Genomic DNA, 68,037 nt, shown 5'->3' with positions numbered 1-68,037 from the left:
GTGTGAATCAACTTTTCATCGATTCTGTCAAAGTTGGGATCTGAGCTTGTGCCGCAATTATATCGGTAAGGTGAGTAGGGACTGCTGCGGGAACCGACGGTACCACTGGAGTTGGTACTATAGGTGGTATCGCTGGATAGGCCGGGGTAGGTACCCCTGGTGCTGCTGCATCAGCCGAGGACGGTACCGCTGGTGGCCATGCAGGATCAATATAGGTAGTAGGGGCTGGAGGTACGGTAGATGGTGGTACTGGAGGAGTGACTGGTACCGCTAATATGGGGGTCGAGTATGCAGTAGCAGGCACAGGTGGCTGTGGTGCCGGGTACGTAGTAAGCACAGCTGGAGGAGGTGTCGGGTATGTCGCAGGTGGTACCGCTGGTGGAACAGCGAACGCTGCAAGGGTGGGTCTGACTGGTACGGCCGGGGTAGGTACCTCTGAAGAAGGAACCGTCGACATCTGTGAGCCCGACGCGCCCATGGTACTATGTGGAGTCTGTCTATGACCGACAGGCTCGACCTAAGCAGACATCTCTGGCGACTCCGTCGCCAGGGATTCCAGCGTCCTCTTCCGTGGTCGTCCTGCACCACGTCTCGGGGCAAGAACACGTGTATATCGCTTCATATCTGTTAAATTATAAAATTAATCATTGCACCTATTTGTCATCTGGAGATGTTCCGTCACTGCCAAGTCCCCAAATATGACCTCATCTAAAAATACTTCAAAATTCTGAAACATAAAAATTGACGGAAATCCATATAAATCTTAAAAATACCTAGATTGACTCGTAAAATTGGGGCTCTGATACCAAATAACTTGTCACGCCTCGGGAGAGTCTCTACCGACGAAATTTTAGCAGCATCTCCCTTGTACGGGTGACAATCTGATACTTGACTACATAGCCCTCAAGGTCTCACAATCCTCGGCCAACACGACCAGAACATATACAACAATATAAACAAACAATTCATGTAGTTTATAATCATACAGCCTCAGGCTAACAATATATCAACTCACAACCATGCAATTTAATTTAACCTACTCCACTACTCGAGGAAAACACAACCCATAACAGAAAACTATCGCAGCAGAAAACAAGGGTAGTAAACCAAAACTCGATGTAAAATCCATGAGTACAAGATCTACACATCACATGTATGAAGATCACAAAACAAGGAAACCAAGTCTGAAAGTAGAAAACCATATCTACACGAGGTGGGGGACTAGCGACTGGAACCTCTTGACACCCTTAACCTGAAATAGAAATAAAGCAATGGGGTGAGTTCAACAACTCAACGGGTATTAAGCTGACATGTATAACAAGATATATCTAACAGTAATAATTATGGAGTACAGTCTCCTGATCAAAAATAGGAAATGCAAAAACTGAACAAGTAAAGAAGTTGTACTCACTAGGACCTCCTATCCTGACATAATGGTCGTCAAACCAAATACCTCATGTGATAGATCGGATGAGTACGATAGAGGGGGGGGGTAGAATATCGTACTCTTTTAAAACTTTTCTTTTACTTTTAAATTAGAATCGTGTAGCGGAAATAATAAACGAGACAAGGTTATTTACTTCGTGTAGCGGAAGATGCAGCTGGCGAAAAGGACGTCACGGGAAGGGAGCCGACGGGCTCGGTGCGTCCGAAGGACGAGAGAGCTGCGGAAGAGTACATCGGTGGGCGAGAAGAATGTGTGCGGCGTTCGAGGGACGTTAAGCCAGGGAGGAAGACTACTCGAGGAGAAGGTCAAAAATCAAATTTGGGTGAACCCTATTTCGGTTGGCCGAATCACCCAAGCTATCGGAGCATCGAAAGCCAAAGCAAAGGAACTGGAAAAGAAGCAAAAGCTGGAAAACCAGCTTGAAGGCACCTTCATGAAGCTTGAAGGCACCTTCATGAAGCATAAAGGCGCCCTCAACATGAAGGCGCCTTCATAACTTGATGAATGCGCCTTCAACAGGTCAAATGTGACCGTTTGCATTTCGGATAAAGTTTTATCCGCCTACTCGATGGAGGCGCCTTGGACCTCTGTTGGAGGCACCTTGGGCATCCGAGATAGAATTTCCAGGGGCTATAAAAGGACCCCTGGACCTTGGAATTATTCATCAATTGTTCAATCAACTCTGTATTCATTCCTAGCAATAATTCTGAGCTGTTAGAGTGTAAAAGACTCCTCTGCCTTCAGTAAAGGAGACTTCTTCTAGTGCGTTTTTCATCGCCCTGGATTAACAATCCTCTTAGTTGTAACCAGGTTAACTACTGAGTTTCTGTTTCATTTCTGTTCCTTTAACGACCCGCCTTCTACTGACTAGGCTGTGAGGCCGATCGCTACATTATGCTGTGCTAAATTACTATTGCGGAAATCTGGATTGATTAAAATTTTACTAAACTGATTACTGTAAAATCTGAACTTAACATTCTAGGTGTACCTAGGAGTTGTACACATGCTAGGGAAGACAATCTATGCCTCTCAAATATCCTGCTAGCTGTAATCAGGCATTTCAATCGATCCATGAATCGATTGGGCTGTCGGATCGATCCAGTGATCGATCCAGCTTGATACCGGCACGGAGAAAACTCTGGATCGGTCGGCTGACCGATCCACAAGCTATCTTGCTTCTGTATGCGGCTGGATCGGTCTACTCAGAGAGGGCTTGGTAGATCGATCTCTAGACCGAAGGCTTAGGGTTTAGGGCTGGGAAGCTCTAAGGCATTGGATCGGTCGGTGACCAATCCAGTGATACTCTGATTGTCGGGATTGGTCTGGTGATCCAGTGGCACAACCCAATTCTGATCGATCTGTAGATCGATCTGGGTTCCTGATTTCGAATCAGAACCCCTGATTTCAGTACTATTTCGTGCCCAATCCTATTACAAGTTCTAAAATGACTAGAAATCACTCTACCACTAACAAATAACATTCTAACATCATAAGAGAAGTGTTCTAAGCATGATCAGGTGCATGGTTAACTAATTCATGGTAATTAACATACTGAAGTGCAAAATACTAAAACACTGAAAAGTTCTAATGTTTAAATAACTTGCTAGAGCTTCCTAAGATCTTCTTCCCAAGTTCCTGCCCACACACATCTTCATTGCATTGTCCTCCAGCCTCCGCTAGTCCATCTTTCCTTTACCTTTATCTGCAGTATAAGGAAAAGAAAGTATCTATATGCTTTCGCTTAGTAAGAAACCATCTACCTCACTAAAACATGCATTCGATGTAATATGCTTTTAAAACATGTTGTTTGAAAGTGCACTGATTAGACTGAAACATGACATGTTATCATACATAGAAATCAAAGCTAGTCATGGCATACTATCATCTAAACATGTGTAATAAAAGCTGAACATGAACACCAAAGCATGGCATACAAAGCTAACCATAACTATCATGTGTAACAACAAGGAAAACTGAGCTGAACATGAATTAAACTAGTCTGGAACTGAATTCAAACTCAACTAACATAACTGATCTTTGTGAGTTTTGAAAAACTATAATATAATAGATTAAAATACATAATCATACTGCTAATGGGCCCGGCAACTGTACATGCTATGCGCGCATCCTCAACTAAACCCGGGGTTGCAAATCCCGAATTTAGTAAGGTTTACTAGGTTATCTAAATCTAGGGACCGACTATGGGAGTCCAGCCCAAGGGATATCTAATCCTGTACAGTGCCACTACTGAAAATAAAATACTGAATCATAGCTAATTAATTTACCTTGCTTCTACTAGGTTATTTGAACCTAGAGGCGACTGTGGGTGCCCACCCATTGGACCGTAGTCTCATATGTTAGGATCGATGGTCACGGCTAGAGAGGGGGGGTGTGAATAGCCGACCCCAAATCATTCGTTTCTTTCTACAAGTCGAGTTAGTGCAGCGGAAATAAAACTAATAGAAACGAAAGCGGAGAATAGAAAACCTCAAACTCGTCGATGTAACGAGGTTCGGAGATGAAACTCCTACTCCTCGGCGTGTCCGTAAGGTGGACGAATCCGATCAATCCGTCGGTGGATGAGACCCCGAAGAGCCGGCTAATGTAACACTCCTTCTGGGTGGAGAAACCTCACCACAATGTTTTGCAAAAGCAATACAGGAGTAGAAAGCAGCAAGAAGAAAAATACAATACAAATGTATAAAACACCTTCGCTTACTTGCCTTCTCTTCGACTGGATGAAGCAGCAGCTTCACAAGACGCCTACAAACCAGCCGATGAAGCTCACACGAAGCTTCAAGCAGAAGCGAGCTCAGCAAAGCTCAAATCACAGCAGTGAAGAAGAAGAAGCAGAAGCTTCGGACCAGAAGAAGGATCAGCGAGAGAGACCACTGTAGAAGCCCTCAGCCCTTTTATACCTGCATCCACCTGCGAAGAAGAAGCCAGAAGACAGCAGAAGACAGAAGACCGTTGTGAGCCAACGGATAGTTCTGGACCGATCAGGCTGAAGCCTGGCACCTCTGATCGGTCCTGGGGACCGATCAGAGATTCCTCTGATCGGTCCAGGGACCGATCAGCATGCATGTCCCTTCCTTTTCTCCCGAACTTCTTGCCTTCTGATCGTTGTTTCCTGATCGGTCTGCAGACCAATCAGATAACACTCAGTAGGCTACTGTTTGGTTACTGATCGGTCACCAGACCGATCCAGATACCCAGTGTATCACTGGATCGATCCACTGATCGATCCAGAGCTTGGTTTTTGCCCAAACCAAGTCCCAAACCTTCCAAACCAACATCCGGTCAACCTTGACCTGTTGGTACATCATGTTTAGCATCCGGTCACTCCCTTGACCTGCTAAGACTCCCCACCAAGTGTCCGGTCAATCCCTTTGACCCACTTGGACTTTTCTCTTCGTGTCAAGTATCCGGTCACTCCCTTGACCTACTTGACATTCTCAACACCAGATGTCCGATCACCCTTGATCCATCTGGATTTTCCCTTGCCCGGCTTCACTCACCAAGACTTTCACCTAGCTTCACTCACTAGGGTTTTCACCTGGCTTCACTCACCATCTGGCTTCACTCACGGGACTTTCACCGCCTGGCTTCACTCACCGGGACTTTCCCATTCTCGCTTCACTCACTAGCGTTTTCACCCTGGCTTCACTCACGGGACTTTCCCTACCTCCTCACTAGGACTTTCCCCCTGGCTTCACTCACCGGACTTATCCATCTGCCTGGCTTCACTCACCGGGACTTTCCACATCCGGTCCGAGCGAGCTCGAGCCCTCTCGACCACAGTTCGGAGAGAGCCACGAGCCCTCTCCGACTTTCATCCGGTCCAGAGAACGAGCTCCCGAGCCCTCTCTGACCACAGTCCGAAGAACGAGCTACCGAGCCCTCTCCGACTTCCCATGTGCCAAGCTTCCATACTTGGACTTCTCCGTGCCAAGTCTCCATACTTGGACTTTTCCCATGCCAAGCTCCCTGCTTGGACTTTTCACCATGCCAAACTCCCTGCTTGGACTTTTCCCATGCCAAGCTCCCTGCTTGGACTTTTCCCGTGCCAAGCTCCTTGCTTGGACTTTTCCGAGTCAGGTCAACTCACCTCGGGTCAACCAGGTCAACCTTGACCACGGGTTGCACCCTCAATCTCCCAAGCTTGTATCCTTGTAAAACATCAAGATACAACTTTTCTGTTCACGTCAAACATTGTCAAACATAACTCGTCAAACATCAAAACACAACTCGAGTCAAGTCAACTCGAGTCTGGTCAACCTTGACCTAAGGTTACACCAACAATCTCCCCCTTTTTGATGTTTGACAAAACCCATAATCAAACCCATAATCAAGTTAGGTTAACCCGATAACCTAACTTAGGTTTTCCAATGTTCTTTCCTGAACATTCTCTATTCTCCTCAAACCTACACTCTCCCCTTTTTTGACACACATCAAAAAGAGTGAATCAAGGTCAAGAGTTCCTTTCTAATGAAAGTCTCATACCTTTCATTGAAACTCTTAATTTCCCCCTTGATACTAAGGTCAACAATTAACTTAGTGATAATCCCATATCACTCAAGTCTTTAGGAGTAAAAACTCCCCCTAAAAGTCAACTCCCCCTTGACTAATAGGTAAAACTCCCCCTAAAGGTCAACTCCCCCTTGACCATTGCACCAACAATGTCTTGGAGAGTTTCAAGCCTTTAGAAATCCAAAACACCAACTCCCAGCTGAAATTTCAGACAAAACAGTCGAAAATCAGCAAGTTGGCACGCGCTGATCAGTCACCTGATCACAATGACCGATCCAGGCTCCCCTGGACCGATCAGAAACCCTTCTGATCGGTCCACAAACCTGATAAAGGTCTGATAAGTTCTGATTTCTCTCCACGAAATTCAGAAACCTCTAGAAAATTACAGAAAATTCCAAAAATTGTGAAATTTTGAGGATACATTCCTCATAACATATACTATCATGGAAAAATAGTTTTCTATGAAAATAACTTCCATTTTTCAATCTTGATACAAAGTTCAAAAGTCTTTGAAATAGCTCAAAGTTAACTTATCTTTGTATCAACTTGTTCAATGATGAATGCTATCACTAGAAAAGCTTCATCAAGGTTTTTCAAATTAATTTTGAAATGATTTTAAACCAATTCAATTTAGGACCACAATCTTTGGGCTAATTGTATATGACTTATACATAAGCTTTCCCTATGATCCCCAATTTCGAATTAGGCTCATCTAGGTACAAGAACTATGCACCTTGATCCTAACTCATGATCCTAATATCTCACACACATCTAAGGTGTATCAAACACATCCAAGTCAATTTTGATGTGAGATATGGGTTTAGGTTATCTTAGGCTAAGGTTTCATGCATTTTCTAAACATCAATTTGATCTCCATATCAAATTGTGTTTTTGTCCTTAAATCAATTTCATTGATCATTAATGCACAAGATGATGACATGGCATATAATGATATCATACATAATAACATGTGCCAATGTTATGATGTCATGGCATAAAGTATGAAACTTAAATAAAGCATGACATATAAATAACCTAAGCATTATCATGACATTTCAAATGATCATAAAATAAATATGATGTCATGACATGGCATATGGCAAACAATATATGGCAAATAGCACATAAAGGTATAGAAAATACCTAATTCTAGCCTTAGTTGCCATTTTTGATAATTTTGATCATTTTGCCATAAATTCTATATTCCTAAGTGTAATAGACCTAAAATCATATCCTCAAGACTTTTAGATCACTATGTGCCAACTAGATTAACTCTAGAAAATTCCTCAAATGTGGTTGGCACATTCTAATCACCTTAGGAATAATTCTTAATTTCATTTTCAAGGCTTGATTATACCTTGAAAAATCCTAAAGTGCCACCTTTTGCCATGATTAGGTTAACTACCTATTCAAGTAAGGTTGGCACACCCTAACTAATCTAGCGTGATGAAATCACGCTCCTAGGAACCCAATACCTATTTGAGCTCATTGGGTTCACTAAATATTTACTAGGGATGACTTCCCTAGCAACCCTCCTAATGACCCTCCTAGGCTTTGAAGCCTTGGTCATTTGGGACTCATCAAGATCAACTCTAGGGGTGACTCCCCTTGTGACCTTGGTGATGATCTTCCTTACCCTAGATTTTGTTCCATAATCTAATGGAACATTGTGATAAGTGGGCTTGACCACTTGGGACTTAGGTTTGTGACCCAAACCTTTCATGTCCTTGGGCTTTGGTTTTTGCCCCTTAGACCCTATATTTGACTTTTCCAAATTTTTAAGGGTCTTTTCTAAAGAGTCAAGTCTTGACCTCAAGACTTGATTTTCCTTTTCTAAGGCCTCAAGTTTTAACTTGTCATTTGTCTTTGAGGCATTCCTAGGCATATGTCTAGTTGTTTTGGGATTTCTACCTAGGTTATCCTTAACCTTAGATGAGTTGATCCTAGGGTTGGCTTTCCTAGTGTTATCCTTATCTAGGCTCACATGTTTGGCACCTAAGCATGTGTATCGATTTCTATAATTATCATGCTTATCATTATTGTCAATTGCAATCAAACTACTAGCATACATCTTACTAGTATTGTAATAATGTGTCTTAGAGATTACCTTAGGGTTTGCCTTAGCTCCCCCTATCGATGTGCTCGGTCTCTTGTCCTTGTGAGATTGCCTCCCCCTCGGACATTGGCTCCGATAATGTCCCCTTCGCTTGCATTGGAAGCACACCACGTGCTCCTTGCCCTTGCGTGTTGGGACTCCGGCTTCCTTGACCTTTGGCGCCGGTGGAGTCTTTCTAACCCTCTTTGGATACTTACTCTTGTAATGTCCATACTCCCTACACTCAAAGCACATTATGTGTAATTTATTTGAAATTGAAATGCTTGAGTTACCTAGGGTTGAGGATGGATGAAGACTTTCTTCTTCATCCCTTCCGGAGGTAGAAGCTTCTTCCTCTTGCTCCATTCTTGAAAAAGAACTCTCCTCCTCTTCTTCCTTAGATGTTGAGTAGCCCTCAACTTCTAATTCCTCTCCTCCATGATGTGAGCTACTTGGCTCACTTGACTCCTCTTCATGGCTTGAAGTGGAGTTCTCCTCATGGAACTTAGCCAAGTTGTTCCACAACTCCTTGGCATTGTTGTATCCACCTATCTTACATAGAATGTCATTAGGTAATGAGAATTCAAATACTTTCATTACCTCATCGTTGATTGTGGAATGGTGGATTTGTTCCCTTGTCCACTTCTTCTTCTCGAGTGGTTTTCCTTCCTTATCCATTGGAGGCTTGAAACCTAATTGAACACAATTCCAATTTTCAAGGTTAGTCATAAGAAAATACCTCATCCTTACCTTCCAATACGCGAAGTCGTCGCGGTCATAGAAAGGTGGAATGGTGATGTCTTCTCCGAGTTGATCCATCTCTAGCTTGTGCTCCCTCGGGTGTTAATCCAGCGAAGAGCGACCTCGCTCTGATACCACTTGTTAGGATCGATGGTCGCGGCTAGAGAAGGGGGTGTGAATAGCCGACCCCAAATCGTTCGTTTCTTTCTACAAGTCGAGTTAGCGCAACGGAAATAAAACGAATAGAAACGAAAGCGGAGAATAGCAAACCTCAAACTCGTCGATGTAACGAGGTTCGGAGATGAAACTCCTACTCCTCGGCGTGTCCGTAAGGTGGACGAATCCGATCAATCCGTCGGTGGATGAGACCCCGGAGAACTCGCTAATGTAACACTCCTTCTGGGTGGAGAAACCTCGCCACAATGTTTTGCAAAAGCAATACAGGAGTATAAAGCAGCAAGAAGCAAAATACAATACAAATGTATAAAACACCTTCGCTTACTTGCCTTCTCTTCGACTGGATGAAGCAGCAGCTTCACAAGACGCCTACAAACCAGCCGATGAAGCTCACACGAAGCTTCAAGCAGAAGTGAGCTCAGCAAAGCTCAAATCACAGCAGTGAAGAAGAAGAAGCAGAAGCTTCGGACCAGAAGAAGGATCAGCGAGAGAGACCACTGTAGAAGCCCTCAGCCCTTTTATACATGCATCTGTTAGAGTATATACTAAAAGCCTAGCTTTTGGTATAAATATTTATAAGAATCACATTGGTCAAATGTCTACATTTATGATAAATGTAGTTGCTCAATTAATTTATATTGTAGATAACATGGTGTGTGGTGTCACATACAGAAGATCATGTTATCGGTTCCTTATAAATTATAAACAGTAGCTCACGACCAAGATGGAAAGGAACAAACCATTGGAAGGTCGTAGTGTAATTAGGTATTAGTTTATCTTAATTATATAATTACACTAGTACACTTAGAGTGTATTGAGTAGGACCATTTGAGGTCGTTCCTTTTATACTGACTTTATAAAGGAACAAAGACCTCAGTTATTATGGAAGTGTGTGCTCTTAATCCTAATATAATAACAAGCACATATATTTGATATTTATTTCTTTAATTTATCAATGGGTGAGATTTAGTTCGATAAATCAATAAGCCCGATAAGTTGGGAAATGATATCACTTATAGTGTGTGTTGTTGATTATAGAAGGAAAATGTGTCCTAGTGATCTAGGTTGAGAATGTCCCCAAGAGGAGCTCATAAGGATTGTCATGTTAAACCCTGCTGGTGGACTTAGTCCGACATGACGATGAAGTTGAGTGGTACTACTCTTGGAGCTAGATATTAATTAAGCGAGTTGTTAGTAACTTACTTAATTAGTGGACATTTGTTATCTTAAACACAGGGAGACTAACACACTCATAATAAGAAGGAGCCCAAAATGTAATTTGGGATTGGTGCGGTAGTTCAATAATAGTTCTTTAGTGGAATGAATTATTATTGATGAAATTAAGTTGTGTGTTCGGGGCGAACACGGGATGCTTAATTTCATCGGGAGACCAAAACCAATTCCTCCTCTCGGTCCCTATCGTAGCCTCTAGTATATAGAGATTTATACCCACCGCATACCCACCTTCTTACCCATCCAATGGGGCCGGCCAAGCTAGCTTGGAACCCAAGCTAGGGCCGGCCAAGACCAAGTGGATGAGCCATGTAGGTCGCCGGCCAAAGCTTGGGTCCCAAGCTTAGGTGGCCGACCACTAGAATATTAAAAAGGATTTTTAATAAAATTATTTCTTATGTGGATATCATGATTTTAAAAGAGAGTTTAAAAATTAAAAATTTCCTTTTATAGTTTTCAACAAAAGATTAAGAGAAGAGATTAATCTCTTTCCTTATTTGTAGTTTAAAAGGATGGTTTTAATTTTTGGTAAAAACTTTCCTTATTTGTAAATCATCTACATGTTTAAAAGAGAGTTTAAAATTTGAAATCTTTCCTTATTTGTTGATTAAAGGAGGATTTTAAATTTTAAGAAAACTTTCCTTTTAACCATGTTCATGATTTAAAAGAAAGTTTAAAAATTAATAATTCTCTTTTATTAGTTTCTACAAAAGATTGAGAAAATATTTGATATCTTTCCTTATTTGTAGATTAAAAGAGATTTTAATTTTAGAGATAACTTTCTTTTTATCCACATGTTTAAAAGAAAGATTTTAATTTATTAAATTTTCTTTTTATAAACCAATCATGAAGGGATTAAATTATTGGAGAAATTTTTATAAATTTCCGGAAGCAAATAAGGAAGTTTTAATTGGTATTTAAAATTTTATTTGCTTGGAGATTTCTTGGTGTGGCCGGCCATTGCAAAATTGAAAAGAAAAATTATTTTTAATTAAATAAATTTTCCTTTTCAATGGCAAAAGAATTAAGGAAGGTTTTATTAAATTTTCCTTATTTGCCAAGACCAAGGATTATAAAAGAGGGGGTAGAGGAGGCTTCAAGGCTAAGAACTCTATTCTATTTTTCTTCTCTTTTCTCCTTGGGTGTGGCCGGCCCTTTCTTTCCTCTCCTCTCCTTTGTGTGGCCGAAACCTTCTCATGGTGGAGATAGCTTTGGTGGCCGGATCTAAGAAGGAGAAGAAGAGAAAAGAAGCCTCTTTTCTAGCATCCCTTGGAGCATGGTGGTGGTGGCCGAACCTCTTCATCCTAGGAGAAGTTTTGATGGCCGAAACTTGCAAGGAAGAAGAAGGGGATTGGTGGTTTCTCATCTCAAAAGAACGTTGCCCACACAACGTCCGAGGTTAGAAGAGGAATACGGTAGAAGATCAAGAGATCTTTCTAGAAGGTATAACTAGTAATTTTTCCTTTCCGCATCATGCTAGTTATTTTTGGAAATAATACTAAATACAAGAGGCATACGATTCTAGAGTTTCGAATTTGTTTTCGATATAGTGTTCTTTTGTTTTTCTTTTCCTTGTGATTTGATTGTTCTTTTCGGTTAACCTAAAGTTATTTTAGGAAATTAAATATTAGCTTTCCATAAAAGGTTTTGTCTAGTCGGTGGTGGTTGCTCCCATATCCAAGAAGGCCATATGCCTCGCCACGTCAGTACTGGGAACCAATTATGAAAATTAATATTTAATGGAATTAATAACTTAAGGTGACTTGGGTCAAACGTGTTAAGTTCCGCAGGAGATCCAAGTCAAAACCTAAAAGAACAAATAGATTAAGTTTTGGATCAAACGTGTTAAGTTCCGCAGGCGATCCAAAATTTAATTTAAAAGAACACATGGTAGCTAGGAAAAGGTTCAGACCTTTGTACAAAATTTTTGTACAGTGGAACCTCTAGGTTTTCCGAGTAGCAACCAACAACATCCACCTGCGAAGAAGAAGCCAGAAGACAGCAGAAGACAGAAGACCGTTGTGAGCCAACGGATAGTTCTGGACCGATCAGGCTGAAGCCTGATCGGTCCAGGGCACCTCTGATCGGTCCAGGGACCGATCAGCATGCATGTCCCTTCCTTTTCTCCCGAACTTCTTGCCTTCTGATCGTTGTTTCCTGATCGGTCTGCAGACCGATCAGATAACACTCAGTAGGCTACTATTTGGTTACTGATCGGTCACCAGACCGATCCAGATACCCAGTGTATCACTGGATCGATCCACTGATCGATCCAGAGCTTGGTTTTTGCCCAAACCAAGTCCCAAACCTTTCAAACCAACATCCGGTCAACCTTGACCTGTTGGTACATCATGCTTAGCATCCGGTCACTCCCTTGACCTGCTAAGACTCCCCACCAAGTGTCCGGTCAATCCCTTTGACCCACTTGGACTTTTCTCTTCGTGTCAAGTATCCGGTCACTCCCTTGACCTACTTGACCTTCTCAACACCAGATGGCCGATCACCCTTGATCCATCTGGATTTTCCCTTGCCCGGCTTCACTCACTAGGACTTTCACCTAGCTTCACTCACTAGGGTTTTCACCTGGCTTCACTCACCAGGATTTCCAACTCCCGACTAGGGTTTTCACAACTGCCTGGCTTCACTCACCAGGACTTTCCCACTGCCTGGCTTCACTCACCAGGACTTTCACCTAGCTTCACTCACTAGGGTTTTCACAACTGCATGGCTTCACTCACCAGGACTTTCCCACTGCCTGGCTTCACTCACCAGGACTTTCCACATCCGGTCCATAGAACGAGCTACCGAGCCCTCTCTGACCACAGTTCAGAGAACGAGCTACCGAGCCCTCTCCGACTTCCATCCGGTCCAAAGAACGAGCTCCCGAGCCCTCTCTGACCACAGTCCAGAGAACGAGCTACCGAGCCCTCTCCGACTTCCCATGTGCCAAGCTTCCATACTTGGACTTCTCCGTGCCAAGTCTCCATACTTGGACTTTTCCCGTGTCAAGCTCCCTGCTTGGACTTTTCACCATGCCAAACTCCCTGCTTGGACTTTTCCCATGCCAAGCTCCCTGCTTGGACTTTTCCCATGCCAAGCTCCTTGCTTGGACTTTTCCGAGTCTGGTCAACTCACCTCGGGTCAACCAGGTCAACCTTGACCACGGGTTGCACCCTCAATCTCCCAAGCTTGTATCCTTGTAAAACATCAAGATACAACTTTTCTATTCATGTCAAACATTGTCAAACATAACTCGTCAAACATCAAAACATAACTCGAGTCAAGTCAACTCGAGTCTGGTCAACCAGGTCAACCTTGACCTAAGGTTGCACCAACACCATATATGCTGTGGCAAGGCTAACTAAACTATTTAAATGCTTCTATTGCATTTACTGAGCTATTAAAATGCCTGTTACATTTTTCTGTGCTAAATAATTTAATCGAACACTTAGTATGCACTAATTCGCATCCTTGTGCCAAAAGTCTACATATTACTAAACTAAAACATGGAATTCACACGGAAGCTACTTATACTGCAGGTGAGAGGTTTCTTACCTCGTATGCTAATTTCCTTACAATTCTATTCGCTAGAATTCCGGTGGAGACGACCCCTTCAACAATCTTCTCACGTCTATGCGTTCCTCTCGCGAAGAAGAGCGTCCTCGTGCCGGAGTTGTCACCGGAAGATGACCTTGGGGCCCTAGGGAGGGAACCCTAGGATTGGCGCCGAGAGGAAGAAGAAGAGGGAGAGGTGCGGCGTGAGGTTAGGGTGAGGAGGAGAAATTGCCGAACCAATTAAAAATAAACCAAACCCCACTTAAATTTTCTATTTATATTAAGTGGGTAACTCGGCCCAACTTAAATATAAATATAACTGACTCCCCTTTCTTTCAGCACGGCCCTGCTGGGTTCAACTGGTTACTTAAGCGGTCTAAAGGTTTAGTGGACCCGAGAGGTCCCGGGTTCGATCCCCGCTTAAGCTATTTTGCTTTTCTAATTATTTTTGCTACTTCCGCTACTCTAAAAATGTCATAAAAATATTCTAAAATTTCAGAAAATTCATAGAATATTTCTAAAATAGTTTTGAGAATTTTCGGGCGTTACAATTTTCAGTTATTTTATTATTGTTATTGCATTTTTGAGTTGAAAGCATGAGGAGGGTATAGTTTTTATTTTTCAGGCAATTCACCCTCCTCTTGCCGGCCTCCGCTGCACCTACAATTGGTATCAGAGCCCAACAACCTCAGAAGGACTAACTGCCGACTGAAGTACAACGATCAAGACGATAGCCAGAGCGAATATTCATCCCCCGAAGTTCGACGGAGACTTCACGACATGGAAACGTCGGATGGAGATATTTTTTAAAACCGACTTTGATATTTTACTAACTATGAAATATGATTTTGAAGTTCCGAAAGATAAAGAAGAGTATCAGTGGAGCAAGAAGGAGCAAGCTGATTTTGTCGCCAACGGAAAGGCAGAGTTCCACCTACTCAGCGTTTTGCCGCCCCAGGAGATAAGTCGGATCGGAAGCTATGACTCCGCTAAAAACCTCTAGAAAAAATTCCTGGAGCTTCACGAAGGTACCTCAAAAGCAAAGCTAGTGAGGCGCAACATCCTCCGGACTCAGTTAACGAACCTTTGGATGAACAATGGCGAGAAGGTAGCGCAACTCCAAGCAATGATTAAGGAACTAATAACTCAACTAAACAACCTTGGAGAAGAATTAACGAACCGGGACTCGATTCGGTACGCGCTCAACGTCTTCCCCAGAACTCCAGAATGGGTGTCCTTAGTAGATGCATACTACATCTCTAAGGACTTCGAGGTAAGTACTTTAGAAAATCTATTTTCAACTTTTGAACTTCACGAATCTCGGATTGCAGAGCCCAATGAAGTGGAGAAAATAAGTCATAACATTGTCTTAAAGGCAAAAACAAACAATTCTGACTCCAAAGCCTCGATCGACCAATCGGAAGCGACACTACTGGTAAAGTGTTTCAATAAGTTCTTTAATTCTAATAAATTTAGATCGTAGACAAAGAGGCATGAGCGAAAGAGAAGAACGGTTCGTTGCTTCAACTGCAACGAAGAAGGGCACATCAAGGATGACTGCTCGAAATTGAAGAGTAAGAAGAAAGAGAAGGAAAAGGTAAAGTACAAAAAGCCAGAATCCTCCAGATACAAGACCCTGAAGGCCACGTTCTCAAACTCATCCTCCGAGTCAGACATCGAAGAATTCTCGGAGTTAGCGCTAATGGCTAACCATCAGCTGGAAGAAGAGTCAAGCTCAGAAATGAGCATAGATGAAGGGGAAGGAACATCAGAAGAAGAAAGCTACAGTGAAGGGGGAGCATCACCAAGTTAGGTAAGTCAGGTGCGTAATCTTACCCCTACTCAGTCCTTTTGCTTTATTAAAGCCCTTTCTAAAGAGTTAGATAAATTAGAAAAGGAAAATGAACATTTGAAATTAGAGAATGCAAAATTGAAAGATTAAATTGAAAAATCGAAGACTGATGCATGTTTTAAAACAAATGTTTTTCAAAAGTCAAAACTTAAGATTTATGGAAAATTAAACTGGTATGTTAGACATCATCAAGGTCAACTTAGGAAAATTCTCAAGAATTATATACCTCCTAAGTTTCTAATTAATCCAATAGGAAAGAACCTCTATTGGGTTCCAAAAGACTTATTAGAATAAATTTCTTTTATTATTAAAGCTTCCAGCAAGAGAATTAAACGTTAAAATTTCTTTATGAGGTTTTGTCTAAGGAAGTGGTTGTTGCTCCAACAACCAAGAAGGCCTAGTGTCTCGCCACGACCTGGAAGCTAAAATATTGAAATAAAATGTTTAATTAACTTTCTAAAAAAGCATTAAAACTAGAATTAAATAATGCTTTGAAAGTTTTTCAAACATTTTCTGGAAAATTCAAAAAATTTAGTTTACTTAGAAATTTTTTTCTGGGAAATTCTAAAAATTCATTTTACTTAGATTTTTTTTAATTCTAAAAATTCGGTTTACTTAGAAATTTTTTTCTAGAAAATTCTAAAAACTCATTTTACTTGGAATTTTTTTAAAAAAAAATTCATATTCTCTTATTATTACCTCATTTTTACTGTGATCAAAAGGGGAGAGATAGGTACAAGTGTAGGGGGAGAGAGTTTTTTTTTAACTCTGAGTTTTAAAAATATTTTTGAAAAATTCTATTTAACTCTTAATTAAATAGTTGCAATTTTATTTATTGCAAATTTATGCTTAACATGTTAGTTTAGTAATTTTCTTTAAAATTACTGTTTGTCTATGTTTATCTTAACTTGAACTTGGGTTGATGCACATCAAAAAGGGGGAGATTGTTAGACCCTGTGGTTGTTTTGATGTGATCAACCAAGTTGGTTAGGTCCTGCTTTGTGTTTGATCCCTGTGTCTAAGTGTGCAGGAGCTTAAGAGCACAAGAAGTCGAGCGGAAGACGCAGCTGGGGAGAAGAACGGCACGGGAAGGGAGCCAACGGGCTCGGTGCGTCCGAAGGACGAGAGAGCTGCGAAAGAGTACACCGGTGGGCGAGAAGAATGTGCACGACGTTCAAGGGATGTTAAGCCGGGGAGGAAGGCTGCTCGAGGAGAAGATCAAAAATCGGGTTCGGGTAAGCCTTATTTTGGTTGGCTGAATCACTCAAGCTATCGGAGCATCGGAAGCCAAAGCAAAGGAACTGGAAAAGAAGCAAAAGCTGGAAAACCAGCTTGAAGGCGCCTTCATGAAGCATGAAGACACCCTCAACATGAAGGCGCCTTCATGACTTGATGAAGGCGCCTGCAACAGGCCAAATGTGACCGTTTGTGTTTCGGATAAAGTTTTATCCGCTTGCTCGATGGAGGCGCCTTGGACCTCTGTTGGAGGCGCCTTGGACATCCGAGATAGAATTTCCAAGGGCTATAAAAGGACCCCTGGACCTTGGAATTATTCATCAATTGTTCAATCAACTCTGTATTCATTCCTAGCAATAATTCTGAGATGTTAGAGTGTAAAAGGCTTCTCCGCCTTCAGTAAAGGAGACTTCTTCTAGTGCGTTTTTCATCGCCCTGGATTAACAACCCTCTTGGTTGTAACCAGGTTAACTGATGAGTCTCTGTTTCATTTCTGTTCCTTTATTTTCAGTTATTTTATTATTACTATTGCATTTTTGAGTTGAAAGCACAAGGAGGGTATAGTTTTTATTTTTCAGGCAATTCACCCTCCTCTTGCCGGCCTTCGCTGCATTTACATTCCTTAAAAATACTGGATGGGCATCATTAGTAGATGTTTATTATATATCTAAGAATCTAGATTCAACTACTTTAGAAGAATTATTTTCAACTTTTGAAGTCCATAAAACGAGATGTGCAGGTCCAAAGAAGGAGCATAACATTACCTTAAAGGGAAAGGCGGACGAACAAGATTCAGAATCTTCTCTCAATGATAATGAAATAACACTGATGGTATGTAAATTTAAAAAGTTGTTTAAAACTAAAATATTTAATCAAGTGTAGGGTAGAAAAAGAATGATAAGATACTACCACTGCAATGAAGAAGGGCATGTGAAAGATAACTTCCCTAAATTGAAAGACAAGGATAAGAGCAAGAACAAGAAGCCGACCCAAGCGAACAAGTACAAGAATAAGAAGGCGACGTGTGATGAAACGTAGTTCGAATCAGAAATTGATGTCATCGCCGGACTTGCGCTAGTGGCAAGTCACCAAGAAGAAGGAGATGAAGCAAGATCATCCGAAATGAGCATCGAAAGCATCAATAAAAGGGGAGCGACATCGGAAGAAAGCAGTACATCGAGCTTCGAATCATGGGATCAATAAGGTAAGTCAAGTACGGTCTCTTCCTTCTGACAAATTATTTTAATTTATTAAATTATTAACAAAAAATTACTATAAATTAGAAAAATAAGTTAAGGAATTAAAATCAATACTAGCTAAATCTTGTCGATTAGAAGACTTTGATAAAATTAAAATTGACAATGAAAAATTAAAAAAAGAGATAGAAACTTTGAAAAATCAAACATGCTCAAATATTCAACATATTAGAAAATATAGTGGATTGAATTGGTACCTTAAATACCATAAGGGTCAAATTAGAAAATTTTCAAAGAAATATATACCTAAGAGATTCCTAGTTAACCCGGTTGGAAGGAATCTATTTTAGATTCCAAAATCATATTTAGATCAATTGCTTTTTTAAATTATGGCTTTTAGAGTAAATTAAATATTAAATTTCTTTAAGAGACTTTGTCTAGAAAGTGGTTGTTGTTCCAATATCCAAGAAGGCCTAGTGCCTCACCACAGCCTGAAAGTCAATTATTGAAATAAGTATTTAATTAACTAACTGTTAAGCATTTAGAAGTTATAAAAATATCTTAATTTTTTGTTAAAAATTAATTAAATATTTTCTTTAACTCTTATCTTTTTAAAATAGTTAGAAATTTTTTCACTGGTTTTATTATTTTTTAGACTTTTAAATGAATCTCATATTTAATGTGATCAAAAGGGGAGCAGGGAAGAACAAGTCTAAAGGTTAAAAAAAAATTACTTGAAAAATTTTCTGGTACTTACAAATTATTTTTTGCAAAAAGGTTAAAATTTTTACTTAAAAATTTTTTTTTGTAAAATTTTTCTATCAAATTGTACTTAGAAAATTTTTTTCTTAGAGAATTTTTTATCCTAACTTAACTTGGGTTTGATCACATCAAAAAGGGGGAGATTATTGGTACCTCGTGGTAGTTTTGATGTGATCAACCAAGTCAGGTTAGGTCTTATTGGTGTTTAACCCTGTGTCTAAATGTGAAGGAGCTTAGGAGCACAAGAAGTCAAGCGGAAGATGCGGCTAGTGAGAATGACGGCATAGGAGAGAGCCGACAGGCTCAGTGCGTCTGAAAGACAAGGTGCTGCCGAAGAGTACACCGGCAGATGAGAAGGGCGTGTGTGGCAATCCGAGGGACGAGAAGCCAGAGTGGAAGCCTACTCGAGGAGAAGGCCGAAAAAGGATTTGGTTGAGCCCTATTCCGATTGGCCGAAATCACCCAGGCGATCGGAGTGGCAAAAGAGCATAACGTGACTGTAGGCGCTGCTGGAGGTGCCTTCAAAGGAAGTTGAAGACGCCTCCACGCCTTCCCTGGCTAGAAGACGCCTTCTATGAACAGTACGAAGGCGCCTTCCAGCCCTATGGAAGGTGCCTTCAACCAGGCAGATTTTGCCGTTGGCAGTGGATAAACTTTTATCCACTGGCGCCTTACCAGAGGCGCCTTCCAACCCTATGGAAAGCTCCTTCTAGCCCGGGATAAGATTTTCCAAGGACTATAAAATGACCTCTTGACATAGGAAATAGAACACAACACTTGTAATTGAATCTTCTTGAGTTCTATTCTATAATTGAGTGTGGTTCATTTTTGAACCTTCTCCGTCTGAAGGAGAGTTTTAGTACGCTTTTAACTTCCTTAGATTAACAACCTCCCCGGTTGTAACCAAGTAAATTGATTGTGCCTCTTTTTCTTTATTTGATTTCTTAATTCTATTTATGCAAGTGTTTGATTTAATTATGCTATAAAAGTTCAAGGAAGGTTCATTTTTTATTGCAGGGCTATTCTCCCCCCCTCTAGTCGAATGTTACTGGGACCAACAATTTCTCCCAGAGCTCTTTTGCAGACTCATAGGCTCCGATCTGGTTGACTTCTTGTGAGAGTAAGACGCTTAGTGGATGGAACTCTACTTTGCCGTTTGCCACGAAATCGACCTACACCTTTTTGGTCTGGTGGTATTTTTCTTTGCCTTCAGGTGCTACAAAACCAAATTTCATTATTAAAAGTAAATCGAAATCAGTTTTAAAAAATATCTCCATCTTCTTCTTCTAGTTAGCAAAATCCCCCTCAAATTTTGGTGGGTAGATGCTTGATCCGGCCATCTCGTATGCTTCATTCGGCGGTTAGTGTAAAATACCGAAAAATGGCGAATAATAATAAGGGAATTTTTCATAATTTTTGGAAATTTTTCGGGAATTTTTCGGAGCTCGTATGGACGAGTTTACGGGGATAAATATGGGTCCCGGAAAAACCTGTTTAGGCTACCTATTTAAGTGAGGAAATATTATTTTCTTAATTCCTTTTCTATTTTCTTTTCTTTATTTTCTTTCTTTCTCTTCCTCACCGAAACCGTGCGCACCGAGTTCTTCCTCGTGCCGAGTCGCCATCTCCTCCCGTGCCCTAACTGCCACTCGGCAGTTCCCTTCTTCTTCCCCAGCCGATTCCCTCTTCCTCTTCGGATCTGTGCATCTCCTTCCTCCCCAAGCCGCACACCCAACGCCACGCCCCCCAATCCCTTCTCCTCCTGTGTCGCTGACGTTTTCTCCTCGCCGGCACTTGAGCGCCGCCCTTCCCCTCTTCGGATCTGCGTGCCGACGCCAATCCACCTCCGCCAGCCACAGGTCCGACCTAGCGCCGGCCAAACTCCTCTGCCCTAGTTTGTATTCGGCGCCGCTGCCGTCTCTCGACCCGAACCAGCGCCGCTGTCGCCTGTGCCCTAGCGCCAACGGCCGAGTTTCATCTGTGCCCTAGACCGCCGACTCTTGGTGTCTCCTCATCGCGGCACCAGCGGGTCTTTTTCTTGCCGCTGCTCTCTACTGGTTCGTCACCGCAGTGGCTTTGGGTAGGAGGTTATCAATCTGGTTTGGTAAGATTGGATTGGTATTATGTTAATTTCATGTTCAGTATAGAAGTTGAGATTGTTAAGTGACTGAGCAGTCTTGTCTCTTGCTCACCAGGGGTATCCGGTGCGGAAATCGCAATCTGGTAGTAGTGCATTGTTTTGGGTATTTTCTTGATTCGAGCAGCGAGGTGAATTTCCAGCAGGTGAGGTATTAATTTAGGGAATTAGGAATTTGATCTTGTTGTAGCATACATAGATTTGAAGCTAGAAATGAATAGTACAGAAATTTATTTAAGTTTAAGTTGTTTATGTGTAAATGGATTAGGTTGGGAATTTATCTAGTGGTATGTTTAGGGTTTTACCCTAATTTAGTGTTAGAGATTTTTATTTAGCTATTTTATTGGATATTAGCTAAATAAAAATGTATATATTGGTGATACAGAACTTGGACACGAGACGAGTCTCTCGACGTTGAATTTGGATCGATTTGGACTTTTCTTATTGGAGGCGGGTACTTTGACTTTATGTCATTTGATATGCATAATAATGTCTTTAACAAATAACAACGATTGTGTTTTCTTATTTGCTTTGGTTGATCACTACCTGATTTGTTACATGCTTGTTTGTTTATTTGCTATGCACCTCATGTTAGTATTTACCTGATTATGCATATTTATAGAGGTAGTGACACAACCATGTTATTTATCATCTTCAGGACCTAGGGTTTTTGATACCTTATCTGGTCGGTGTACCTTGATTTGATTCATTGTCCTATGGTACACCTTTTATATTTATGTATGCATATTACTATGTTGTTCAGGATATTGTCATGTTTAGTGTCAAGCATCATTTTGCATGATTGCATGTTGTGCGATAGTTTGCTCCATTATTGTCGAGAACATCGCCAGTTACATGTATCTGTACACACCACCACTCATGGGTTAGTGGTATATCAGACATGTGTGTGACAGTTCTGCTGTTTGGCTCCGTTGGTCTAGTGACTCAGCGTGGTAGCCGGCAGACAGTTCTGCTCTGTTTGACTCCGTTGGTTTAGTGTAGCAGCGTGGTAGCCGGCATGCAGTTGGACTCTGTTTGGCTCCGTTGGTTCGCTCATGGGTAGTGTGACGCAGCGTGGTAGCCGGCAGAGATTCCTCCCCGTCATCGTGTACCGGGAGATGAGAGCATTGAGCTCCCCCATTTATGATTTGGAGTAGGAGAATAGGTGTGCTCCGACAGCATCCCGTCCACTCGGTCACTCATAAGGAGCAGTGACGTCAGAGTGCACGGTTGTCACAGCCCTACCCACTCGGTCTCACTATTGTGTGTGAGATGGCTGACTGGCGTCAGGGGTGACCATGACATTTGCATCATATGCATGATGCATTTATTGCTTGTGTTTGCTGCATTTATATGGATGCATATGATTGACAGGCATATAGGATTTATGACACTCTCAGTCTGACGATCCTGTTGTACTTATACCTTGGTTCTGGTTAGTACAGTTTTCTCCTGCTTGTTTCAGTTGCATTTATCCTTCTTGTATCAGGAGACTGTACGCATGATTAGTGCTACATGTTATTTTCTTTATTATGCATATCAGTTGATACCCGCTGAGTGTTGGACTCACACCCTTCTCCGTTGTTATTTTCAGGTTGATGCTGTCCGGAGAGAGTTCCAGTCGCTAGTCCCTTACAGTCTACGAGGACGTCGTGTTGATCTTTTAGTTTTTCTTGTTTAGACTGTGTTTAGACTTATCATGCTTTTGATATCTGGACTTGTATTAGTTTACTTTTGGATATTGCCTATGAGTTTTATTGGATTTGTTTTACTACATGCCTGCTTAGACGGCAGAAGAGGTGAGTTGATTTTATCGTCGGATTTGAGCTTTATGGGTGTAGTGGAGTAGGACATCGGTTTTGAGCTTTGTGGGTGTAGTTGAGTAGTGTTGTTTTTTAGTTTTATTATTACTGTGCTAGTTTGTTAACTATTAAACTGCGTGGATGTCTGTGTGTTGTGCTTATATTATTGTTATTGTTCCGGCCGTGTTGGCCGATGTATGTGTGGCCCTGGGGGCGATGTAGAAAGTTTCAGATTGTCCGTCGTACAGGGGAGATGCTGTCGAAATTTCTTCGGACAGGGGCTCCTCCGGGGCGTGACAGTTAGTCCTCCTGAAGCGAACCTCACTCTGATACCACTTGTTGGCCTAGTTAGGCCGGAGGGAGGGGAGGTGAACTGTCTGTTAAGAAAAACCTTCCTCGAACTTTTAACTCAGATTAGTAGTGCAAAAAAATAGAATAAATGAACGACAACAAAAAACTAGGCAAAAGAGTTATTTGGTTACAATCGGGGAGATTGTTAATCCAAGACAAATAAACGCACTAAAGATCTCCTTCTTTAAAGGCGAAGAAGCCTCTTACACTCGTTGGAAACTCAAAAAGTAACTAAAAAAATGAATACAGAAATTGTTACCCTATTCCTAGGTCCAGGGGTCCTTTTATAGCCCCTGGGAAAAGTTATCCGTGGCTGGAAGGCGCCTCCAGCGAGGCGCCAAAGGATAAAGCTTTATCCTTTGACAACGGCTAAACTCAGCCTGGTCGAAAGCGCTTTTCATTGGGCTGGAAGGCGCCTTCGTACTGTTCATTAAAGGCGCCTTCCATACATGGAAGGCACCTTCCCAAGTGAACGTGTGGAGGCGCGCGGAGGCGCCTTCAACTCTCTTTGAAGGCGCCTCCAACAATGTTTCTAGCCTGTTTTTTGCTCTTCTGCTGCTCCGATCGCCTGGGTGATTGCGGTCATCAGGGATAGGGTTCACCCAAATCCATTTCCCAGTGTTCTCCTCGAGCAGGCTTCCGCTCTGGCTTCTCATCCCTCAGAATGTCGCGCACATCCTTTTCGTCCACCAGTGTACTTTTCCGTAGCACCTCGTCCCTCAGATGCACAGAATCTATCGGCTCCCTTCTCGTGTCATCCTTCTCGCTAGCTGCATCTTTAGCTCGACTTCTTGTATTCCTAAGCTCCTGTACACTTAGACACAAGGGTTAGATACTAACAGAATCTAACTTGACTTGGATGATCATATCAAAACTACCACGAGGTTCCAACAATTTACCGATGGAATAACATATTCTGTCAGGAATTACCAACGAAATAGATGATTCCGTTGGTATTTTTTTACTACGGAAATTCTTGCTCTGCCGTAAAATAATAATTAAAGAAATTAATTCTATTAGAAATCACCGGATGAAAATAAAATTTTGTCGGTAAACTATTTTCTTATGAATTATCTCCTGGCAAATTAATTTTTGTCGTAATTCCGTCAATAAACACCTACACCGACGAAATTACGACGAAATTTTCCCGGACGAAATTTTCCATCGGTAAAGCTACTTATTTTTGTAGTGCAAGGTGTTGTGCTCTAGTCCTGATGGAGATCCCTCGGTACTTTGATCTGGAAACCCGTAGCATGCCCCGGTAGGTGGGCATCTCTAGCCACATCTATAACCATGACTCTTCCCCACAGCTAGCTAATTGGCTGATATACGAAGGAGACATGCTTCAAAGTTTCATCTTCCTATTGACATCGTGTTATTATTAATATTATAGTAAAAAAGGATTACATTCACTCTAAACGTCCTTATGGAGTGGTTATTCTTGGTATTGATCTCTAGACGCCCTTAGGGAGTGGTTGTTCTTGATATTGATCGCATGGGAGAGTAATTTTAATATATTTTTATTTGTTAATTTCATAAAAAAAAAAAATCAATTTTTCCGTTAAAATCTACATTTCAAGTAGACAATGCACTGAACGAAGATACGAATTTTTAAGACTATCAATCTGACTAAACGAAAAACTAAATCATTTGTCAAAGATAATGCGAGTAATTAATTCTCAAAATAGAATCCACATCCTAATCACTTGATTGGAAATGGAAGAAAAATCAATCCAGAGCTGAATCGATATCCAGTTCGTCACATTCTCACGAAGAAGATGGTCAAATCGGGACCGGGGCCATCGTCGGGGCTCGTCATGTACAGAGTCTCTGCGTCACGAGACGCAATGATGTGATCGAAGCCGGCCCTGAGGTAAGCCACCTCTTCCTCCCCCTCCGCCCTCGCCGGCAGCACTCCGGCGCCCATCGACACCACCCGCAGCGTCTCCATCACCCCAAGATCGTCCTCCGTTGGCTCCCTCCGCACCCCGTATCCGTTCCTCTTCCCGTTGCAAAACAGAGTCCACAGCGGCTCCTCCAGCAGGGCCCTCGACGACAAAGACGCCGCCTTTCCGTCGTTAGCGGCGTTGCCGCTGTTCTTCTCGCACTCCAGCGCGATGCGGACCATGCCGGTGCTCATCTCCCGGAGCAGAACGTGCGTCAGCAGGGAGAGCTCGACGACGAGGGAGGGCAGGCACCGCGGGTTCTCCTGGATCGAGAAGGAGACGCGTCCCTTGCGGCAGCCGAAGAGGGTGCCGGTGACGAGACTGTTCCTCCGCGAATCGGTGCCCGAGAGGGGGGAGGCGACGGCGGAGCAGGCAACGGTGGTGGCGGCGCCGACGGGGATCTTGCACTTGGGGGTGAAGATGGGGAGGGTGCGGCAGATGGAGCGGAAGACGCGGACGACGCGGGCGGGTCGCCGGCGGCGGTAATGTGAGGAGGGGGCGACGAGGGAAAGTTGGGGCGACGGGCTGAGGTGGTGGAGCATCGGCTGCTTTGGGTGCTCGTCCTGATCAGCAACGCTGCTAGGACCGGGATGCGATGGCACTGCGGTGGCGAAGGCGGCGGCCATGGAGGAGGGGGCGGCGAGGCCGAGAAGGTGGGGCCGCGCCACCGACCGGCTAGGGAAGGCGGAAAGAGAGGAGACGAGGTGGTGAATTGATTGGCTAAGGAGGAGCGGTGTTTATCACGGCCACTGCCGTCTATGTCTTGCTATTTTTACCCTGTTTATTTTTTATGGTTCGGTTGGTGGTTCCGTCTAACGGACCAACGGCCAATTACTTGGATAGACCGTAGACATGTTCGAGTTAGGCCCAAAATAGTTTTTCTTTTTTTTTTTACGCCAACTTGTTCTTTTATTAAAAAAAATTGACATAATTTAATAGACAGCGGTCACGAAATCGCACACGCTTTGCTTCTCCTCCAAGTTATTATTTATAAAACGCTCTTTTTTGTTATTTAAATTATTTGCTACTCTCACTCCCTGCTTCGCACGCGGTGTCACATGCCCGAACCACGTAACCCGATCTGATTCGGTCGGGTTACGTTCCGCCATGGACGCGGCGAGCCGCGGCGCCATTGACCGGCGCCGGCCGCTCCTCGTCCATCAGATCTCCGTCCTCCTCCTCACCTTCTCCGCCTACGCCGCCTTCCACGCCTCCCGCAAGCCGCCCAGCATCGTCAAGAGCGTCCTCGGCTCCGAGACGCCCTCCGCCGGCGCTGGTGGCGGAGGATGGCCGCCCTTCGACGGCCCCAGCGGCACCCGCCGCCTCGGCGAGCTCGATCTCGCCTTCCTTTCCTCCTACTCCGCCGGAATGTACCTCGCGGGCCACGTCGCCGATCGCGTCGACCTCCGCCGCTTCCTCGCCTTCGGGATGCTCGCCAGCGGCGTTTCCACGGTTGCGTTCGGCGCCGCCTACTGGTGGGGCGTCCACAGCCTGGGGTTCTTCCTCGCTGTCCAAGTCTCCAGCGGGATCGTCCAGTCCATCGGCTGGCCCTGCGTCATCGCCGTCGTCGGCAACTGGTTTGGGAACTCGCCTCGGCGTGGGCTCATCATGGGTGTCTGGAACTCCAACACTTCCGTTGGAAACATCTTGGGATCGATCATCGCCTCCTCGGTGGTCGAATTCGGGTGGGGTTGGTCCTTCCTTTTGCCGGGGCTCCTCGTCGCCGCCGTGGGTGTCTTAGTTTGGGTGTTCTTGGTCTCCGATCCAAGAGATTTAGGGTTCGAAACCGCCTCCAAGGAGGTCGAGATGAACGAACCCGGCGTTGAAACGACGGAAAGCTCGGACCTTGGAAACGGGGAGGAGAGCGGTCTTCTTGGTTCTGAGCAAACAGACGAAGTGGATTCGACGACGACGGCAATTGGATTCTTAGAGGCGTGGAGATTGCCTGGCGTGGCGCCGTTTGCATTCTGCCTCTTCTTCTCCAAGCTTGTAGCATACACCTTCCTCTATTGGTTGCCATTCTACATCCGCAATACTGGTATGTCATTCATGCATTTCCCTTTTCAAATTTGGGGATAAATGACTTTAAATTTCTACAAAAAAAAAAAGAGGCAATTTTCGATGAACAATTCAGTGGCACTTTACAACTGTAGATTTTGGTGCAAACGAGCTTGGATTTCAAGATGTTAATAGATTTCAATGCACCAGCCAATCAACTCTTCTTAATAACATACAAATGCTTGATTGGTAGAATTATGTTTATGTATCAGGGATGTTTCTATGCACCTGCAAATCAACATTTCTTAAGAACATACAAATACTTGATTGGTATTTGTATGTTCGTGTACCAGAGATGTTTCCTAGACAATTACTTGATCTCTAATTAAGAAAAATAGACTTGGCAGAGTTTGGTTGTGATTTGGTTGGAATCTAGTATGCTTGTTCTTAAGGATATACTGCTCGATGTTAAATTCTCATGATCAAACTAGTTAGTTACTACAAGGGACATTGATATTGCTGTTTGTCATTGTAGATGTTGCCGGCAAGCATGTATCACATATGATATTCGGTTGGAATATACTATGCTTGTTCTTAAGGATATACTGCTTGATGTTAAATTCTCATGATCAAAGTAGTTAGTTACTACAAGGGACATTGATGTTGCTGTTTGTCATTGTAGATGTTGCTGGGAAGCATGTATCACATAAAACTGCAGGAATCCTTTCAACAATATTCGATGTTGGAGGTGTACTCGGCGGAGTATCAGCCGGATTTATGTCGGATCGGTTGAATGCTCGTGCCAGCACTTGTATCTTTTTCCTTTTTTTCTCCATCCCGACACTGATCGCATACAGATCATACGGGAGCATGTCAATGCAACTCAACATCAGCTTAATGTTTCTGTCTGGATACTTTGTTAATGGCCCCTACTCACTGATAACAACTGCAGTATCAGCCGAGTTGGGTACGCAGGAAATGATCCAAGGTAACTCGAGAGCATTGGCTACTGTCACGGCGATTATCGATGCTACCGGCTCCGTCGGGGCAGCTTTGGGGCCTTTGCTTACAGGGTATATTTCAACAAGAGGCTGGAACAATGTCTTCCTGATGCTGATCTGCTCAACTTCTTTTGCCATCACCTTTTTGATACACCTTGCAAAAGCTGAAGTTAGCAGCAAGATGAGCTAGAGAACGTCGAGTGGGACTTCGATAGGTCAATTATAGTGAAGTAGGCTAAAGAAATACAGAGTTCTCCAATTCTTTGGGCTGAAGAACAATATCAAATTACAATAAGAAAGAAAAGTACGACTGAATCAACGGCGCCGTCCATGTGGTACTCGTGCGTGTTGTCTAAATAGATCAATTCACTCTCTCACTATGAACCCACGTAACAATTTCCAAAAATATTTTCTTTTATGATCTCTTTTTATTCTTGTTTTAGTTTAGATTGTTCTACAGTGCGGAATACAAATACAATGAATCATAGCTTCTGTCCTTTTCATGCTACAAGTAGCCTTCACGTTTCTGCAGATTGTATGTAATTCACCAATGGCTGGCGCCTGACAGAGTTCAATGAATTATGAAGCCTTCTTTATCCTCTTTCATCTTTTATTTTATATTCTGATTGATAAAGACATTCCTGTTGATGATTATGTTTAATTAAAATTAAAATACAGCTAGCTATGACACACTAAACCCAGTCAAACTAAGAAGTCATTAATTTCTCCTCCAGTGTTCATCTGCCAACAAAGAAACCTCCCCGGCTGACTCATATCTCATCACTACTGACTCATCCTTGGCGGCTATAATTGTTTATTCTTTAAAATTTATGAGTAATCATTGTCTCTCTATATATACTTGAACAATATATTTGTTCTATAGTTTTCAGTTTTCAGTTTTCAAACAAGAAGTACAATGGATTCAAGGAGCCCATCCTCCTCTTTCTACTCTTCCAATTCCGGGCGGCGGAGCAGCTGCCTTTGTGCTCCGACGACGCATCCCGGCTCATTCCGGTGCAGTTTCCACAGAAATACTGCTGCTGCTACTCGCAAGCAATTAAACCGGTCGGTGAATTATAGTTGTAATCCTCCGAGTCATGGAGGAGCGCCGCCGAAGGCAAGGACTACGGCGAGGGCAGTTCTGTTGAAGAAGATCATCGCTCCTAATTCCGGCAGCGCTCGTGATCATCTCCGGCGGCGGCGGAGGGATTTCCAGCCCAAACCATCAAGGTTTCAGTCGATGTCCGTCGTCTGATGATGATGCTTGAGAAAAGGGGGCAAATTTGTTAAACAAGAAGATTAATGGTTGTAAGAATATTGTAGATATAGATAATTTTGGTGATATGGAGATGAAAATTCCGCCAAGAGATTTTGTGCTGATAATTATTTATACGAGTGCATGATTTAAATATATAAATGTACAATTAATTTTTTTTACTTCTAAATGAGCTCAGACAATGAAGAAAATGGACAAAAGAAAATTAATGACAATATATATTTTTTGGGTATAATGCAAGAAAATAAGAACTTCGAAACAAACTTCCAAGAATCTTCTTGAGAAAATGATATTCTTTCGATCGATTTCAAGCTGATGGCAGCATTCAATTGATAGAAAAAAACAAGTGGTGAACCTGACAAATACAAAACAATCATCGTCATTGAAAAACGAACGAGGACAAAACGATACTTTGCTCTCCATTCTGCAGGCAAAAGGAGCAACCGCATCGCACAGAAACGCCATGAACGATAAAAAAACAACGACAACAAACATTTAATCGATCCGTTTGGGGCTTTCGTTGATTCTGAGATCGATGGGTTTCAAGATCCATTTGCTTCGTTTCCATTTAATTTTATGATCACGAAAGCAAGAATTGATACAAATCAGAAGGACACGAACTCGTATCTCCTCCAATTCCGCCGATATCCAATCTATTATATTTTTTTAAAAAAAAAAGGAAAAGAAAACAGAAGAAACAGATTGGATTTTAGCAAAAACCTGATTCCAGATCGTGGGGACCTAGCTCTCATCGGCTGCGGACATCACGGAGAGGCGGGTGGAGCGCGGTCGGAAGTCCTCCCTCCGCCGCTGCTGGTGCGAGGACGGCCGGATGAGGGAGGACTCGCCGTCCACGGCACCGATCCGGACCAGCGGGTTCGTCATCGCGGATCGGCCAGCATTCAGGCGAATCGAAGCGGCCGAGGAAGCAACAGGGCGGAGGTGAGAGAAGCGGAGGCCCTTGTGGTGGGCGGTGGGGGAGCGCATGAATTAGGTCAGGCGGTGGGAGAGTGAGGTGGTGCCGATTAAAACGATGGGAATTTAAAGTTTTCAAGAAATATTTTAATAATTTAAAATTCTAAATAATATTTTTTTAAAAAAGAAAATAATTCGGAGGGAAAATAAAAAAAATTGCTCTCGCGTCGCCCCTTCGCTCGCTTCCTTATAAAAGGCAGCACAAGAGGGCACCGCTGCCACTCACCACTGCGTCTGCCGCCGTTCTCGAAGCTGCAGCATCCCTCCACCACCGATCAGAGAGAGAGAGAGAGAGAGTAAAGCGAGGCGCTTCGTGGCATCAGCGAGATGGCTCGAGCGGTGACTCCCGGCAGCCGGCAGCCGTGGTTGGGATTTGCAGCATCGGTGCTGGTGCAGGTGGCTGGAGGGACGGGTTACACCTTCCCCCTCTACTCCCACTCCCTCAAGAAGGCAATGGGATACAAGCAGCGTCAGATCACCCTCCTCGGCGTCGCCAACGACTTCGGCGAGAACTTCGGCATCATCGCCGGCCTCCTATGCAATCGCTTTCCTCCCTGGTCCATTCTCCTCGTCGGCGCCACTTGCTGCTTTCTTGGCTTCGGCGCCCTCTGGTCCGCTGTCAGCCTCACATTTCCCAATCTCCATTACTGTCTGGTGCGCCGACGCCTCCCTTTTCGCATCTTTCTTTTTTCTTGCTTGATCAATCTGTTAAAGATTCAAGATTTCGAATCGAAGTTCATAATCAATCCTTCTCAAACTGAAATAATTAGAAATTCAGTATTATGCAGATTTGCTTACAGAAATTTTGATGAATCTTTATTCAATCTTTGTTCAGTTATGGCTAGCACTATGCATAGCTACCAATAGCAGCGCCTGGTTTGGCACAGGGGTGATCGTCACCAACCTACGAAATTTCCCACATAGAAGAGGTACTGTCGCCGGCATTCTCAAGGGTTATGCTGGTCTTGGTGGTGCAGTATACACTATATTGTACACCGGTGTACTCCATGGTTCGTCGACAAAATTGTTGTGGTTCATGGCTGTTGGGGTGCCTATCGTAAGCCTCGCGACGATGTTTTTTGTTAGGCCTTTCGTTCCACCTTTGGAAACTAACCACCCATCGGAACAACGCCATTTTATGTTTATCCAAATAGCGAGCGTCATTCTTGGCATCTATATCCTTTTCTACACGATCGTGGATTATCTTCTCCCATTGTCTGACGCCGTCATCTCTGTTTTGGTTGGAGTGATGATCCTTCTTCTCTTTGCCCCGCTTGCCATCCCGATAAAGATGACACTCTTTCCGAGCAGAACAGAGGACAACAACACAGAGGAAAACGAACCCTTGCTGGCTGCATCATCATCATCCAACGATCCAGGCGACGCCCAGGAGAACGAACAGTCCCAGGCTGCATCATCATCCAACGATCCAGGCCGCACACAGGAAATCGAGCAGTTGGTGGCTGCATCACAGGAAATTGTACCGTTGCTGGCTGCATCAACAACCAACGATCCGGAGAACGCGCCGGAAATTTCTGAAGGTTTTGATCTGAACGCACTTCTAGCCGAGGAGGAAAGTGGTACCAGGAGGAGAAGACCCAGGAGGGGAGAGAATTTTGAATTTCACCAAGCCTTGATCAAAGCCGACTTTTGGCTTCTCTTTATGGCATATTTTCTTGGGGTTGGATCAGGTGTCACCGTGCTTAATAATCTGGCTCAAATTGGAGTCGCAGCTGGTCTTGAAGATACGACTCTATTGCTATGTATCTTCAGTTTTTGCAACTTTGTTGGTCGTATCGGTGGTGGTTCAGCCTCAGAGTATCTTGCTAGGTGATGCAGATTCTCCTCCTTTTTTTTCTTAACAATATTTCTGGATTGTTTAACGGACTGCATTTTTTGCAGATCAAGATTGGTTTCTAGGACGATTTGGATGACTGCTACCCAAGCAATCATGGTTATAGCATTCCTTCTCTATGCTTCAGATATCAATGGTACGCTTTATGTTTCCACTGGCATGCTCGGTGTCGGCTACGGGGTGCAGTTCTCCGTCATGCTTCCGACTGTTTCCGAGATCTTCGGCCTGAAGCATTTTGGACTTCTCTACAACTTTATGTTGTTAGGAAATCCACTCGGAGCGTTCTTGTTCTCAGGTCTTCTTGCTGGGTACCTTTATGACAAGGAAGCTGCAAAGCAACTTCCAGATTCGAGCACTTGTTTGGGGCCCAACTGCTTCCGGTCGACATTCTTATTTCTCGCTGGGATGTGCACTTTGGGAAGTTTGCTGAGCTCAATTCTATCGACGAGATTAACATCAGTATACCAGAATCTGTATGCTGCTGGATCCCCTAGGACGCCTCGAGCTCCACTTCGCTGAGAAATTGTTTTGTTTTCTATTTGATTCATTCATGCATTGAACAAAGAAATTTCTTAACCAGACTAGATTCACTTTCATATATCCAGGTTTTTTTTTCTGTAGCATTGAATCCAACTCCAGAATTGATCATTTTGTGTTGTGCTAGCTCACTATTTTTTTTGTAAGAATCTATATTAGACTCCTGTTTTGGAGATTAAACTACTAAGCATTACATTGATGCATGCATAAGATCTCCATAGCTTCTCTCTGCAACATACTGCAATATACCTGTAACAGCGAACTACTCAGTTGGGTTTCAGGTCCTGAGGCATGAAACCCCATCTGATATCCTCGTCACACTTTTCACTCTTCTTATGCCTGCAGACCATGGGGCTCGGGCTGCGGGGTACCCGGATCGGAGTGGGAGATAGTGATACCACCGGAGCACTGCCCTGAACCTTCTTGTTCCTCTTCAACATGGAGGGGTTCCTCGGGACGACGGGGATCCTCGAGTCATCTCTTTTGAGAAGACTCTGAACGTGCTCTGTTATATAAATCTTGGTCCTGGTGATGGCGGCGAAGAGGCTATATTTAGTTTTGGAATCCGACTTGTTAGCCACCTTAAGTATCTCGAGCCTGTGCTTAGCTATGGAGACGCCCATGCTTTGCAGGAACTCATGGTTGAAGTGTTTGATATCGTCTTCCTCGAGCTCGTTGGCGGTGAAGAGAAGAGAGTAGTCATAGACGAGGAGTGGGTCGAGGGTGGATTTGGATAACCACCAGTACCAATCCATGGCTCGAGATGTGTTGAGTTATTGAAGTTAATGGATTCAATGGGTTTAAATGCTCCCTTCGTATTCTTTTTTGGGGAAGAGTTGAGAAGGAAGACAAAGTTCAGGTGGGTGGTGATTCGAACTGAGGGGAGGAAAAGCTCAGGTGGGTTTAAATGCTTCTTTAATTTGGATTTTGTTTCGATCTTTTGATGGAATACCGTGTTATTAAAGCATGTTCAAATGGAGATGGAGAATGATCCAACTAGTGAAGTGGCATTGGCACCAAAGAGATTGAAGCTGGGGAAAGTTCTAAATGGCATTGATGTTAGTGCTTTGGTTTTAGTTTCCAATTATTTTCCTTGTTAACTTCAACAACCTTATTGATTGCTCCAGTAATTGCTGTGGTGCTAGTTATGTCAGAAAATTGATCACCAAAGAAACAAGGAGATTAACATGATTCACAAAAATGGATTTGCAAATCAGCAAACGAGCAAAATGACACTAGTAAATGCAATAGGATTTCTCATACCTCCACAAGCGCATACTTCAGTTTCATCATCATCTCAATTTTTTACCTTTTCTGCTCCAAAGAGAAACAGATGAACGGAAAAGACCAACAAGAAAGCGTAGCCTTCAATTCAGGTAAATAAACTAAAAAAATGAATGAGATTATCAATACTAGCAACAGAGTAGCCTTCACTCAACGAAAATAAACTAAAACATGAATGTGATTAGGAACAGGACGTCTGACATTCTCCTCGATCTATTTCTTTTGCTTGAAATAAACCACAGAAGGTGGGCTACGAAATCCTAAACAACAAAGTTTATTCTACAAACTAAAGTTTGTATGGTGTATCATGACCCAAAATTCTCATCTAACAAAAGTTCCATTAGGATTAGGGTAATGTAAATCAAACTAAGGATTGGTACAATCACGAGCTGCTCGTTAGATGAGCAGGAAAGAATCTGACATGTCTACACTGTCTCAACTTAACTACAGCATTTTGTGTTCTCCTCAGTAGGAGGTCGACATAGATGCCACCAAGCACAGCTCTAGGATTGTCAGGTAGCACACTCAGGGCTTTGTTCACAAACATATCAGCTTGTTCTGCATTTCCCTGTATCGCAGACAATGCTGCAAGATTTACATACAGTGCTCCGCGAGCCACTTCAGGCTTCTGAAAGATTATGCCTTGGACTTCACTACTTTTCGCATTTTGTGTACCAGCAAACTCATATGCATCCCCACTCTTATCTATTCGCCACTTCTCCATGTCTTCATCACTGTAAGGTAATTGGACATCGTTCGTCTCTGAAACATAAATGGACAAATGCTCAAGTGCTTCTCCAACTCGGTCCAGATAACAAAGTGCTTCTGCAGCATATACATGACCCAGAAATGTGTACATTTTGGAACAGTCTGGCAATTGCAGAATTTCTTTTGCTGCAGATAGTGCTCTCACTGGATTTCCTAAACTCAACTCTAGATATGCTAGATTGGCCAGGACAGCCTGTCTTATCATGTTGTTTTCCTTTCTACGCATTTCCTCATGCAAAGAAATAGAACTTTGTAATGTCATACTTGAGAGCGTACCTCCCTTGGTTTCTTTAAGTTCACCATTAGTAGAAGGCATGGAAGCAGATGTTGCATTAAAAGCCTTAGAATCACTTGTCACTGTGTTCTTCTGGCTCAAGCTCTTGGCACTTGCAGAGGCTGATTGGTTGGTCTCTTCTTTACTCGATAGAGATGCACTTGACTGTAAATTTTCAGCATAATCCAACAAATACAGAGCATTGAGTAAACATCGGCGAGCAAAAGGGACTGAAAGTCTAAGTTTTCCATCAGGAATAACTACAGCATCCTCTCCCAAGCACTTGTGATATCTGTTTGTCAAACTCAAATCATCAATCACCAAGTGTCTCCACTTGCCTGATCCAACTACATGAACCTTAACCACGTCACCCTCTGATGATGAAAAATCACTTTTTCCTAGAAGACCTTTCTCCAGTGCTGACAAGCAGCATTCAGCAAACCGAAGCCATATAATGGGTCTTGAATAAAATATGGGCTTGGATTTATCAAAACATTGAGCTGCAACCACCGGTTTTCCACAATGTAGGTATTGCAAACCACAATTATATAGTATAAATAGTGACTTTTCTTGAGACAAGGAGGAAAGTTTCAGAGGTTTCTCTGATCGAAGAGAGGTGCTACATTTCAAAGCCTTGGAGAAAAACAAAGTTGAAATGTGATGTTTGCCAAGCTGTTGGTATATGCATCCCATATTGTTGTTGAACATACAAAGTATTCCTTGATCAGACCTGTTATTGGATGTTGTCATCAAAAGTTTTATGGCTTTCCGATGGTTGCCACGAGCATACTCCAACTGAGACTTCAAAAGAAGTGCTGTTGATGAATCTCCAAAACGTGCTATGTTCATGGCAAGCTTGATTTCACGCTTTGCAGCCTTCAGGTTCCTTGCAAGTAGCATTAGTCGGACCTTGTAAAGATGCAAATTTAGCTTAAGGTCAATAGAAGAAGCTTCTTGATCAGGCGATAACTTCAAATTATCATTTGAAATGGGTCTCTCCAATTTCTCACTAACAGTATCCAATGTTGAATATAAGGTCTCATATTCTAGTGTCTCGTCAGTTAAAGTTCTTCCCAAAGCATTATCAGAAGAATTCCCATTGCCACTTGAATCTGTAGTAGAGACATCTGGAGCAGTGACACTGCTTGTAATTGCAATTTTCATCCCTTGGTTAGACTGTTGTTGGGTGCTGCAACCACTATCTACTTGTCCTACCGCATGAGTAATACCAAAAGATTTTTCCAGATACTGAATGACACCCTGAAATAAAAGCATAAGACGTTTGAATGTAAAATGAAGGGGGGAAATCATCTTAATGCAAGCATTGAATTTCACATGGTATAAATCAGCTGAACAGATCCAAGATCTAAATAAAGATGTGATTTAATTTGTTTTATAGTCTTGAATTTTTATTATCTACATTCTCCAACCTCCAGGTTAGGTTGTTATCTGACATTACCTGCCACTATGAACTGATAGCAGTTTCTTCACGTTCATAAAGACAAAGGCAGCATTTAGGTTTTACATTATCTTTACTACTACTATCACAAATTTTTTAAGTAATAACAACTATAGGCAAACATGATTCTGATAGGCTATAACAAAGTGTGATAATGATAGGAAGTTAATCAAAATGTAGGTAGATCTCTTAGTGCACAGATTCCACAAATGCATCTAGATAAATTATCCATTATAGACTAAAATCGAAAATAATTAGATATTTTTTGCTTTGTGATAGCTCTACTAGGTTTGGAGGAAGAGAATCATTATATCAAGGTAAAAAGTTACTAATCATAAAAAAGTTTTCCCTCACAACTCTGAGAAGTTGCTAGTTAAAGATTGACCAGAAAAAATAATTTTTATGGCTCTAATAAACAAAATTGAAATCATAGGCAAAAAGTCATTTGTGAAAGGGGCAACCACTAAATCAAGGTTTAAAACCTCATTATGAACCAATGTTTTCGTCCCTAGCCGAAATGAAATTGTTAGCTGTTATTTTCATCCATGCGGACAAATAGACAGTCACTTTGATGAGCAAGAAGAGGAGGGGAGAGAATAAGAAAAAGACGGGGAATAGAAATAGGAGAAGAGGAAGCTTAACCTAAAGTGGACAGACATCACTAAAGCTGGAGAAGAAACATAAGTTGCAAAACAATAGAAGCCTAATGTGATAAACTATTCAGAGAAGTAGGAATTTCTCACAAAGACGCGGGGGAACAAAACATCTCATGATGAAGTTGCGAATGCAAATATTAGGTTTCTCTCGTCATATCGAGGACGACTCGAGATTCTAATCCCTTCTTAAATATATACTCACCATGGATCATCGTAATGAGGGACTGTGGATGTGGAACATTCTAGCTTCAATAATCTTAAAGTTATTTTTAAATCTGAATCCCAATTGATTACAACAAATATTCAAAAAAATAAATGGATGGAGATAGTGTCTTCCTAAACCCAAATATTTTATACAGAGGGAGATGATATACAGAGTGAGAATACATGAGGTGATTAGTTCAAGTTATTGGACATCAAACCAAAAGGAAAAAAAAACCACTAAAGAGCAGACTATGGCAAAATCTTAATGATAGACTAAGTCTCTCGAAAAAGACATTAATGTGGACTATAATGGTGTAAATATATAAATGAAAAATCTTAATAACAAACTAAGTGCTAAAGTTATACATGCAGAACCTTAATGAGTCTTGCAAAATTTCAGGAAGCTTAGAAAGAATCTTAAATAGCACGTCTAGTGCATATAAATAAACTATGCTTCAAAACCACAAAAAACTCAAAAAGTCATTTAGACGCATAGAATGAGATCCAATCATGTTTTGACCAGTAAAAGCCAAATTTCCCAAGTGCCAAAAGATACTGATAATGATCCCTGAATTGTGTTGGACTTTTAAGGCTCAAAAAGCCAAATCCGATCTAGCAACTGAAAAACAGATATTCAACAATTTCATTATGTGCTGGAAAGCAAAAATTAGAGGCACCACAGCGGAAAGTAAAAAGTACAAATCACAAATAAACTTACTGCAGCTTTTGAAACATCTTCACAAACTAATGCCACGTCCAGTAAAAGAAGACACACACGAAGAGCTATTTGCTGTACAGGAAAAAATAGTAAGGCAGAATAAAAGGCATAATTTTATCATGAATGCATAAGATGACTAAATTAAAGCATATACCTCTTCAATTGGCTCAATATTCTGGTACAGCTTTTCGAGAACAGATAATGACTGTGAATACTCATGGATATGGTAGAGGATGATTGCCTGTGAAGAATCTAATTAACAAAAGTAACAAGAAGAGAACCATCTCCAAACTCATTCAATGATTATGGAAAGGTAAATTCAGTCGAAATACAAAGTAATACATACAATGTTTAGCAACGTTACTGAAGTGTCAAAATCTTGGGCATAGACAACTCTGCTGCTATTTATAGCAGAACTTTGATGAATTGAAGCACTATTTGATTTAGACCCTGGAACCATATCACTTCCACTGCTATTCTCAGACTCAATCTGTTCCCCACAAGAATGAGCAAGCTTTTCACTTTGCTCCTGTAACCAAAATAGTAATTTAGTCAAAAAGTGCAAACGGAGGAAAATAGCTTTTCATTGCATGAACATTATTAGTGAAAGAATATCCTAGAATATTAATTGAATGGATAAACATGGATTTAATTATCTTTTTCAGTTTCTGAACAAAGATAGAAAAATTGGTAAAATTATATGAAATTATAATAAAATACTAGCATATATAGAATACCATGATGAAAAAGAGATGATCCAAAAGAGCAGATGCATTTTCTGCTATAGAAGAATGTATGATTCTAACAAACTGTTTAACCTTATAATATAGCATGTTAAATATGATCATACAACATAATGTGATAGGTTTAATATGATCATAATTTTAATGTTGACATAGTTAGTTTCCTCAAGAATGTGAGTATGAAGTTGAGAAGATGTTAGTATGAAAATTTCTTCAGGAATTAATTCAAACATAGATTGGTCAAAGTTCAGTACAACTTACTTTAAGCTTGTTTAATGCATCAAGAAGATTCCTAGGATCAGTGAAACCTTCTCGCAAGTATTCTGCAACAGCAATATTATGAAGAACCTGAAATAAATAGAAAAAGTATAGCGTAGAGTTTACTCAACGAAGAAATGTACATAGGTGAATAAACATACTCTTCTATTGTATGCAACTCAACAACAAATTATCATATACTTTAGAAATGAATTGATTCAAGAAAAAAAAATAGACTTGCTTTGTATAAGAGATAATTGATGCATTTTGACAAGAGAAACAACATCAAGGCCTGAGTCACAGCTATTCAGGGTTGGCTAAAGACAAACTGTGTAAAAGCCTTTGCACATAATCATACACACAAACTAGAAGTGCGGGTACCAAATTAGCCATCTTCTTACATATGAAGACCATATTATATCATACTCTGGGAAACATTGAGATTTCAATTAAAATAGAAAACTTGCATGATTTAATATTTTTGATTTGTATAACTACCACAATTGACTTCGGTATGTAGAAAGACCAAGTAAAACAGTGTAAAATCCTTAGCATGAGTAAAAGATTATTTAACTTAATGACATAATAATCGAAGTTTATAAATAAAACAACTAGATATTGGAGCCAGTTCAATGCCTAAGACATGCTAAACAAGCAAACTCAATTTAGAGGTTTATGAATCCTGGTGCTACACATGAAAAGTAATGATACTGTGAAGTAAATGCAACTAAACACAGTAACTTTTATCGCAGTTGATGCCTTATGGAAGTTCAGGTGCAAGACAAGATAAGTGCATCTTGAGGTCTAATCTTAACAAGTTAACATCTAAGGACACTAAATGAAGGCTGTTGACTTTGACTCTAAAATTTACAGTACCCAAAGCTCACACACGTTTACAGTAAAATCTTCTTCCTAATGAATTCACCAGCAAACAACACAGAATGAGAGTTAAAAAAGGTCCATCAAGCAAGATTGACCGTAGAAAAAGATAAATCCTGGCGCTTTCACTTGTCGTTTTGCCAAATCTCCAAACAGAAAAATTAATCCCAGCATTGGTCGTGAACTTTCTGCGATCCCCTCATACAAGTTATAAAATCTCTACTAGCTCACAAATAAGCTATCCTTACACCACTAAAATCATGTGCGAGCCATGTTCGTCTTCTCTCCATCTTTTTTAGAACCTCATTCAAGCGCAATTGTCAATGAAAATCCATGTTAATGCGCCAGCTCAACCAGCTAGAAGCTTTTCATAAATATACAGAAAAAGAAACAATTGATACAATTCAAAGTCCTAAAACCATAAGTTGGCATTCCAACTTTCAGGAGTTAAAAAGGAATTGCACATTAGCACATCCTTTGGGAATATAAAGGTGAGGAAGAAACAACAAAAGGACCATGATAGGCGTAAGTAACAAAGAATCCAATAAGTTAGCAAAAGCAACAAAGTATTTCCAACCTCCCTAACCAGAAATGGACCAGGCTGCAAAATCACAGTATCATAAAGAAGATAAATCAGACGCACCTTTGCATCACCCTTCTTTTTTTCAAGGAGATGGTTCAATACATCGACGCACTCCTCGAACCGCCGGTTCTGGAATAGGAAAGCAGCTTCCTTGGCCAGCCCTTCGGCATCGGAGAGATTCCCTTCGTCGTTCGCAAGCCCATCCTTGCTCCCGGCCAAGGCCGTTGTGGCTGATGAAGAATCCGACGAATCCTTGACTTCCATTCTTCAGATCGGAGACGTCCGATCAGATCCGGTGCAGCAAGCCGCGCGAATAGGATGGTCAAAGTGGCGACAGGGGAGAGCGATGATCCGGCTGCAAACTAGGGCGGGGTATGAGCAAGGGTTTCGGCGGCAATTGTGAGGTTTTGAAGAGGGGAAGCAAGCTAGGGTTAGGGTTCCGAGTGGAGGAGAGATGGACAAGAGCAGAAGAAGATTCGAAAGATAGTGGGGGAGTGGAGTTTGCAGATCGCCGTCGCTTCCTCCGCCGGAGAAGGAGATTGCGACGGGCGGAGAGGTAAGAGCTAAGAAGAAGTCGGCGAGTATATACAAACAGTGAGGGAGATGCCGAGATGCAAAGGAAAAGGAGAGAGGACGAAGACGGTAGAAGAGGAAGCGGTCCCGATTGGGTCGCGTTTTTATTAGCGCGTGCTTTTCTCGTGCTTGAATTAATTTGTTGTTATTTTTTCGACAAATGTCCTAAAACAATTTTATTTCATTAATGATTTTTTTCTTCTTCTTTAAAATAACAAATAAAAAAATATTATTGGCACCTAGTGATTAGGGATGTAAATAAATTAAGCATTTGGGAGCCGCTCACAAATATTTCGATCAAAGCTTGACTCAAGCTCGGAATCGAGCTAGAGTCAAGCTCGAGCCGGCTCATTTAATATTTGATGTGATTAGAGTATTTTTTTTTATTTGTTAAAAAGTTGAAGTTTTAAATCCTAAACTGCACAAGTTTATTCACCATTTCGAAACGAGCTCAAGCCTCTTAATTTTCTCGAACTCGGCTCGACTCATTTACACCTCCAGTAGAATGTTTCATATTGCTGAGAACAATTTTATAACTTTGCAATCGATTCCAATAAAATTAGAGGCATTTTTTACAAGATTTTTTTGGGCATTGGATTCCAAGAAAATTAGAAGCCAATTAGCGGTTTCTTACAAATTCAGACAAAGTATCAATACCATGTCTCAATTTTGTTGTTGTTAATCCAAATTCATAATGCGATGGTTGGGATATACAATATGCGAAATTCATTGATCAAATAGATCGGAACAAGAACATCGGTTAGGAAGCGAACAATTCGGGATCATAAGAATCTCATCTCCCCAGCATTGCAAGTATGATGCACACATTGAGAGTCTTGCTCCACATACATGTATGGCACCACCTCTTTAGGAAACAGCCTCACACATGAATTCCGTATAGTCGAATCCTGAGAAGTGCGTTGAATTCCCTTCTTGTGTTTGTTTCAAGTTAGCAAAGTACTTCAGAACCAATCTGTTTTATGTTGAAGGGCGATAGAAGTGAATGTTCTAGCTCATCTCTTGTTGCCTCTGTAAACTGAACATGCACCAATGAAAAGTCCCTGTATTGATGGGCACTATGGTTTGATGCCATAGTTTCACGAACCTCTTTTATAAACATAGATATGGTAGTAATGTAAATGTTGACCTTCTCGTGGCATTGAGGAATTCTTTTTATCTCAGCTTGAACACCCTTCAAAACTGATCTGTAAATCTTTAAGCCAGTATCTAGTGTCAGACTTCTGCATTCACTTGTCATAATCTCAAATTTTTCAGGAAGGATGATTGAGAAAACCACATTTAACTGCTCGCTCAGGTCCTTGATATCCCACGGCAACCACTTGATAGGACGATCCACTGCTCCAGATTGGTCAGTTTGTTCAGCTGGAAAGAGTGAGTGCTTCTCACCATTCAGGATCGTTTTGCCAACAGTAAGTTTTGACAAAAGAAATTCATCAAGCAAATCAATGCAAGTGTTCCAAACATGCCTGTTCTCATCATTGGGTCCCTTCAAAAATACCACTTTAAGAGTTTGCCAAAAGGTTGTGGAAATAACTGAAGGATAGTTTACCGAAAGATCCAATTTACGTAGAAGATACCTCCATGTAAGCAAACACCGCAACTGAACTGATAGATCACATTTGCTTGACAAGATTCCATGTATTGGGGTCATCAGAACTTTTATTCTTCGTAGCAGGCCATCAATTTTTACATCAGGAGCAGCAACTGTTGCTTGTCTAGTTTGCTTAATCTCATTTTGAATTATATTTATCCAAATTTCAGTAAACTGAGATGGCAGAAGTGCATCAATTAAAGATTCCCATGCAACCTGTATGGCCAATATTTCAACAAAAGACTGATGAAATGAGATCCAATGGCAATGATGCACAAGCTTAACCTGCTTACCAGCGTAGCCACTTGAACTTGAATATCAGGATCAACAAATGTTTGCTCAGGAATTTTGAGCATTTTATTAACTAAATGTCTATCTTTAAGTGCGTCGGAACCAAGAAGGCTGATATACCATCCCCAAGCTTGGATAATGGCAATGTTTTGTCTTTGATCTTGTGTAACTTCCATCATGTCCATCATTGTTGGAAGAAGTTTTCGCTTAACGTCAGACATCACTGCCTGCTCAAAAAGGAGCAAGAAAAGCAACAAAAATATAAGAAAGCTCAGAAAGTCTTACTAGAGGTAGAAATTTAATACTTTTCCCAAGCAGGAAAACATAGAGATGCAACAATTTGTTTCCAATGTGGTTCAATCCATCTGGATAACACCAAAAACTTAGTTGGCAGGTCAAGCTAATAAACTCTAATTGGTCAAACAATATAACATAAGAACTATCAAAATTTAATACGTATAAGTATATACCACTGCCATCATAATTGAAAACTGATCAATATTGTGATGCAATGTAAAAAATTTTACAATGAATATAACAATCATCAAATGCTGAAAGATGTGTGCAAGTTCAAACTTTTATTAGCTCGAGTGGAATGGAGATCTTCATATGAGTATGCTTTAAGCGGAATTTTGTGCTGTTAATTGAGTTTGAATAGGAGGTAAGAAAAAATTGGATGCGGAACTTTCCAATAAGCATGCCAACTGAAATAGCATTATGACAAAAGATGACAAATTGCGAGATTAAGCACTGTGTAAGTTATTCCATAAAAATATCAAATAATGAGATAGTACCATGGAAAGAATAATTGGCGAAGGGCATATAATGGATTTTGTCCTCAGGAGGCATCTCTCTGCTATATCCCTTTCTCTCTTGTTGTTGCTAATAAGTCTTCTGCACAGTGGCAGAACCCAAATGTTTGACATGTTTCTCATTTCCACAGAAAACTTAGATAGTGCCATTAAAGCCTAGAATAAGGACATAAAGAACTTAGAGACAAATCTACAAGTAGCATCACAAATTACTAAATGCAAAATTCTGCAGTAGGATTGTCACTAATCATCTTTATGGCAAGTTTTAGAAACTAAACGTGTATTAGTGAAGTAGCATATAGTTCTGAGATGGTTATGCCAGGCTCACTAAGGTATTGATAGGACAAATAATTATAAGAGATGTTTTGCTAGGGAAGGGCATCACAATAAGTGATGAATCTCACGACTTATGTGATGGAAAGAAGGAAAATATCACACATCTATTTAATAAATGCAGCCCTTTGAAGCATTCTGGAACTACAGCAGCAAGATCTTTAATATTCCTGTTGATAATTGTTTTGAACGTTTCATTCAAGGAGGGAGACATGGAAAGCTATGCAGGGCAACAAATTCCTTTTTCATAGAAATGTGTCTTACGGAATCAAAAAAAAAAGTCATTTTCAAGGAATATGGTTCAAAATTTTCCATTGAAAAGCTGGCTTTTACATGGGTACTCCTGGTTAGGCAGAGCCCCCAAAGAAAGAAGTGGGTTACCTTTCTGATGAAGGAATTGAAGAAACTACATAATTGATGGATATTATTTTTTTCACTTTGTACGTCTGCTACCATTGCATTTATTACTTCGGACTAATATTCTTACTAGATATGCAGCTTTCTGGATTGCTTAGACTAATCAATGGATAGTTAGCCAACTTTTCCTCTTTTTTTTTTGGTTTTTTCCAAAATAATAGGTATTAAAGTAATATATGGGAAGTAGAAGTTAGTATCTAAGCAATTTCTTATCATATCTTTCTAATGTTGTAGTTACATAATGTTGGAAGAATCTCTCCAAAAAAACAAATCATTTAGAATCTACTTGATTTTAACATTTCTAATAACCTTGTTATTCATTTCTTTATATCCCCAATTAGCATTAACAACACTAATTAAATTTAAGATTTCACTTCAAACTTTGTTAGCAGACTTCCTGTTGCATACATAAGTGTGCATTTGCAGTTAAGCTTACGATCATATCCCAACAATAAGTATTGTAGAGGCCATATTGCATGAATATACTGTTGGATCGAAAAGAATTTAGATATCTCCACAATTGCATGATATTGTCCACTTTGGGCCTAAGCCCTCATGGTTTTGCTCTTGGACTCTCCCCAAAAGGCCTCATGCCAATGGAGATATCTTTTCTCTTATATTTAACTGTTGGCATGAGGGCCTTAAACTGTTCGATCCAACAGTTTTGCTCTTGGGCTCAATCAAATATTTGGCATGAGGGCCTAACCCTCATGGTTTTGCTCTTGGGCTCTCTCCAAAAGGACCCACCAAACAAAGGACCATAGGCTTCCCACGTCTGATCCTCGACCCACCAAGTCTTCCTGCCCCTCGGTCTACCCGACCTACTAGGACTTCCTTGCCTAGCCGCAACTAGGACTTCCTGCCTCTCGGTCCACCCGACCTACTAGGACTTTCCTTGCCTAGCCGCAACTAGGACTTCCTGCCTGGTGTCTGGTCCTCTTGATCCGAACATAGGAGTCCTCACTTTCTTTGCTCGAGGTCAATATTGTACTCACATGGTTCAATCAGACCATAACTCTTGTGCACAGTCGGTGGTTAAACCTTCTGGCAGTCCGGACTCTGATACCACTTGTTGGATCGAAAAGAATTTAGATATCTCCACAATAGCATGATATTGTCCACTTTGGGCCTAGACCCTCATGGCTTTGCTCTTGGGCTTTCCCCAAAAGGCCTCATGCCAATGGAGATATCTTTTTCTTATAAACCCATAATCTTTTCCATATGTTTTCAACATGGGACTATGTTTACAACCTTGCAACCCCAACATATACTCCAACAAACTATCTTCATAATGTACTCATTCTTAAACAAAATGGATTATCATATTGCTGAAAGCTACTTTCACCTTAATAATAATCATGTTTCGGTCCTTAGCATGATAAACAGGGCATTCATATATGTTATCCTCATCCTACATTATCCCTGCAAGGGCAATGCAATGGATGGAAGATGAGATAACAATGTCAATGTTTGATGACGATATCATCAAGGAGGAAAAAAAATGTAAGAAGACCAAGATACAAAATTATCAGGACCCAAATAATAAACTGATTATACATCTAACAAATGAGCCTATAGAGGATACATCTATATGGCTGGACATGACACAGTCTGCTGCATATATTATAGTCTCCTCATTAAAGACTGATATGAGCAGCAAAACCTGACCTGAGTGGCCTCATATGTGATTGACAGAGAACCAAAAGGGTTGTCAAGTGCGTGAATAATGGCTTCCAATATCAAGTGCAAGCAGAACTTGACAGCCGAAGGTCCTATTTGCTGAACGGCGAAGCACCACACGCCCAAGTTACATATATGCTGCAATGAGAAACAATGAATCCATTAATCACTGATTCATAGGGACACGATCACCTATCACTACATGGAAAAAACCAAAAGCGTCCAACCTTCATCCTTGTTATAGTTATCAGCTTCACAAGCGATTCCAGGGCCAGGATCGCGCCGTCCTCTGCGAAGCCCGGCACACTCACATGAAACATCAAAAACTAGGCATAGAAAATTGGGGAAAAAAGAAGGCATTTTTAGACCTGAAATCCTCGTTACGAGAGAAGGGTGGTACAGCATGAAGCCGAGGCACTTCAGAGAATACGCGGCGCTGATTTAGGGCACCGAATCAGAATGTGAATAGATGGTGAGCGCTCATTTTGGATCATTAAGGAAGCGAAGCAATAGAAGGGAAGTCTACGTACGTCTCTTCGTCAAAGTGGTGGATGTCGGAGAGCAGGAGGGGGAGGAGATACGGGAAGGAATCGGCGAGGGCTTCGAGGGAAGGAGGATGGTCGGAGGCGCCGCGGTGGAGGACCTGGAGGAGGGCGGCGTAGGCAGCGGCACGGTCAGTGAGCGTCTTGATCTCTTCGATCTGCCGGCAGACGAGGAAGAGCAGGCCTTCAGCCTCGCCCGCCATGGGAAACGTCAGACGAAGCTATGGAGTTGGCGGCAACAAGGATAAAGCCGGAGGTAGTCGAACCAAAAAAACCATTTTATCGTTAATTAGGAAATTATTCGGTCTCCCAAAAGATTTAAAGTTTGAGTCTTAATTTGCGCATGCATTTTCCTATTTGACTAAGAGCAACTCCATGTAAATTTTTTAAAAGGTTTTAAAGTTTAAAAAATTTAACAAAAAAATTTTAATGAGTATGAAGATAAATTTTGAGGTTTTTAATTCAAGAGTAGGTTTTAAAAATCAAATCTGTTTTATTCTTTTGAAGATAGAGCTATTAATTATTGAAAAAATAATATTACATGTTTGACTTTTTAAAACCATTAAATATTTTATATAATAATTAAATTTATTCATCTCTCTTTTGAAAATAAATATATTTGATAAATTAAAAAAATACAAATAACTATAATTAAATTAAAATTCATAAGTTAATTAAATATCAAATAAAAATTATAAATTAAATTAACAATCAAAAGTTCATTAATTTATTAATTAAAATAAATTAAATTAAAGATGAGAATTAATTTAAATATTAAATAAAAATTATATAGAGAAATTAAATGAAAAAATAATAAATAAAGATATATGATTTGTAATGTAGGATCCAAAAAAAAATTATATGAAGATTTTTTAATTGTGGAGAGAATAGTAGGTTTTTTCATTTTTGATATAGCATTGATGTGGCATATTGAAAACTACAAAAAAATTTATGGAAAGATTTAACTATTGGAGATGGCCTAAGAGTGTTGGGTGTAGAGCGTTGGGTGTGGGTTGTCCGCGAACATTTTCTAATTTAATTTGGATATCGGTGCCGATATTTCTGGATTATGGTGCCACGATTAAATATTCATATTGTCATCTAAGTATTTAGATAATATATTTGTAGAAATTTCTTTCAAATGAGGGGCATAATCAAATATATTTATAGAAATATTTTTCTTCAAATGAGGAGCACAATCAAATAATACTAGACTTCTGAATTAACCACTTAAGGTTGGACCAATCACTTTCAGGGATAGTGGCATATCGTGTCGAGAAAAAAAAATAATGACCAATTTAGTTATTTTGGCAATTACTAAATAACCACAAATTTTATGTGAAAAGTTGGTTGATTGATCCCTCACAACTTCCTTAAAAACGGCTTTTCAGAAGTTGCTTAAGGCATATCCTAACTGTTATGATTAACTTTCGACCTTGTGAAGCCCGTAGGCAGAGCTCCAAGGTGACAATTGTTTGGTCGTACCTCTAGCACTTTCAAGTCATTAGTGTTAATGTTAAAAAGATGAAAGCATCTCTTTCTCTCTTTATCTTCTAATTTATTCACCTTCCTTTATTAATAGAAATAAAACAAGAGTCATCTTCGTTTATAAAAGAGCTTCTAAGATAATTGACATAAAAGAAAAAAATAGGTGCATGTATCAAGAAAAGATTATTGTATTGTAGAGTCATACCTGTATTCGATGAGGTCTGAAGCGCATATTAAAAAATGATCCTTTTACTATAATAAATAATGATAAAATTCAATTTACAAATAATATATATACTAAATATATAAATAAATCAAAAATAATATATTATTATAAACACTACTTATTTGACTATTTTAGAGGTAAAAATATTTATAAAATCTGAATAATCCAATTGTCGGACTATTTCTTTCTCAATCTATAATATTGATAGCTCATTTAATGTATCATGTAATACTGAGACTAATGCGGTGGTTGCAGGTAGTAGTAAGGTGACAAGCAGTAACCATCATACAATTAGGTTGTCGTTTGCACAAGCGACCGAGGTAGCGTGCAACAGCCACTGCGCCGTGCAATTAAGTAACACGAGCAAAAGCCAACCACCAACCCGTGTTGCATGAGATAGTCACTGTGAGAATCGACGTGATTAGGTCGCACAAATGACCGTTGTTGCACGATTATGATACAATTAGTACCGCGTGTTGCAAGACAAAGAAGATGGTCAAAGAAGAAGATTAGGATTACCTCTTATTCAGTGAATCTAGGCATTGGTAGAAAAGAACGTTGGAGAAGAAATCACGTGCAAAGAATAGCAACACCAAAGAAGAAATTACATTCAAACAAGAGTCATGCACTGATGCGTGCCTCGAAGCCGTGAGAATAGGTTTAGCGGTCATTTAGGGTTCATGCCTCTCATTTTGTTTTAGGTGTAATTAAAAAAAATAGACCCTTAATTGGACTGAGCCCTGAGGCGATTGCCTCTCTGGTCTCATGGAAGTTACGGCTCTACTGTATTGTGTACGCAGATGACATCAAAACACAATAGAAGTACTGTGATTAGAATTCTGCCAAGACTGTGTGTCTTGCAAAGAAGAAGAACATCTGAGACTGGATTTGATTCATGGAATCGTATAGGTTAGTACCTTGTGCTCAGCACGACTTCACGTGCTCTGCATTCCTCGCCTTGGTCACATTACATATGCCAATTACCCCACAGTTGGGTACAGCTGCTGCTCTGCAATCCCACAAGAAGCCCAGAGCATGAGAAAGAGTGTTCCTGCAGTCCTATCTCCTTCACCCTCCCACTAAATTAACTAACCCAATTTGACAGAGTCCTACAAACACAACTCCCATCGTTGTCCAGTGGTCAAAATGGACTGTATACACTTGTACAAATACGTGCAGAATTTGTTCCCTTTTCTCGAAGCCCATGCACGGATGCAACACAGCATGCAAGGGACAATGAAGCTGGTAAAAGATTCATGCATGTGACGGAAGGGAAGGGAAAATGAAACTGGTAAAAGATTCACCAGCGGCATATTTTGGGAGGAGAGACGCAACCGTCGATGCGCGTTACGAGCGAGCGTTTTGATTCAGTGCCGGGTGGCGCTCGTCGATGTACGTGATTAAGTTATCGGATTTCTCTTTGCAGGGCGTGGCAATCCAATGAAATCGGAGTCATGGAACGCACACCTTGTCAACCACCATTCCGGTGTCCAATCAGTGGATCGTACGTGTCGATGTTTTTGCTGTTGAATGCGAGACATTCCAACCATTCTAATGGAGACGTAGCAGACAACTTGCCCTTCAAGGCATGGACAGAAACTAATAGGTCAGGGAGAGAGAAGTCACCGGAGGAAGGCAGCTTTTTAAAAGTCCTCCCGCACATCAAGCCGCGACAGGCCCAGCACAGGGAAAGAACCTTGTCGGTGAGGCACATAAAAAAAATGCTCCAGTTCCCTCAAAACCCTGCATCCTGTCCCCTCTTGTGTCCCCTCTAGATTCTCATAATCTCTACCTGGATATATATAGAGAAAGAGGCTCGCAGGTATTCTCATGTCGCTCCTTTGATCTCAGAGAAAGAGAGAGAGATACAACTGTTTAGAATGGAGTTGGAGCTCGGCCTTTCACTCCCCAGCTCAGATATGATGATGGAGAAGAGGATCAAGACTAACTTTTGCAAGAAAAGAAGCTTCGACGAGGTGCTCGACGAAAAGACTGTCACTTTACCCCTCTTCCTGCAGAGGGAGGAAGATGGCCACGGCAACAGCGACAGTGAGCTTAACTAGTGAGTTCAATTTCTGCAAGCTAAACTGATGGGTCATACTAATGAACAAAGGTTTTGGATGAGTTAAGTGTGCGCGTGTGTCTCTGCGTTTATGCAGTGGTGGAGGTAGAGTTATAGTTGGTTGGCCGCCGGTGAAATTGCCGAGGAGGAGGACGAACTGTGTGAAGGTAAACATGGAGGGGATTGCGATAGGCAGGAAGGTGGACCTCTCCCTCCATGACTCTTACCAGGCTCTCTTCCGCACGTTGTACATGATGTTTCCTAAGAAACATGAAGACTTAACATATGCACATGTACGTCGTACAGAGGAAGAAGATGGAGGGTGTGACTATAAGGTGACTTATGAGGATGAGGATGGGGACTGGATGCTGGTCGGAGATGTGCCGTGGGAGTAAGTGTTGTTGTCATTTATCACCCCAAATCTGCATTAACTAGTGAAAGATTAAGAAACTATTAGAGATCATATCCAGGCATTTCTTTTTATCCTTAATGATTTTTAATTTGTTGTGATGCTTGTTGCAGAGCTTTCATCATGTCAGCGAAGCGTCTCAGGATAATCAACTAGGAAGCAAAAGGAAAGATGATTAATACTAGCTAGCAATATCTAGTTGCTATATATGTGTATTTTAGTTTCTCTGAATGAATCTCTAGTTAAACAGTAATCTTTAATCTTGTGTTGCATGCGAACAGTTGGAAACTTTCAATTTAATTCGAATTGTTCATCTAGCTCATAAGTCCTAAGCAGAATGATCAATACTTCAAAACATAATTTAGAGTTGGAGATGACATTATGATAAGAAATGCAATGATCACAAATAACAGAGTAGGATTTCATACCACACAGCAAATGTTGCCTTATTTCTGAGAATCTTCCGAGATGCCATTGCTATCCACAGGCCATATCGCAATTTCTGAGTAACCCTCTTCTGTAGCACAGGCTCTGAACATTCCTGTTGTGTTAAAAGGCATAGTCACCTCTCCATTGGCAGATACTGCAACAAGGCCGACATTGCCTTTAGGAACTTTTTCGACAACGTAAGCTGCTGCTTCTTTCAGAGAAAGCCCCTTGTACTCCATCAACGCAGCAACATCACGAGCGACCGTGGCACGGATTATGGATTCACCTTTGCCAGTAGCAGAGACGGCGCAGAATGGATTGGCGTAAGTTCCTGAGCCAATGATGGGTGTATCACCTATTCTGCCAACCATCTTGTTGACTAACCCCCCAGTTGATGTTGCTGAAGCTAAGTTTCCATGGTTGTCGACTGCGACACATCCTACAGTCCCAATTTGGCTGTCACCTTGGTCATTTGTTGAATTTGCCTTGATGGGCTGGGTATAATCAATCTGCAAAGTGCTTCATCTTATTATCATTTGATTGCTAGAGAATGGCTCTCAATCACATAACGACCTAAGAGACGCAATGGCTACGGACAATCCTTAGGCCTATATTGATATTACTTAAGGGGAGACCATCAATCAATGTTAAGAAAATGTAGAACCAGTTTAAACATTGGCAATGAATGCCTTTTTGCCTTCTGCCACATAATTATTTGAGACCAGATCACCCTATGATGCTACATTCTTGATTCTACAGAACGAAATCCAACAAATCAAATGAAAATAAATACTGACGTGCAATGCAAACTCAGAACAAAATGATTCCAGAATTATAATTGCTACAAACCATGAAAGAATACACAGACATGCAAGTGAAGAATGGGTTAAAATGCACCTGGACTCTGTTAGCTTCTTTTGCATTCTTCAGTCTCTCAATGTTTTCTGGAGTTATGAAGTGGCTTGGATCCATAATTTCTACACCCTAAATGTCCACCAATATGATTAGAATGATATTCATAAAAAATTCCAGCAACATGATAAAAAGTAACTTGCTCATAAAGGAAATAAAACCAAAAATGAAAGTACATATGAAAATCAACTTATGTTCATCAAAGCAAATAGTCAAATTCCTGGATCCAAATTTGCAATATGATTTCTGCAGTTTTCAGTAGCACCAGAAAATTTTAGTTCCCAATATTGCAAAAGAAAAGAAACATCTCAAATCTCAGACAATTTTTTTTAATTAACTTGGATAGTGGACTAACTAAAAACTAATGATCTATGACAACTTAACCTGTTCTCTTGCAAATGCCTCAGCACCATCAAATGCCAAATAAATATGTGGGGTTTTCTCCATGACAAGTCGTGCCAGAGATATAGCATTAACAACAGTCGAAAGACCTGACACAGCCCCACAATTGTTTGTGTTACCATCCATAATGCACGCTTCCATTTCTACTGTCCCAGCAGTAGTCAATACAGAACCTTTTCCAGCATTGTAGCATGGGCTATTTTCTAGCTCGCGAACCTGCAAACAGTTCGCCATTAGTCTGAAAATTAGAATCTGGAAGATAGAAAACCATGGTAAGAGAATCAATTGCAAAAAAGCAATGCTTGGTTCCTGACCAAGAGGATAGGGCATGCCTCTATTAACCAGTATGTCGATTACATTGAGCATTTTAGGAAATAACTAAAGTGATGCAATATAAACTTACAATGAGCGCGTTAACTCAATTACAAGAAAAATTATTTAGAATGTGCTACACATTAAAAAAAAACATGAAAAAGAGTGACAGTCTGGACTCTGGAACACTAAAAAAAATTTTCCTTTTCATGATCAACCAACAATATATTTACTTTAAGTAAAATCCAGGACTGCAAATTCACGTGAGTTTGTGCCTGTAAATTTTGGAGCACACAAGGAAGTAAATAACCTTTGTAGCTTAGATTAGTGTACAATACTCCTTACCAATATGCAAATAACAAAGAAAAAGGTGAGTAGAATTTTCTTTGAACTTGCCTTTTGATTGTCATGTGTGTAACAATTTGGGACTTAACATAAGAAAAAGTGAAATTGTTATTGAATTGAACTTGAAACTATCATATAAAATATGAGACAGTACCCTATTTGTTGAACTTACAAAGAAGCATCCACAAGTACCACATGTAATTCCCAATGAACTATAAAGTATCAATTTTAGCTAACTGAAAAATATATTTTGTTCATTCTACAAACTAATAATATGAATGCATAAACTGAACCCTTCAACAAAATCTTAAGATTATAAGACAAGTAGTCACTTAGTCAGACATGAGAAAAAAATGACACAAAACAACCAAAGTATTTCAGTTGGGCTAGTCTAGTCATACCTACAAGCAAGGGATTTCCTAAATTACGCTAATCTATTAGAAATGACGCTAATTTTAATTGAATAGAGCTAGAACAAGTTCCATTCATATTCATAAATGGCGTTGATCAATCTCAACCACAACCTGCCTTTCCATAAAACAATATCTAAGCTTATCGTGAGCAAAATTGATGTTCAACTTGGTAAGAGTTTGTCTATGTTTGTTAAATATTAATTAAATAAATAAGCTTGAACAACTTATTAAACTAAATAAAAAAGCTTGGAGATATATGTGTGCAATTTGTTAATGTTCCTGAATAGAGATTGTGAATTGTTTATGAACAATATTCACAATCTAAGTTTGTAAACCATATTCATCAATAAAGTTCCTAACAAACTTCAAAATAAACAAAAAGAAAAAAAATCTCTCAAAACAAAACAAATAAACAAACAAGCTTGTAATATCAAGCTCACTAATCATCCAATCAAGTTTTTAAAATGTAAAAAAATTAAACCACCAAACAAACTCGAATTAAGAGCTCGATAATATTTAAACGAACCGAGCTTGAAGCTCGGGAAAAAATAACAAGCTTGAACACCAATTTAGCAGAGTGGTTCATTTTAGGCTCAGTTTTGACAAGCTTGAACAACATAAAGCTCGATTCGCATGGCTCATTTACAGGCCTAACACCACCACCAATAATAATAATAATCATGATAATCATAATAGTAGTAATAGTAATAATAATCTGTCCTTGCCAACTTCCTGCAGAGAACACATTTGCAAATAAAACCGGACCAAAGGACGCGGTAGATGTTCTGTATATATAAAAAGAAACAACAAACTATAAGAGTATACTCATCGAATTACAGATCTATTAAAGATCGGTTTTTTCTCGATAAGGACTGTGGAATGGCATTAAAGATCAAGACTAGACACGGTACCACAAGCTCAACGACGTCCAGGGGTGGTCGGTTGGCTCTGAGGGCGGCGACGCCGAGGTCGAGGCAGTGACGGAGGGTGGCCTCGCGCGGAGCCCGACGCTCCTCAGGGAGTGAGAACGGGATGTCGCCGGCTCCGCCATGGAGAGCGATTGCCCAACCCATCCTGCCCACCCCGGCTCTGAGGCGGCTAACTGCTCATTAGTTTATTTGTGGCCACTCGCCTTGCGTTTTATTGAATGGATTTAGGTCGAACATAATAGTTGACGTCTTTACTCATATTTAATTGATCAAATAAAATTTATAATATATCTTTTTACTAAATCACACTTCAATCCTATCTTGAATCTGAAATTACACTTGAAAATGTATAGATTCTATTTCTACAGTAATGCTTTGTTGATATTGCATGTAAATTTATGATTTTAACACCCAACCTATTTGCACAAAATGTATAACAAGTTAATTTCTAGATTAGCTTGCAATATGTTTTTTTTTTAAAAAACTATGTTTAAACATCTTCTAACCTAATATGATCAATTTTAGATATTTCAAATCTTAAAGGACATATAAATTTGTGATTTTAATGACATAAAGTATTGAGATATTTGAGGAATTCTTTAAAAAAAAAATCTGAAAAACACACTAGTTTTTTTCTGAGGAAAACTTTAACTCAACCAAAAAAAAAAAGTGTTGGACTGTCAAAAATCAATAGGTCGTTTATTATAATAAACCAAGTTTGAAGGATTACAGTCAGCAGACTGCAAAAATATCAAATGACAACTCAGAAGATAACTAAGCCAAAAACAATAATAATGAATAAGAACTACATCTGAAGCATGAAACCAGAAGCAACAGGTTCTTTCATATGATATTGACTCTATTTTCCCTTGGTCGAACCATTGGCGAGTACAGTAGCAGTTCCAGATGGGTTGAGCTGATCCCAGGCCTCAATCCATGTAACCATGGCATCTGCAAGCTTATTGAAGTAAGGATCAATTTTCCCTAGTTTTTCTTTCACCTGCTTTGACAGTTCGAAGTAGCATTTTTGCACAGTGATGCATTCTTTTGGAAGGGTGGCCGATTGGAAGAAGGGGATGATATCTTCTTGCCAAAAGATGCCATTGTACTCCTTCTTCAGGTTGACAAATGGGTTACTAGCCTTACTGTGCCAGATGTAGGGTAAGCCAGTCTTCACACCGAGTCCCAAGTGATCACAGATGACCTAAAGTATCATCAACCAACATTGTTATACTGTTTGCAGCAGCCAAGGTGTTTCAGGGTGGTTAAAGAGTTCCATTTTTGCAATTAGATAACAATGTGGGCAATTGTTCTCTTTTTCAGATACAGAGTTCCATTTGTGCAAATAAAAACAAGAAAAGCTAGCTACTTCATGTGCCACAGCAATGTGAGGGTTTACCTCACAGAAGACAGAACAAAGAAAAGCATTAAGGCCATTAGAAAGACTGACCTTGACACACCATCCAGCCCACATATCGTCATAGCGCCCAATAGGTTGGCCATCGCCCATAAGACCAAAGTACATAGCCGGGCCAATGAGCTCACGGTCGAATGCCAAGTTCATTCCACACATGGGAAACAATGTTCCCTTAGGTATTGTAAGAACTGCATCCACGTACCTGATAAATAAAAGACATAGGATTCACAAATCAGATTCTTTTGGGAGGAAAAGAAATTCCATAAATAGTACAAACTTGAATCTATTAGTGATAAATACCTTTGGTTCCTCTCTCGAGGCTTGACAAGCTGGGTGGGAGCATCATAGTCAGGAATGTTAAGCCAAAGTCCATGAGAGACGGCTGTTTTAGCACCTTCGCGGAGGCTGAAGGGATATCCACGAACAAAGTCAGCACCTTCTCTGTATGGATCATACAATGTGTTGAAGAAGAAGGGAGTAGATGGCGATAGAAGATTTTTAATATGTTGTTGCAGTGCATTGATCTCTTTGCCAGATGGGTCTTTAGCAACCTGTACAAGACAAAATAAATAGTTACAAATTGCCGCGAGATCAAATAACCAACCAAAGAAGGGCAAATAAGGGTTCATAATTCACATGACGATGCAGAAATAATGGTTCTCCACAACCTATAGTAGTTTATAAAAGTATAAACTTTTTGTTTGTTGTTCATTGAGGCACGAAATAGATGGAAACACAATTAATGTACTAACTAACAACCACATGCTGTGATGGCAGAATAAAGGGCACTTTTAAAAAATGTTCCTTAGCTTCAAAACTAGAATATTGTAATCGTTAGCCATTCATTCCAAAAATTACAAGATCTCAACTAGAGAAAAGAAACATCTGAATGAAACCTGTATTTTATGAATGATAATGAGAGGATCATTTGATTCAAAATACATTTGAATCAAAATGCTGCTAAAATTTCAAAAAAAAAAAAAAAATCCATGAGCTACCCTTGAACAAAAGTAAAAATTTGTTTAATTCTATTGTAGCAAAAGATAATTACGCCCACCCTAAGTGCCCCTTATATTCCATACCCAATTTATGCGAAGGGAAAATATGTCAAACTCTAGACACAGACTGAGGACGTTGAATAATGGTAAAAGAGATCTTCAATCTTTGGATAACTTACAAATTAACGGATCTCTCACATAAAAATCTAGATCTGTTTTCTGCCCCCTATTCTGCACCACAACACTTACTGTACATGCATGGAATTACCAAACTCTACTCTTTTTTGCATTTCTAATTCAAAAGCTATCACGGCATGCCCTCTTGAAAGAAATTTCGTTGATTGAACTCTTAAACAGTTAGATCTGTCAAAAATGTAACCTCTAAATTAATTTGCATGGCATTACTGAGTTCTAAAAGTAAAGCAATACAATAGCTCTCCAAATCAATAAAAAAATAAAAATAAAAAATAACTAACAAAGAAAACACGAAATCATAAAAACTTCGTGTATAACTTAAAGAAATTGCGCCTTTAAGGCAATCGGGCAGGCATCGTTTTCTAAATACCAGTTACCAAGTCCAGATCTAGAAGAAAAAAAACAACAATACTGCGATTCTAATAGGGAAGGAGATCTTACGAAGCAATCATCGTCAATGGTGTAGATGTACTTCTTCTTGGAGACCATGTAGCCGAAGCATCGGCAGGCGGAGTCCTTGAAGGAGATGCAGGAGGCCTTGGGGCCGAGAATCCGATTGATGTCATTGCGGTTGTATAGCTCGTAGTCGAACCCCTCGGGCACCTTGATCGTCTTGCTCGGATCTCCATCCTGCACAATGATCAGGTGGTAGGGCTGGAAGAACGGCCGCCACATCTCCAGGAAGTCAAGGTTCCGGATCGTGGGGATCACGATATCGAGCTCATCCTTCAGCAGCGGAGTGCTAGGGATAGAAGAAGACGATGATGCCTTGCTCGCCATCTCTCGATCGGTGTATCAACAACAAAATCGGAGGAAAAAGAAGAAGAAGCGCTTTTCTTTTCTCCCGTCTTCGGAACAGATCTCAGTCGCGCCTCGTTATATAGCGATGGAGTTCGTGGCCGAAGGCGTTTGGGGAGGAATCGCGATCAGCAAGGTGGAAGAACGGACGGATAAAACCTGCGCCGGAGCACCGACGGATAATCTGGACCGTAAATTGTTGTCGGTTTTCCACTGCGAGCAGTTCTACATTTCATACGATGAGAGCTCGCTCACGTTTACTTGGGGCGACCCTGTCCATGCGAAAGAACTAATTATTATCTTACCTCTCTCTATGTGAACATATCTTTTTCATTCTTTTTAAGTGAGTTAATTGACACAAAAAAAAAAAAAGATTCAAAATTTAGTCACTCTTCAATTGGGAGGGAATCATAAACCATGTGAGAATATGCGAGTATGATGGTTCAAGGTGCACAACGAAGTTAGACCACAAACATGGCTTCATTCCTCTCTTAATTACCTAACCATTTTGTATTCATTTATGCGTACCTAACATAACGTGGTGCCTAACATGATGGACTTTATACATGTATATATTTGAAGAAGTCAACTTTAGCGAAAACTTATTGAGTTTGATTATCCTTAAAATGAATGTTTAAACAAGGGCATGTGATCATGTCTATAAACTGAGTCGGATTATTGGAGTGATGTGATTGAAATATTGATTGAATCATTATGGTCTAGAAGGGAGGTATGCTGAGCTATCTTCTATGTTGACTAAGTCGTCAGAAGTTCTCTGGTCAATGCTACATGCAGCAAGCGATCAGATTGTCCTTGTCTTTAGTACCCCGATACTTAAGGCAGATCTAACGAATATATAAGGAACAGAACAAATAGTAGAGTAATGAAATGCATATATAATAAGAATGGAGAATGTACCTTGGCCCAAAGGGACGTCCTCTGGTAGATCAGTGAGCTGGTTGTGGCGCTGATCAAGTTGTTGTGATCCAGAAGAGTAAATGAATGTGAGCCGAATGAGGAGCTGGATCTGATGGCACGGAGCCGAATGCGACCTGGACCCAGAAGGCGGCATACAGGCAAGGACCTAACAGCGACACGCAAGCCAGGATCGGCACGCAGGCCGGGATATGATATCGACACGCAAATCAGGATATAATAACGGCACGAAGGCCAGAACACGATTGCGGCTTGAAGGCTGGAGACAAGCTAGATCAGAAAGGCCGACTAGGAATAGACGAAGCCGAATGGGGCATCTAATCTACAGGACAGAGAGAAATACAACGGGTGCACATTAACTAGGACTCGGAGGCCCAATTGACGGCGGAAGCATACAACAATGCAAATTGAGAGCCGAATTAATAGAGCGGAAGGCGAGAGTGTCGAGTAGTCGGATTCGATGGCGGGGGTGCTGGCAGCGGCGCCAGTGGCTGGGGATTGCTCGTCGTGGGCTGTGGGGTGGATGATGACGCTGGAAGGCGAAGGCAACGGCGTCGATGGCAGTTTCTTGCGGCGACACTGGAAAGGGAGAGGGAGGCGACGCCGGGAGCAGTTGCGTGCGTGAGACGGAGACAGTGCTGGTGAGAAAACTACCGGTGACGGCTGTGGACGCTAGAATAGAGAGATGGAGGTTCTATTGTCGTGCGTAAGGAGAGGGAGGCAATGTCGGTGTCGAAGGAGGAGAGGAGGTGGTGGCAGCGTGCAGAGGGAAGCGACCTGGCCACCGAAGAGAGGCTGGGGGTCGGACGCAAGGGAAGAGGAGCAGATGTCATCGCCGGGGGCATGGTCAACGACATCCGTAGCGGAGGCGTCTCGAGCGAAAGAAGAAAGGAGGTTGTCACCGTGAGGGAGAAGGCAACAGGTCACAGAGGTGGCCAATGGTCGACGAGGAAGGTAATGCTAGAGGCAGCGAGGGGTTGGCGTGGCCGGTGACAGAGGTGGCCCAAGCGGCATCCGGGTGCATGGACATGGCGGCGGCCTCCTAAACGAAGACCCCCCTTTCCTCATGAATAGCATGCCTTTAAAGCCTTAAATAGTGGAATGACAAAAATGCCCTCACCCCCTCCCTAATTCCTCTTGGGTCTCTAACATACATCCACATCACAAGTCTCCCCTTAAAGTCCAATAGAATGAGGCACAAGTCCGATTGACTAGGCCAAGCCTAACGTAAAGCGAAATCGCTCCTGAATGCAGAGTCAAATTGTTGTGCTTGTCGTATAACGTCAAACAAATAGCGACGAACGATGAGCGCCTGGCAGAATGACAAGAAAAATAAGTGTCAACCGAGCGGCGAAAAATAATGTCGAGTGAGCGATAAGTCAAGCGATTACTGATCAAGTGGCAAGTGGTATGCCGAGCTAAACAGGGAATGGAAAGTCGAGTAGGGGACCGAGCGAATGCTTAAGGGGCGATCGATCAAATAAAGGTGTGCCAAGCTGAGCGATGCAAGGAATGTCAAGCTGAGCGACGTAAGAAATGATGTCAAGCGTATGCCAAGTAAGCGATCAGTCGAATGCAGAGGGAGACCAAGTGATATCGAGAAGACAGTCGGGCGATGCTGAGTAGAGCGATCGGGCGATTATGCAAATGTCAAGCAAGAAGTAAAAACAAGTGTCGATCGGGTGGCGAATGCGAGGTAGACCGACGAGTGAGACGCGAACGATGAGTGCTGGGCAGAGCGGCGAGTGAGATGAGAAAGATGAGTGTCGGGCAGAGAGGCGAGTGAGGCGCGAGCGATGAATGTCGACCAAGCGACGAGTGTCAAATAGAGCGGCAAGTGAGACCAGCACCTGATCAGGGAGAGAACCCGACCGACTAGTCGTTGTGCCCAACCGAGAGGTTGTTGACCACGAGAGCCCGACTGAGAGGTCGTTGGTTATGAGAGCCTAACCGAGAGGTCGTTGGTCGTGAGAGTCATGCTCGTTTATAACTCGCACTAGGGCAAGAGTCTGGAAAGCCGACCGGGAGGTCGTTGGTCGCGAGAGTCATGCTCACTTATAACTCGCACTGGGATAAGAATTTGGAAAGCCGACCAGGAGGTCATTGGTCGCGAGAGTCATGCTCGCTTATAACTGGCACAAGGGTGAGAGTCAAGAAAGCCGACTGGGAGGTCATTGGTCACGAGAGTCATGCTTACTTATAACTCGCACTGGGATGAGAGTTTGGAAAGTCAAATGGGAGGTCAATGGCGATACTTTGGTTCGAGAAGGGTGGCGATACTTCGGTTCGAGATGGGTGGCGATACTTTGGTTCGAGACGGGTGGCGATACTTCGGTTCGAGATGGGTGGCGATACTTCGGTTCGAGACCAGTGACGATACTTCGGTCTGAGACCAATGGCGATACTCTGATCTGAGACTGGTGGCGATACTCGGGTCCGAGATACTCCTGTCTGAGATCAGTGGTGATACTCCGGTCCGAGACCGGTGGCGATACTCCGATCTGAGACAGGTGTCGATACTCTGGTCCAAGACCGGTGGCGATACTCCGGTCTGAGATCGGTGGCGATATTCCTGTCCGAGATCGATGGCGATACTCCGGTCCGAGATCGGTGGCGATACTCTAGTCCGAGACCGGTGGCAATACTCCGGTCTGAGATCGGTGGCGATACTCTGGTCCGAGATCGGTGGCAATACTTTGGTCTGAAACCGATGGCGATACTTGGTTTGAGACGAGTGGCGATACTCCGGTCCGAGACCGGTGGCGATACTCTGGTTTGAGACCGGTGGCGATACTTTGGTCCGAGACTAGTGGCGATACTCTAATCCGAGGCTAGTGGTGATACTTCCAACATCATCCATCTTCACGTTCCAGAATAGTTGGAGGAGATTCTCACAGACGGCGTCAAATTGATCCTGTCCGGAAGTTGAGTTAAACGGACTGCCGAGGTGATGTTGCTGGAATGTTGACCGAATCGCTATAGCCCGAAGGGGGGTATGCTGAGCTGCCTTCTATGTTGACCAAGTCGTCGAAAGTCCTCTGGTCAATGCTACCTGCAGCCAGTGACCGAGTTTCCCTAGTCCTTGGTACCCCGATGCTCGAGGCAGATCTAACAAATATATAAGGAACAGAACAAATAGTATAATAATGAAATGAATGAATAGTGAATACGATAAATGTACCCTGGCCCAGGGGGCGCCCTCTGGTGGATTGGTGAGCTGGTTGTGGTGCTGATAGAGTTGTCGTGACCCAGAAGAGTAAATGAATGCGAGTCGGATGAGTAGTTGGATCTGACGGCACACAGTCAAACGTGACCTGAACCCGGAAGCGGCATGCAGGCCAGGACCTAATAGCGGCATGCAGGTCGCGATATGACATCGGCACACAGGTCGGGATGTGACAGCAGCACGAAGGTTGGAACACAATGACGGCTCAAAGGCCGGGGATAGGTCAAATTGGAGCATAATCGCAGCAGTGGCCCAGAGGCCTGAACAACATCAGAGGCATGCGACAGTGCGAATGGCTCGGAAATGGCCTCCGATGAGGTAATACGAGAGGTGATGATGTGGCATCCTAGAGGAGGAAACTGTGGGGCGGCTGTTAAGGCTACAAAGATGGAACTGGAGGCCAGACTTGGCTGTCGATGGTCTGGAGGGCGACGGCCGTTGGAAACGACTGTGGACGCAGGAATGCCAAGGCAAAGGGAGACTGCGTGCACAGCAGCGACTTGACCCACAATGAGGCGAAGAGGTCTGTTGGCGTCGACGGCGAGAGTGGCGTGAGGAGGAAGGAAAGAGGTGACCGTGGTGCTCCTCGGTAGCGTTGGCGTGAAGAATGGTGAGCGGAGGCGGTGCTGGCCACGGGGGGAGAGGAAGAGAGGAGAGGGGCGATCCGGCCAAGGAGGTGGCAAGCATCGACAACAGGTAGCGTCAGAGGCGACGTTCACAACAGTGGGGTGCTTTTCCTAATGTGAGGCAGTAGCACCGGGGGTGCCACCGAAGGCGGCATGGAGAGGAGAAAGGGGGAGGAGGAGTTGGCAACATCAGCGTGGAGAGGAAGAAGAGGCGTAAGCGTCGACGTGAGAGCGTGGCGACGAAAGGAGTGACGCCTCAGAGCTTTTGCCGGTGTGAGGGGAGTAGGCTGCCGGGGTGACACAGGAGGCTACGTGAGCAGCCCCCCTCGGACGTGCTACTATGGTGGCGGCGTCAAAAATCCTTATACCAAGAAGAAGCCCCACGTGAACAGTGTCGTCTCCTCCTCTTAATGCCCTAAACCATGATTTAACAAAACTACCTCTCCTTTTCCTCTTAATTCCTCCTGGACCCTTAAGCTATATCCGTATCACAAGTCTCCCCTTCAAGTCTAGTCGAAGGAGGCGCAAGTCTGACTAACTAGACCAACCCTCACGTAAAGCGGAATCGTTACTGAATGCGGAATTAGATCACTAGGCTCGTCATATAACGTCGAACGAGTAGCTGTGGCGATGCCGAGTAAGTGACTAAAATAGTGTCACGCGAGTAATGAAAAATAGTGTCGAGCATATGTCGAGCAAATGCTCAATCGAATGCTGAGCGAGAGATCGAGCGATATCGAGCGATGCTGAGTAAAGCGATCAGGCAATTATGCAAATGCCAAGCAGGTCATAAAACGGGTGTTGACCGAGTGACGAGTGACAGATAAAGCTGTGAGTGAGACGCAAGCGATGAGTGCCGAGCAGAGCGACGAGTGAGACACGAGCGGTGAGTGTCAGGCAAAGTAGCAAATGAGACGCGCGTGATGAGTGTAATATAGAATGGCTGTTATGATAGGTACCCGTCCTGGGATTTACCCCGACCGAGAAATCAATGGGTCATATGAGCAATGCACGCTTATAACTCGCTTTCGGGCAGGAGTCTAGGAACCCAACCAAGAGAGTACCAAACGGGCGATCGAATGGTACCGAGCAGCTGTAAAGAGGATGGGTGAGCAAAGTCTAGCGAGCGACCGAGAAAATGCCCACCGGACAACAGAAATAATGTCGGGCGGGTGGAAAAATGATGGACAAGCGGTTACAAGAGTGCGACCGAGAAAATGTCGATCGAGCAATAGGGAGAATGTTGAGCTGGTGGAAAGACGACGGACGAGCGGTCCCGAGCTCACTACTGAGAAAATGTCGACCGGGTACTAGGGAGAATGTCGAGCTGGTGGAAAGACGTCGTACGAGCTATTCCGGGCACACCACCGAGAAAATGCCGACCGGGTTATAGGGAGAAAGTCGAGCGGGTGGCCATAAGAATGTCATGTGATACAAGCGAGTGATTAAACGGATGGTCGTATGATACTGATAGGTTGGCTAAGAGAATGCCGACTGGGCGCCTGTAAGAATGTCAAGCGATACAAGCGAGTGGCTAAATGGATGGTCGGGCAATACTGATCGGTCGGCTAAGAGTGACCGGATACCTGACTGGGAAGTCCTAACTGGAAGGTTAGGCAGATGGAAAGTCCTAGGGAGTGAAGCTAGGCAGAAAGAAAATCCTGGTGAGTGAAGCCAGGTGAAAGTCCTAGTGAGTGAAGCTAGGCAGATGGAAAGTCCTGGTGAGTGAAGCTAGGCAGAAGGAAATCCTGGTGAGTGAAGTCAGGTTAAAGTCCTAGTGAGTGAAGCTAGGCAGATGGAAAGTCCTGGTGAGTGAAGCTAGGCAGAAGGAAAGTCCTGGTGAGTGAAGCTAGGCAAAAGGAAATCCTGGTGAGTGAAGCCAGGTGAAAGTCCTATTGAGTGAAGCTAGGCAGATGGAAAATCCTAGTGAGTGGAGCTAGGTGAAAGTCCTGGTGAGTGAAGCCAGGTAAGGGAAAATCCAGATGGATCAAGGATGATCGGACATCTGGTGTTGGGAAGTCCAAGTAGGTCAAAGGATTGACTGGATACTTGGCACGAGGAAATCCAGATGGGTCAAGGTTGACCAGACATCTGGTGGAAGTTCAAGTAGGTCAAGGGAGTGACCGGATACTTGACACGAAGAGAAAAGTCCAAGTGGGTCAAAGGGATTGACCGGACACTTGGTAGGGAGTCCTGGAAGGTCAAGGGAGTGACCAGATGCTAGGCATGATGTACCAACATGTCAAGGTTGACCGGATGTTGGTTTGAGAGGCTTGGGACTTGGTTTTGGGCAAAAACCAAGAGCTGGATCGATCAGTGGATCGATCCAGGAGCTGGATCAATCAGTGGATCGATCCAGGCCTTTCCCAGCGAACAGAGAGCCTCTGGATCGATCAGTGGATCGATCCAGAGGTCCCAATCGATCAGTGGATCGATTGGGACGCTGTTGCTTCGCGCGATAAGCGCTGGATCGATCCGTTGATCGATCTAGGCGTTTTTCCAGAGCACAGAGGTGCTCTGGATCGATCCGTGGATCGATCCAAAGCCTCCCCGATCGATTGGGAATAATCGAATCGATTGGGATCCGACCGTTGTGTCGTATTTGAGCCGCAGGCGAGCGTTGTCTTCGGCACTTCTTCACCGATTCATTTTAGATCTTCACCAGCTCCTCCACAGCTCTTCTTAAGCTCGAGATCGCCAGTTCTTGAAGGTTCTTGGTGTTAGGACCAAAAGTAGCTAGAGGGGGGGTGAATAGCTCATCGCGTTCGCTCGGTGCTCGGCGTTGCTTGTTTCTTCAGAGATATGGCAGCGGAAAATACACAAACAATCACACAACGCTAACACGGTTGGTTTACTTGGTATCCACCTCACAAGAGGTGACTAATCCAAGGATCCACACCAACACACACACCCTCCACTATGAATAACACTCCTTTATGGTAACTACCAAATGCGGAGAAGCCCTACAAGACTCAATACAAGAAGAGAGGGAAAGGATACAAGAAATACAAGCTTACAAGCTTACAATGAGTATAAACACTAACCCTAGCTTCTCTTCTTGGCTTTGATCCGCCTCTTGACTTGGAGAACTTCCAAGATCCTTCAAGAACTGGCGATCTGAGCTTTGTGAGTGCTGTGGAGGAGCTGGCGAGAGATCTGAGATGAATCTGCGAAGAGATACCGAAGACAACGTTCGCCTGCGGCTATAAACCCGACGCAACGGTCGGATCCCGATCGATTCGAATATTCCCAATCGATCGGGGAGGCTTTGGATCGATCCACGGATCGATCCAGAGCGCCTCTGTGAGAACGCCGATCGATCCATGGATCGATCCGGCCCGCGCAGCAGCCGCGTCCCAATCGATCCACCGATCGATTGGGACATCTGATCGATCCACGGATCGATCCGGAGGCTCTCTCAGAAGGCCCGGATCGATCCAGCGATCGATCCATCTCTGATCGATCCATCGATCGATCCAGACTTGGTTTTGCCCAAAACCAAGTCCCAAGCCTCTCAAACCAACATCCGGTCAACCTTGACCTGTTGGTACATCATGCCTAGCATCTGGTCACTCCTTTGACCTGCTAGGACTTCCCACCAAGTGTCTGGTCAATCCCTTTGACCCACTTGGACTTCCATCAGATGTCTGGTCAATCCCTTTGACCTATCTGTATTTCCTCGTGCCAAGTATCCAGTCAATCCTTTGACCTACTTGGACTTCCCAACACCAGATGTCCGATCATCCTTGATCCATCTGGATTTTCCCTTACCTGGCTTCACTTACCAGGACTTTCACCTAGCTTCACTCACTAGGGTTTTCCATCTGCCTAGCTTCACTCACTAGGGCTTTCACCTGGCTTCACTCACCAGGACTTTCACCTAGCTTCACTCACTAGGACTTTTCTTCTGCCTGGCTTCACTCACCAGGACTTCCATTCTACCTAACATCCCGGTTAGGACTTACCAGTCAAGTATCCGGTCAACCTTGACCTACTTGACTCTTCTTCAATCAATTTCTTATTGTCAAACATCTAAACTCAAACCAAGACTCAGCTTGGTCAACCAGGTCAACCTTGACCTGAGGGATGTTGCACCAACAATCTCCCCCTTTTTGATGTTTGACAATACCACAATAACACTTACAATACCACATGTAAGTTAGGCTAATCCTATAGCCTCAATCTTCATGCCACTAGGTGATGAACACATAAATTAAGCTCTTCATTCTCCCCATAAGAGGGCACACTCCCTCTAGGTAATGAAAGCCTAACTTACACCCATTCACAGGTCCTTTCATTCTTCCCCTATTGGCACACATCAACCCATCTTTGGGCACACATCAACCCTTGCCCCAATTTTGGGTACACATCAACAAATCCATTTGTTGACGACTCTCCCCCTGAAGAGTTGCTCCTCGTTGTTCACAACATCGCTCGTTGTGATCAACACGATAATGAAGGTCTCATACCCTTCATTTATCCTTAACTTCTCCCTCAATGTAGACAAATACCCAACCTTGAGTATTTTCTAACCACTTGAGTTCCCACTTGAAATAATGAGGATATCCACTCCCCATTTCAAGTTCAAAAGCTCATACATGAGCATTTTCTTTAAAGAAGGTTAACCACCTTCCAAGGTTCATGAAAAATAAAATTTTCATGTCTTTAAAGAGTCCCTCCCCCTAAAGACATGGTGGTAACTTCTGTCATTGCACCAACAATGACTTGGAATCCCTAAACCTTTAGGAAACTCAAATTTAGAAGTTTTGAGGTTCAAATACTCAAAATTTGAAGCAAACCTCAACCTAAACTTCAATGAAGCCTTCCTTAAACCAATCCATCCTTGTTTTCACATGAAAACACCCTTTGTATGTATACAAATGTATTTTAGGGGTTTGGAATGGTTACCTAGACTCAAGGAGGTTCAAAGATGCTGAAATCAGGCCTTCCCAGCCAAAATCAGCAACTTGGATCGATTGGAGTTGGGTTCCAATCGATTGAACCTTCTCGAATCGATCCACCGATCGATTCAGACTACCGATCGATCGGTCGATCGATCCATGAACTTCTGTGCGGAGATCCACGAATCGATCCACGGATCGATTCAGGCACTCCAATCGATCCAT

General features: G+C 42.1%; 11 protein-coding genes and 1 long non-coding RNA gene across 14 annotated transcripts; 5 read left to right on the top strand and 7 right to left on the bottom strand.

The window, feature by feature from the left end:
* Positions 1 to 7: 7 nt before the first annotated feature.
* LOC122034153 (uncharacterized protein KIAA0754-like) lies at positions 8 to 478 on the bottom strand. The gene has a single exon (XM_042593276.1). The coding sequence runs from the start codon at positions 476 to 478 to the stop codon at positions 8 to 10; it is 471 nt and encodes a 156-aa protein (XP_042449210.1).
* Positions 479 to 20,384: 19,906 nt separating this feature from the next.
* On the top strand, positions 20,385 to 21,417 carry LOC122034624. Its single transcript, XR_006126742.1, has 3 exons — positions 20,385 to 20,928; positions 21,020 to 21,107; positions 21,347 to 21,417. It is a non-coding gene; the product is annotated as an uncharacterized LOC122034624 (long non-coding RNA).
* A 3,235-nt stretch (positions 21,418 to 24,652) lies between these two features.
* LOC122034410 (protein MIZU-KUSSEI 1-like) lies at positions 24,653 to 25,896 on the bottom strand. Its single transcript, XM_042593652.1, has one exon. It carries the CDS (start codon positions 25,684 to 25,686, stop codon positions 24,874 to 24,876), a length of 813 nt encoding a protein of 270 aa, XP_042449586.1. The 5' UTR covers positions 25,687 to 25,896; the 3' UTR covers positions 24,653 to 24,873.
* A 195-nt stretch (positions 25,897 to 26,091) lies between these two features.
* On the top strand, positions 26,092 to 28,663 carry LOC122034409 (putative glycerol-3-phosphate transporter 5). Its single transcript, XM_042593651.1, has 2 exons — positions 26,092 to 27,098; positions 27,741 to 28,663. The coding sequence occupies exons 1-2, from the start codon at positions 26,168 to 26,170 to the stop codon at positions 28,247 to 28,249; spliced, it is 1,440 nt and encodes a 479-aa protein (XP_042449585.1). The 5' UTR covers positions 26,092 to 26,167; the 3' UTR covers positions 28,250 to 28,663.
* A 312-nt stretch (positions 28,664 to 28,975) lies between these two features.
* Positions 28,976 to 29,314, top strand: LOC122034152. Its single transcript, XM_042593275.1, has one exon. It carries the CDS (start codon positions 28,976 to 28,978, stop codon positions 29,312 to 29,314), a length of 339 nt encoding a protein of 112 aa, XP_042449209.1.
* Positions 29,315 to 30,637: 1,323 nt separating this feature from the next.
* Positions 30,638 to 32,684, top strand: LOC122034151 (protein NUCLEAR FUSION DEFECTIVE 4-like). Its single transcript, XM_042593274.1, has 4 exons — positions 30,638 to 30,964; positions 31,146 to 31,708; positions 31,847 to 32,140; positions 32,213 to 32,684. Exons 1-4 carry the CDS (start codon positions 30,638 to 30,640, stop codon positions 32,682 to 32,684), a joined length of 1,656 nt encoding a protein of 551 aa, XP_042449208.1.
* Positions 32,685 to 32,968: 284 nt separating this feature from the next.
* On the bottom strand, positions 32,969 to 33,457 carry LOC122034150. Its single transcript, XM_042593272.1, has one exon. It carries the CDS (start codon positions 33,455 to 33,457, stop codon positions 32,969 to 32,971), a length of 489 nt encoding a protein of 162 aa, XP_042449206.1.
* Positions 33,458 to 34,310: 853 nt separating this feature from the next.
* LOC122033619 (CCR4-NOT transcription complex subunit 10-like) lies at positions 34,311 to 41,179 on the bottom strand. Of its 2 annotated transcripts, none has more exons than XM_042592682.1 (6): positions 40,589 to 41,179; positions 39,070 to 39,156; positions 38,412 to 38,594; positions 38,220 to 38,306; positions 38,066 to 38,137; positions 34,311 to 36,288 (listed from the first exon to the last, which is right to left on the bottom strand). In XM_042592682.1, the coding sequence occupies exons 1-6, from the start codon at positions 40,790 to 40,792 to the stop codon at positions 34,369 to 34,371; spliced, it is 2,553 nt and encodes an 850-aa protein (XP_042448616.1). In that variant the 5' UTR covers positions 40,793 to 41,179; the 3' UTR covers positions 34,311 to 34,368. The 2 variants fall into 2 exon arrangements, with proteins under 2 accessions (XP_042448616.1, XP_042448617.1); XM_042592683.1 differs by having other exon boundaries at positions 39,070 to 39,131; positions 40,589 to 40,725.
* A 478-nt stretch (positions 41,180 to 41,657) lies between these two features.
* LOC122035302 lies at positions 41,658 to 47,082 on the bottom strand. 2 transcript variants are annotated; one of them, XM_042594716.1, is made up of 8 exons: positions 46,777 to 47,082; positions 46,615 to 46,682; positions 46,474 to 46,535; positions 46,235 to 46,384; positions 43,799 to 43,972; positions 43,007 to 43,231; positions 42,700 to 42,929; positions 41,658 to 42,608 (listed from the first exon to the last, which is right to left on the bottom strand). In XM_042594716.1, exons 1-8 carry the CDS (start codon positions 46,989 to 46,991, stop codon positions 42,512 to 42,514), a joined length of 1,221 nt encoding a protein of 406 aa, XP_042450650.1. In that variant the 5' UTR covers positions 46,992 to 47,082; the 3' UTR covers positions 41,658 to 42,511. The 2 variants fall into 2 exon arrangements, with proteins under 2 accessions (XP_042450650.1, XP_042450649.1); XM_042594715.1 differs by having other exon boundaries at positions 41,658 to 42,929; positions 46,777 to 47,080.
* A 2,650-nt stretch (positions 47,083 to 49,732) lies between these two features.
* LOC122034651 (auxin-responsive protein IAA20-like) lies at positions 49,733 to 51,222 on the top strand. The gene is made up of 3 exons (XM_042593968.1): positions 49,733 to 50,564; positions 50,662 to 50,955; positions 51,087 to 51,222. Exons 1-3 carry the CDS (start codon positions 50,383 to 50,385, stop codon positions 51,127 to 51,129), a joined length of 519 nt encoding a protein of 172 aa, XP_042449902.1. The 5' UTR covers positions 49,733 to 50,382; the 3' UTR covers positions 51,130 to 51,222.
* An 80-nt stretch (positions 51,223 to 51,302) lies between these two features.
* LOC122034650 (isoaspartyl peptidase/L-asparaginase 1-like) lies at positions 51,303 to 54,931 on the bottom strand. Its single transcript, XM_042593967.1, has 4 exons — positions 54,698 to 54,931; positions 52,699 to 52,932; positions 52,300 to 52,386; positions 51,303 to 51,911 (listed from the first exon to the last, which is right to left on the bottom strand). The coding sequence occupies exons 1-4, from the start codon at positions 54,857 to 54,859 to the stop codon at positions 51,420 to 51,422; spliced, it is 975 nt and encodes a 324-aa protein (XP_042449901.1). The 5' UTR covers positions 54,860 to 54,931; the 3' UTR covers positions 51,303 to 51,419.
* Positions 54,932 to 55,387: 456 nt separating this feature from the next.
* On the bottom strand, positions 55,388 to 58,323 carry LOC122034964 (UDP-arabinopyranose mutase 1). The gene is made up of 4 exons (XM_042594318.1): positions 57,767 to 58,323; positions 56,433 to 56,683; positions 56,166 to 56,334; positions 55,388 to 55,919 (listed from the first exon to the last, which is right to left on the bottom strand). Exons 1-4 carry the CDS (start codon positions 58,103 to 58,105, stop codon positions 55,575 to 55,577), a joined length of 1,104 nt encoding a protein of 367 aa, XP_042450252.1. The 5' UTR covers positions 58,106 to 58,323; the 3' UTR covers positions 55,388 to 55,574.
* Between the last annotated feature and the right edge of the window lie 9,714 nt (positions 58,324 to 68,037).

This window comes from Zingiber officinale, chromosome 11B, assembly GCF_018446385.1.
Source record: "Zingiber officinale cultivar Zhangliang chromosome 11B, Zo_v1.1, whole genome shotgun sequence".
Classification (NCBI taxonomy): domain Eukaryota; kingdom Viridiplantae; phylum Streptophyta; class Magnoliopsida; order Zingiberales; family Zingiberaceae; genus Zingiber; species Zingiber officinale.
The sequence above is the reverse complement of the archived record's forward strand: the minus strand, read 5'-3'. Positions and strand labels throughout refer to the sequence as shown.

Excerpts from the sequence above, each read along its gene's own strand:
- LOC122034651 (XM_042593968.1), top strand. The coding sequence starts at position 50,383 with ATGGAGTTGGAGCTCGGCCTTTCACTCCCCAGCTCAGATATGATGATG. Across the intron at positions 50,565-50,661 it reads AGCGACAGTGAGCTTAACTA|TGGTGGAGGTAGAGTTATAG; the intron begins GTGAGTTCAATT and ends GCGTTTATGCAG. Across the intron at positions 50,956-51,086 it reads GTCGGAGATGTGCCGTGGGA|AGCTTTCATCATGTCAGCGA; the intron begins GTAAGTGTTGTT and ends TGCTTGTTGCAG.
- LOC122034151 (XM_042593274.1), top strand. The coding sequence starts at position 30,638 with ATGGCTCGAGCGGTGACTCCCGGCAGCCGGCAGCCGTGGTTGGGATTT. Across the intron at positions 30,965-31,145 it reads CCAATCTCCATTACTGTCTG|TTATGGCTAGCACTATGCAT; the intron begins GTGCGCCGACGC and ends ATCTTTGTTCAG. Across the intron at positions 31,709-31,846 it reads GGCGACGCCCAGGAGAACGA|TGAAGGTTTTGATCTGAACG; the intron begins ACAGTCCCAGGC and ends GCCGGAAATTTC.
- LOC122034152 (XM_042593275.1), top strand. The coding sequence starts at position 28,976 with ATGGATTCAAGGAGCCCATCCTCCTCTTTCTACTCTTCCAATTCCGGG.
- LOC122035302 (XM_042594715.1), bottom strand. The coding sequence starts at position 46,991 with ATGGCGGGCGAGGCTGAAGGCCTGCTCTTCCTCGTCTGCCGGCAGATC. Across the intron at positions 46,683-46,776 it reads CACCACTTTGACGAAGAGAC|CGCCGCGTATTCTCTGAAGT; the intron begins GTACGTAGACTT and ends GCCCTAAATCAG. Across the intron at positions 43,232-43,798 it reads CGCCAATTATTCTTTCCATG|GCAGTGATGTCTGACGTTAA; the intron begins GTACTATCTCAT and ends CTTTTTGAGCAG.
- LOC122034964 (XM_042594318.1), bottom strand. The coding sequence starts at position 58,105 with ATGGCGAGCAAGGCATCATCGTCTTCTTCTATCCCTAGCACTCCGCTG. Across the intron at positions 56,684-57,766 it reads CCATTGACGATGATTGCTTC|GTTGCTAAAGACCCATCTGG; the intron begins GTAAGATCTCCT and ends TGTCTTGTACAG. Across the intron at positions 56,335-56,432 it reads CCTCGAGAGAGGAACCAAAG|GTACGTGGATGCAGTTCTTA; the intron begins GTATTTATCACT and ends TTTATTTATCAG.
- LOC122034150 (XM_042593272.1), bottom strand. The coding sequence starts at position 33,457 with ATGGATTGGTACTGGTGGTTATCCAAATCCACCCTCGACCCACTCCTC.
- LOC122034410 (XM_042593652.1), bottom strand. The coding sequence starts at position 25,686 with ATGGCCGCCGCCTTCGCCACCGCAGTGCCATCGCATCCCGGTCCTAGC.
- LOC122034153 (XM_042593276.1), bottom strand. The coding sequence starts at position 478 with ATGGGCGCGTCGGGCTCACAGATGTCGACGGTTCCTTCTTCAGAGGTA.
- LOC122034409 (XM_042593651.1), top strand. The coding sequence starts at position 26,168 with ATGGACGCGGCGAGCCGCGGCGCCATTGACCGGCGCCGGCCGCTCCTC. Across the intron at positions 27,099-27,740 it reads ATTCTACATCCGCAATACTG|ATGTTGCTGGGAAGCATGTA; the intron begins GTATGTCATTCA and ends TTGTCATTGTAG.
- LOC122034650 (XM_042593967.1), bottom strand. The coding sequence starts at position 54,859 with ATGGGTTGGGCAATCGCTCTCCATGGCGGAGCCGGCGACATCCCGTTC. Across the intron at positions 52,387-52,698 it reads AGGCATTTGCAAGAGAACAG|GGTGTAGAAATTATGGATCC; the intron begins GTTAAGTTGTCA and ends GTGGACATTTAG. Across the intron at positions 51,912-52,299 it reads AAGAAGCTAACAGAGTCCAG|ATTGATTATACCCAGCCCAT; the intron begins GTGCATTTTAAC and ends AGCACTTTGCAG.
- LOC122033619 (XM_042592682.1), bottom strand. The coding sequence starts at position 40,792 with ATGGAAGTCAAGGATTCGTCGGATTCTTCATCAGCCACAACGGCCTTG. Across the intron at positions 38,307-38,411 it reads CAGTAACGTTGCTAAACATT|GCAATCATCCTCTACCATAT; the intron begins GTATGTATTACT and ends GATTCTTCACAG. Across the intron at positions 36,289-38,065 it reads AAGATGTTTCAAAAGCTGCA|GGTGTCATTCAGTATCTGGA; the intron begins GTAAGTTTATTT and ends CTTTTATTTCAG.